The 72,089-nt window shown below is 36.1% G+C and overlaps 3 protein-coding genes and 1 pseudogene across 14 annotated transcripts; 3 read left to right on the top strand and 1 right to left on the bottom strand.

Annotated features, from left to right (window-relative positions):
- The first annotated feature begins 18,122 nt into the window (after nt 1–18,122).
- On the top strand, nt 18,123–27,755 carry LOC148849551 (uncharacterized). 7 transcript variants are annotated; one of them, XR_016100483.1, is made up of 8 exons: nt 18,523–18,714; nt 19,888–20,017; nt 21,083–21,182; nt 22,977–23,063; nt 25,980–26,142; nt 27,149–27,184; nt 27,282–27,334; nt 27,454–27,685. XR_016100483.1 is itself a non-coding variant. In XM_088948838.1 (6 exons), exons 1-5 carry the CDS (start codon nt 18,654–18,656, stop codon nt 26,118–26,120), a joined length of 519 nt encoding a protein of 172 aa, XP_088804964.1. In that variant the 5' UTR covers nt 18,523–18,653; the 3' UTR covers nt 26,121–26,142; nt 27,454–27,755. The 7 variants fall into 7 exon arrangements, 4 of the variants coding, with proteins under 4 accessions (XP_088804962.1, XP_088804964.1, XP_088804963.1 ...); XR_016100482.1 differs by lacking the exon at nt 27,149–27,184 and having other exon boundaries at nt 27,454–27,755; XR_016100481.1 differs by having other exon boundaries at nt 27,149–27,334; nt 27,454–27,755.
- A 7,373-nt stretch (nt 27,756–35,128) lies between these two features.
- LOC148849550 (protein FAR1-RELATED SEQUENCE 5-like) lies at nt 35,129–36,341 on the bottom strand (annotated as a pseudogene).
- An 11,082-nt stretch (nt 36,342–47,423) lies between these two features.
- On the top strand, nt 47,424–59,133 carry LOC148849549 (protein PIN-LIKES 7-like). Of its 4 annotated transcripts, none has more exons than XM_088951703.1 (11): nt 47,424–47,882; nt 51,399–51,629; nt 51,746–51,825; nt 51,916–52,040; nt 52,177–52,298; nt 52,643–52,840; nt 53,601–53,705; nt 54,003–54,103; nt 56,233–56,285; nt 56,363–56,548; nt 58,713–59,133. In XM_088951703.1, the coding sequence occupies exons 2-11, from the start codon at nt 51,492–51,494 to the stop codon at nt 58,835–58,837; spliced, it is 1,233 nt and encodes a 410-aa protein (XP_088807829.1). In that variant the 5' UTR covers nt 47,424–47,882; nt 51,399–51,491; the 3' UTR covers nt 58,838–59,133. The 4 variants fall into 4 exon arrangements, with proteins under 4 accessions (XP_088807829.1, XP_088807831.1, XP_088807830.1 ...); XM_088951705.1 differs by having other exon boundaries at nt 47,452–47,882; nt 58,727–59,133; XM_088951704.1 differs by having other exon boundaries at nt 47,504–47,882; nt 51,278–51,629.
- Nucleotides 59,134–64,141: 5,008 nt separating this feature from the next.
- Nucleotides 64,142–68,862, top strand: LOC148849548 (protein PIN-LIKES 7-like). 3 transcript variants are annotated; one of them, XM_088951823.1, is made up of 11 exons: nt 64,142–64,351; nt 66,036–66,272; nt 66,377–66,456; nt 66,560–66,684; nt 66,806–66,927; nt 67,183–67,407; nt 67,565–67,672; nt 67,797–67,897; nt 68,008–68,060; nt 68,154–68,339; nt 68,511–68,862. In XM_088951823.1, exons 2-11 carry the CDS (start codon nt 66,138–66,140, stop codon nt 68,633–68,635), a joined length of 1,260 nt encoding a protein of 419 aa, XP_088807949.1. In that variant the 5' UTR covers nt 64,142–64,351; nt 66,036–66,137; the 3' UTR covers nt 68,636–68,862. The 3 variants fall into 3 exon arrangements, with proteins under 3 accessions (XP_088807949.1, XP_088807950.1, XP_088807951.1); XM_088951824.1 differs by having other exon boundaries at nt 64,160–64,351; nt 66,049–66,272; XM_088951825.1 differs by having other exon boundaries at nt 64,246–65,455.
- The last annotated feature ends 3,227 nt before the right edge of the window (nt 68,863–72,089 follow it).

The following is a 72,089-nucleotide window of genomic DNA, read 5'->3' as shown; positions in this document are numbered from 1 at the left end:
TAATCTACTTTCAAATTTTATGTCCCAAAGAGAGTAATATTATGTTTATAAAATAATTTTATATTAGAGATGTTCTAAATGTTTTCTACAAGTATTATGTACTTTTTGTATATTTTGCGTTTTTGTCTTTCTTTGATTTTTATAATTTAATTATGATATAATGGCTTAACCCATTTGACCCAGATGGTTGAATTGCTTACCTATTACCTAGCTAGATAGAAGGATAATTTCATTTTTCGGTTCAATGTTGAAAGAAAAAAGAATGAGATTTAGGGTCTGTTTGATTTGCAGACAGGACTGAAAGTTATTTTATTAGTCTATTTATTATTTTCTTATTACTTTACTAATATTTTATGAATATATAAGTGTTATTTTATTAGTACTTTATCATTAATATTTTATTAGTATTTAATAATTAGTACCTTAGTATTTATTATTAGTTTATACGTTTTATTAGTACTTTATTAGTTTATTAATTATCATTTTGATTATTGTTTTAGAATTAATTATTATTATTGAATAATTAATATGTTAGTATTTTATTATTTGTACTTAATTATTCTTATTATTTAATAAACAATATTTTAGCTTTTTATTGTTACTTTGTTTTTATTATTTTATTAGCACTTATCATTAATTTATGAATATTTTATTAAAATATAATTATATTATTATTACTTGAATAATATATTATTATTATATTTTATTAATAATTTATTATATTATTATATTTTATTCTTATTTTTTATTGGTTTATTAATATTTTATTATAGTATGATTATTTTATAAATATTTTATTATTATTATTACTTTCACATTATTTTATTTTTTAATTATGTATTTATTTTTATTATTATTACTTTAATTATATTATATTAATATTTTATTATTTTATTATTAATATATTATTACTATTAACTTATTATTAATTTATTATTCTATTAACATTAGGGTTTGGGGGGCCTTTTGTCATGAATTCTTTATTTCTTGATAGACTCTCATATGGGAATCCCGTTCCCGGGGGGAAGCCTAAAATGGTTATTCCCCCAAGAATGGGAATCAGCATCCCATTCCACCATATGGGCATTAGCACCTTAAATATATGACTTAATGAGAGGGATTTGAATGAGCTGAAAAATAATAGTTAAAATTACATGTTTTTGCCTTACAATTAAAAAGGGACTAAGTTCGAATTACTTTTTTTTTTTATATTTTCATGTGTATAAAAGTAATTTTTATTTATCGAACTTGTTTTTATTTTATAAGATGAGTATATAATTATTAGAAATGCGCTCAAATGTTTTTTTTTCTTTTGCAAAATTTATATATTTTTCATTTTTTATTATTTAATTATGACATCAAATATTGACACATTTGACCTAAGAGTTGAATTGTTGACCCAAACCAAATAGGAAATCAATTTCATTTTTTTGGTTGGTTTTGAACTTGTGTTTCATTTCCATTATCAATAAAAACAAGTTTTGTTTATGACACTTATTTTTCTTTAATATGATTAATAAATATCAAAGAAATGGCCCATTTTTATACATTTTTTTTTTGTGAATTTGTTACTATTTTAAATATTTTATTATTAATTATGATATCATGGATTCAACCAATTAACCGGGATGATTGAATTGGCTTACCCACTTGCATGGAAGGATAATTTTGTTTTTGTTTTTTTTTTTGTTAATTTTATAAAAGGATAAATTGTTGAAGCCTCTCCTAAAGTTTATGACCATTATAGAAGTCTCCCTGAAGTTTGGTAATTGCAATCGCCTCCCTTGAACTTTCTAATATAGTTGCAAGTAGACCCCCTCTGTTATAATCCTCTAGAAAAAAGCACACAAATGTCCAAAATACCCATGCAATTACTATTGAGGCTGACTTTTGCATAACAAACAATACAAACTTTATGAACAACACCAAAAAAAAGTTTAAATTGCAACTTTAGGGATTCAAATGAAAGAAAAATTTATAAAATAAATCAATTTCAGATTAGAGATTGGAAGGGTTTGGAAAGGATAGATTGTTGAAGCCTCCCCTAAAGTTTATGACCATTATTGAAGTCTCCCTGAAGTTTGGTAATTGCAATCGCCTCCCTTGAACTTTCTAATATAGTTGCAAGTAGACCCCCTCTGTTATAATCCTCTAGCAAAAAGCACACAAATGTCCAAAATACCCATGCAATTACTATTGAGGCTGACTTTTGCATAACAAACAATACAAACTTTATGAACAACACTAAAAAAAAATTTAAATTGCAACTTTAGGGATTCAAATGAAAGAAAAATTTATAAAATAAATCAATTTCAGATTAGAGATTGGAAGGGTTTGGGGTAGTGATTGATATGAAGGGAAAATTTGGAAAATAAACATTTTAGTCAAATTAACTACATGGTTATTTTGGACATTTTCATGCCTCTTGTTTGTGGATTATAAGAGAAGGGGTCTACTTGCAATTGTGTTACAATGTTCAGAGGAGGTCATTGCAATTACCTAATTTTAGGGGAGGTTTTCAGCAATGGTCAAAAATTTCAAGGGAGGTTTTAGAATTTTACCCCTTAAAAACATAGGTTTCGTATTATTAAAAAGTAATTGATAAAAATGGGTTTCAAATTACATTTCAAAATATTTATTTTTATACTATTAAAATTAATGTCGTGTCTTTAATCCGTAGAGTTTAATGATGAAAAAAAAATATATCTTAAATATAGGGTTTAATGAGAGAATATATCCAATTAGTTTTAAGTTTTCCATTCAATTTCCATCATTAATAAAAACAATCATTACTTATCATACTTATTATTGTTTAATATGTCAAATATATGATGCTAAAATGTTTCCAATTATTTTTTATTCTTACAATTTTGCATTTCATCTATTTTTGAATTTTATTATTTAATTGTGACAACATTGATTAACCCATTTGATTCAAAATGGTTTAATTTCTTACCACTACCTAGATGAAAACACTATTTTTTTCCTAGGTAGGTTTTAAAAGTATAAGTGTTTATGTTATTGGAATTTTTAATTTATTATGTATGGATTTGATTAATATAAATTTAAATATGGAGGAGTAACTTTTGTCCTTAAAAAATTTTAGAAATATTCTTGAGGTTATTTGTGCTTTTTAAAGTAGTATAGATTTGTCTATCTAGACCTGTCAACCTGTATTCTGGGCCCTACGTAGTGGCCCAGGATCTACATCTAATTTTTTATTATTTTTCGTTATATATAAATAATAAATAAGTAAAATAACAAAAATAAACATAAAAATATTCATTTGATTAAAACATGCAAAAACATATAAATAATCAATTATCTTTCACATGAAATTCAAAAAATTATTAAATTCAATACCTAATACAAACATTCATATTTCTTCTAATAATATGTGGATTTGTATGGTATATCCATACTCGTACGGACTGTAAAATCCCAAAGCTTGTCCCCACCCTAAAATCTGTTTTTCAAGCAAAAGAAGCCTGCCTCATTGGACCGAGGTGGGTATCTACCAAGGAAGAAATTACTATCTTGTTTAAAAAATAATAATATTTAGCAAATACAAATAATTTATATATGGGTAGGGCTGTCAACACGGAGCCGAATTATAATAAATAAATATGTTTAACATATATTAAATACTATACATTATATATTTATATGTATTATATTATTATATGAATACAACTCAAGTCGGGTTTGAATCGGTTTGAGACTCGGTGCAACTGGTTCCAAACTAATAATAAGCAGGACATTATATCAGGACACAGAACTGATCCATCAATTCTAGTTCCTGGAACTAGATCCGCCCAATCAATTTAGTTCCATCGAGTCTATTGGGTCCGACCCGATTCATCGACAGTCCTATATATGGATAAATACCGTCACTCCCTTCAAAAGAGTGGTGACAAAGGGGGTTATTTGTCAATGATATAAAAAAGTATAGGGGACCATACATAAACATTGAATGATAGTTAGGATTGCATTATATACATTTTTTATAGAAAATCAATAGGAATCTCTTAGGCTCAGTTTGGGAAAAGTACATATGCGGTGCAAAACCTTGTAATCAGAATTTCTAAACCTTGCATTTGCATTTGCATTCTTTCCAAACCGAGCCTTTGAGCGTCTATGAATATGCATGAATTTGTCTCTTACGGCAAAAACTTTGCAAAAACTATGAAAGCACGGGCGGGCATTCAACCATACATTGAGAATAAGAAATCTTAGGCCCAGTTTGAGCATTTAGGAAGAATTTCGATCCCTACCCAAAAATTCAAACATACGTAGGACGAAAGTCCCTTGGCAAATCGGTTTCTTCTGATTTCTCATCACTAACTGTACCCTCTTTCGTGCTTTCTCATGAAGAAATCTAATAAAAATAAATTGCATTGTCATCTATATAGCGAAAGGTGAATCTTCTTGGTCCAATTCCTACAATTAATTCTCAGTTTGAGCTGTTCTTACTATACATAATAATAATACAGTTACGTACAAAACTTTGTATCATCATAATGACAAGACCCACAAGAAACCAGGCAGCCCCATCTCCTTTTCAAGGCTTCCTAAAAGGAAAACTCGTCACTATGAACATCAATCACTATCCCTATTTGAAGGGTTATTTACTGCTGACTTATAGGAATTTGGAAGAGCGATATCTGAGAGACTGGAACTGACTGGCAAGACTTGGGAGAATTAACAGCACTTCATATATATATATATATAGAGAGAGAGAGAGAGCGCTTTTGATGCTTTTTTCAAAGATTGAAAAACATTCTTCATATATATATATATATGAGGTATCATCTGCAATTAATGTATGCCAAGGAAGATTTTGATTGTTTATAGACCAACCGTGCCTGAACAAGAATTCTACATTTCTACACAATATCTCAAGGACCATCCCCAGAAAACCCTCCTGAAAATAACCAGCAAGCTTAGGTGAAAGCATGATTTCAGCCCAAACTCATACTTCATTAAAATATCATTTTGTTGGCTTCACGCATTAATTCAAATTAAATATTGTTTCAACTAAGAATATGATCCATAAATATGCCACTGAGCTGATATCACCAACAATTATTATTTTAATCTTTGATTACAGGTCTAATGGAAGATGAGATGGTGGCAGTTGGGAGACCGGATTCAGTCCTCACAAAATTTGTTTTCACATCTTTACAGCACTTATGTGGTTATGCATTTAGAACATCTCCCTACTTGTATATATATTTTTTTCATTTACGGAAAGATGTTGCAAATGCACGGCTGTAAGTATTGTGAGGACGGTGTGAAGACAGATTTTTTGAGGACTGAATCCGGATCGGGCAATTGGGTCAATACCCACCAACCATTCATATAAATTGGGTAGTTTCCCTCAGAGGTTTTCAAATGATGTTACTGGCAGCATTGTCATAGCTAGGAAAACTTTCATACAAAAGTTGGGGATATGGACAACTTAATTAAGGGTATAATTTGAATGGACTAGGTTGGGATTAAGGCCAATTAATCCAAGCTCAACCCTATAACCTTGACCTCTGACCTGGGCTATTCTAACCAGGGCCCAAAGCGTGAGCTGGTTAACCCAAGCCCAGCCCAAACAAAATCTTCCTCCTACGACTCAGACCTGGATTGGGCCTCGATGATTTGGTTGGGTTGGTCGGGCATGAAGGTATTATTGCTCATTTTGCATTTTTATCTTGCGTTTGAGCTTTATGATCCAATTTAGAAATAGAATCAAAGAAAAATACATACAATCATTATTGGTTAACACAGACACAGATACTTTCATGAGAGTGGATATTCACTGATTGAATACTCAAACTCGATTCAACTCAATTCAGCCTTAATCCTAATTATTTGGAATCAGTTACATGAATCCTATCCTATCATTGTGCTCTATCAAGAATATACAATCTACACCTAAGACCGGATTCAGTTGTTGTAAAATTTGTCCCTGCACCATCCTCAAAACACTTACAGCCTTGCATTTGGAACATCTCTATACTTATATATTTTTATTCATGAGGAGATATTCCCAATACAAGATTGCAACTGTTGTGAGAAAGGTGTGAGGGCTGGATCCGGTTTCATGCATTATATTGTATATATAACACAAATATAAGATTTACATATATGTATAGGTTTATATGTTGGAGGTCAATCAGTCTCCAGTTGGGTTGCGTTGAGCTAGGCTCTGAGTGCTTGGACTAAGGATGCCCCAGCCCAAGCCCAACATGAGCTAATGAAGTTAAGCCTGAGCTCTGTGTATGCTAAATGAATGCCAAATTAGCAACTAACCACGCTAATATGAATTCAAGGGTCTATAATGGACATAGCAATTAAAATTGGTACAAAGAGGTTAAACTAAACAATCAGAAAATACTTAAAAAGAATCTAAACGGAATTCGATGAAGGGTCGATAATAAATTATATTAACATGAAAATTCACAATATTAGTGAGTATCAAAAGAAGAAAATGAACGATTTCAACTGCACTGCATGCAAGATTTTAAGATATCAGAAAAACTTTGTCCAATCAGAAGCTCCCATGAATTTTGATGAATACCAGCTGATTGGTGAAGGTGCCAACCGGCTGACTATAGTGAAGACTTAGAACTGAATCCTGCCTTCACCTAAGGTTGGGGGGTAGGCATGGCATTTCTATCCTACATGGCAGGTACCGTTCTAGCAGTGCAGGTGTTTTTGCTTGAAAAACAGATTTTTGAGAGGGGACAAGTTTTGGGGCTTTTTAATCCATACCGGTACAGATAGGGTATGGTATTAGGCTAAACCTGACCCTTCCCTATCCACATATTGGTGGAAGGCATATGAACTTTATGTATTAGGTGTTGAATTTAATTATATTTTGAATTTTATGTGAATCACAATTGATAGGTCATATGGGTCCATTTGGTTTGTGGTTGGAACCGGAATTGGAATGGTCCATTCCCATAGTCTGTTTGGATCAGACAAGAATGGGAATGGGAATTAAAATCAGTAGGAATGTGATTTCATTCTCAAGGAAGGGGCAAGGAATGACCATTCCCTCACATGGGGGAATGCCATCCCAGTAGGAATGGGAATGGCATTCCAATTCCGCCCAACCAAACAGTTGGAATTGGAATAACCCATCCCGATTCTGATTCTGAACCCCTATTCCCATGAACCAAACGGGGCCTATGTTCATGTACATGTTTTAATCAAATAATTGAAAATTTTGATGTTCATGTTATTGTATTTGTTTATTGCTTATATAACATGAAATAATAGGAAATTAGATGGAGGATATGGTTGGGGAGGGCTTTGCTTTTTCATGTGCGAAAAGGGTTTGGATTATGAAAATTCAACCCATTACAGGTTTTGGGGAAGTTGCACATTAGAAAGTCTAAGGAGATGGGTAGAGTCTAAAATTTACAAAACACTTCCCAAACCTGCTCTGTCCGAGAGATTAGACATGGGTAGGGGTGGCCACGAGTCGAGCTTCTCATGAGCTATTTGAGTTTGGCTCAGCTCGGTTTAAGTTGAGCCCGAGCCTGATATATAGGCTCGTTTGCAAATCGAGTCGAGCTTAAGCCCAGTGAAGCTCGACTCGTGAGGCTTATGAGACTAGTATAATAAATAAATATTTTTTTATTATATACATACATACATACATATACATATAAATATATATAATAAATAATTTTTATTTTATATAATAATATTTTTATTTTTATGTATAATAGTAAATAATTTTTATAATTATTATTTTTTGTATGTAAAATAAAAATATTTTTATATGCATATTTTTTATTTTTTTTTTAAATTGGCTTGTAGTCGAGATCAAGCTGAGCCAAGCTTGAGCTCAAGTTTCTAGCTCGAATCAAGCTTGAGCCTAATACAGTTTCAGCGAGCCAAGCTCAAATAGTTAAGTATTCGGCTTGGCTCAGCTCAAATCCACCCTTACACATGGGCACCAAGTGCACTGTAGTTTACTCGTCACTTGCACAAATTCCTTGGGGTAGGGCTACCCCATTTTGTATGCCCAAGGAACCACACAAAGTAAAAAAAAAAAATAAATAAATAAATAAATAAATAAAAAGAGCTGATTGGTTAACACTTTTATGATACCTTTCAATTTTCACTTGGTATCAGTTCTTTTTCCATCTTATTCTTAAATATTGCTTTCATGGGTCATGGTTCTTCCCCTTTCTTTCTTGTATTTCTGTTGGCATGGGAATGGGCCTGGGCCTAAGCCTTTGAGTATTTGAGGTAGGTAGTTTTGCCCTTCATTTACTATTTAAGGGCTCAAACCGGGTTTAGACTACCTAAGGGCTAAGCTCGAGCCTGGCCCGAAAAATAAAAAAGCCTGACTTCTTAGAAGCAAGCCCAGCCCAAGGACCGAAAATCCAAACTCAGCTCGTGTAAAATTTCAGGTTAAGCTGGTTCAGGCTCGGGCTGGACCCGCCCAAGTTGCACCCCTACTAATAAATCTTCTGAATAGGTTGTGACTGAAATAACAAATGGATCATATATTCATATTCAGAACCCAATCCACCATTCATATTGTGAACCAAATTTTTAATTTTCTTTTGAAATGTGCAAATTATATTAAGGAAAACAAACATAAACATAGCCTTCTACCCTTGGTATCCCGTCTTGATAGTGATTACAAGCAAAAGAGGATAAACAATCAGTTTTAGTTAGCTGGGATACCATATGGGAAGGTCTATTAAAGTTTCGATATACAAAAAAGAAATTCACATTTCTAAGTTTTATAGATAAATCCCTAATCCTAGACAAAAGCCAAAGGCAAGACCAGGGAAGCTCTGCTTTCTGATGAAGTGCTTGCACAACCTGTTTAGCATCAGTATATATATATATATATATTCTACAAACTTTTTGGCAAGTCCAACTCGACATTTCTAATAGCACCTGCATGATAGCATAAAGTTCAGCTTGCACAACAGAAGATACTTGGTCAATTCTACCACCCATAATTTTTAAACAAGATGGATTTCTAGATAAAGTAATGAAACCATAACTATATAAGTTATTAGAGATTTTCCATGCATCAGAGAAAATAATAACGTCCATTGCAAAGCTGATGGTGATAGGATATTTGTCCATAAGATTCCTTATTGTTAAGAGTAGAGTTGTTTAGAAGAGAATTAGAGGTTATGATTGAGTGATTAATTTGATGAAGGAGATTTATAGGTTGAATCACTATATTCCTAAAGCATTTTCATTCCTAGCATACCAAACATAATAAAATGCAGTAGCAAGCCAGTTTAGTATATTCATAAACAATGAGTTATCTGCCACCTGAGCATAGAAGTTTTGAATACTAGAAGCCCATGAATCTTGAAATATATTTTGAAAGTTTATATTCCAAGGATTGCCAAAAAATATAGCTTGGGTATAAGGGCGGTTTAAAAATAAATGGGCTATAGTTTCTACCCCCATCTCGCAAAGACCACAATTTTTTTTATTATTTTCTAAACAGAATTCTCATTTACAGGGACAATCATTTAGAATTCTCCATAAGAAAAGTTTAAATCATAGGAAAATATTTAACTTCCAAGATTTTTGACACAAAAACTAATTTGCGAGTATCGGGTATTCGATTTGATCACGTGTTCTCTTTTTGCGGTAAATTTACCAGAGATATGAGGAATAGAATTGGAATTCAAAAAATTAGGGGTCTCCAAATTTGATTAGCCTCAATCGGGGAAAATAAAGTATTTATGACTTCAACATTCCAATGACCATTTTGGATTAATTGGGAAATAGATGCCTATATAAGATGAGGGGCTAAGGGAAACGATACCCACGACAAATTATTATTCTTTTGAATCCAAGGTCTTTGTTCTATTGGAAATGAGGAATTTTCATTTACTAGAGCTCCATATTCATAAGCTAGATCAGTAAGCACATGTCCTATGTCTTTCCAAAAGATAGAACCTATAGAGATAACAGAATAAGGAAAGGGTCAGATTCTTGAATTTCAAGCCTCCTAATGATTTAGGAAGGATTAACTTATTCTAAGCACACCACCGGTAGGGATGGGTTCTTTCTTTAAAAACTCCCCACCAGAATTTTTTAATTAAGTTCTCCATTTGGTCAATAGTTATTTGGGGAAACTTGATTTGGGACATAGCATGTATAGGAATTTCTTGGAGAACAAATTGTAATAACAATTGTTTCCCTGCTTGACTATAGTTGTAGCTCTCCAATTATTAATTTTTTTTTAAATTATCTAGAATAAAACTTAGTTGAGCATGTTTATTCCTAGACCAAAAAAGGGGCAAACCAAGGTGTTTAGAATTCTTTGGCATGGCGCCCATTTTTAATTGTCTTCTTATTAACCTTTGGAATTTTGGGTGGATACTTTTACTACAAAGAACCCCTGATTTATCCAGGTTAATCACTTGTCCAGAAACATTCTGAAAGGAATTTAGAATTTGGAGGAAGTTATTAATCTCTTCCCTATGCGCTCTTATAAAAATCATTATATCATCAACAAAGAACAGGTGGGAGATTTTAGGGGAAGATGAGGAGATAGGAATGCCTTGAATCTTTCTCTTAGATTTAGCCTGATAGAGAAGTCTAGAAAGGCCCTCCATGGCTAAGATGAAAAGGTAGGGGTGATGTGACCGCTTTCGGCCACGTACCAATGTTTTGTGATGTAAATTTTTTTGGCTAACTACCACGTTATTTGACCCGGTGGTGGCGTGCCTTAGTGATGAGCTACTTGGTGGTGAACTGCCTACTAGCAAACTGCTCGGTGGAGAACTGCCTGGGGGCGAACTGCCTGGTGGCGAACTGCCCGGTGGTGAACTGTCTGGTGGCGAACTACCTGGTGGCGAGCTCCCTGGTGGCGAACTGCCTGGTGGTGAACTGCCCGGTGGCAAGCTGCTCGGTGGTGAACTGCCTGGTGGCGAATTGCCTAGTGGCGAACTACCTGGTGGCAAACTACTTGGTGGCGAACCGCCTGGTGGCAAATTGCTTGGTGGCGAACTGCCTGGTGACGAACTGCCTGGTGGCGAACTGCTTGGTGGCGAACTGCTTGGTGGCGAACCGCCTGATGGCGAACTGCTTGGTGGCGAACTGCCTGGTGGCGAACTGCTTGGTGGTGAACTGCCCGGTGGTGAGCTGCCCGGTGGCGAACTGCCTGGTGGCGAATTGCCTAGTGGTGAACTGCTTGGTGGCGAACTGCCTGGTGGCGAACTGCTTGGTGGCGAACTGCCTAGTGGCGAACTGCCTGGTGGCGAACTGCCCGGTGGTGAGCTGCTCGGTGGTGAACTGCCCGGTGGCGAATTGCCTAGTGACGAACTGCCTGGTAGCGAACTGCCTACTAGGCGGTCGGTGACTTAGAGAATGCTGGAGCTCCTTGATGCGGCGCAATCCGGCTGCCCTCAGCATGAGGTGGCCTTCTTTCCTTTGTAGGCTGCGGGAGCTGAGGGACTTGCGAGAACTTCATCTTTTCCTCCTCTTTGTAGGTAGCGAGAGCTGAGAGACCTGCAAGAACTCCATCTTTTCCTCCTCTTTGTAGGCGGCGGGAGTTGAGGGACCTACGAGAACTGAATCAGAGGTCTCGGGGGTATTTTCCCGGTGGGGGCTCTCCGACGCTTAAGTTATCACTCTTATTGTAGAGAGCTTTGAAGATAATATGAGAGAGCTAGAGAGCAGGGGTTACTTCCCTTTTTTCCTCACCCTCCCCTTTGGGGGGTGAGGTCTTTATATACCGGAGTCCTCACGGATTAGGTGGGTGAAAAGCCTCCAAACGGTAAGACTCATTGCATCCTGTCAGAACTGGGGTACGGTGGTGAACTCCTCGAGGTCGTCAGGCTGGCGCTTGTGTCAGGCGGCCAGGTCGGCGCCTGGGCCGGGTTGTCAGAGAGGCGCCTGAGTCAGTCGACGGGTCAGTGTCTAGGCCAAGTCGTCAGGTCGGCGCCTGTGTCAGTCGGCGGGTTAGTGTCTAGACCAGGTCGTCAAGTTGGCGCCTGTGTCAGTCGGCAGGTCAGTGTCTAGCTAGGTTTGTCGGTAGGCGCCTTATGGGTGGCTTAGCCGGATCATGCGGGCTGGTCCAGGTCGGCCAGGTCGCGCAGGCCGCACGTCGCACGCAGTTCGCGCAAGCTATGTGCAGTTCATGCAGGCCGCGTGTGCCGCACGTAGGTTGCGCAGGCGCACGTCAGGCCGTGCGCAAGTCGCGCCAAGCCGGCCAGACTGGTGCCCGGGTGGGTCACCAACTTCGTAAGTTTGTTGGCTGGGTGTTTTCCTAGTTGTCACGAGGTGCCACGTGTCACAATTTCACTAGAGGGCCAAATCAGCCCTCATCAATAGCCCCCCACTCCCGAGCTGATAGTAACTCAGCGAAGGGAGTAGATTTCTTTTGGCCCATAAGTCGATGAGCTAGTAAGTGCTAATCCAATTACTAGTGTGGTCTGTAGGCTTTGGGAACGACTCGTAGTCTACTCTTCTTTGACTTTTGCCCGTGCTAGAGAGGCGACCGGGTCTTTAGTAGTAATGTGGCCCGTAGGCTTTGGGAGTGACCAGTGGTCTACTCTTTTCTAACTTTGCCCATGCCGGAGAGGCGACCGGGTCTTAAGTAGTAATGTGGCCCGTAGGCTTGGCCTGCATCAGCTTCGTAATGCTGGTCACCTACTCCTACAAGAAGCTACTAGGGGCTCGACCTTCGGGGGTAACACTACTAACTTTAGGTTGCCAGCTCACATGGGAGCCTTGGAAGGCTCGACTAGTAAGGGCGCCTATGTAGTCAGTTGGCCATCAACTCCCGCGAAAGCCACGAAGAGCTCATCTTTGTAGGGGGGACCTTGCGGAGAGGACTGATGTGGCATTATCTGAATTGAAAGTAAGGCTGGTAGAGCTACTTAGTTCGTTAGCTCCCTGCATATTCTCTGAGTTCATAAAAAATGTAAACTATAAAGCGATAGCTTCAATTTCTAAAAAGTGAGGACTTAGTTTTGGCAAGATGAGAACTTAGCTTTCGTAGGATGAGAACTTAGCTTTTTGTAGCGTGTTCCCACAGACGACGCCAATTGATATGACCGCTTTCGGCCACGTACCAATGTTTTGTTATGGTGGCGAACTGTCTGGTGGCAAACTGCCTGGTGGCGAGCTCCCTGGTGGCGAACTGCTTGGTGGCAAACTGCTTGCTGGCGAACTGCTTGGTGGCGAACTGCCTGGTGGCGAACTGCCCGGTGGTGAGCTGCTCGGTGGCGAACTGCCTGGTGGCGAATTGCTTGGTGGCGAACGGCCTAGTGGCGAACTGCTTGGTGGCAAACTGCCTGGTGGCGAACTGCTTGGTGGCGAACTGCCTGGTGGCAAACTGCCCGGTGGTGAGCTGCTCGGTGGCGAACTGCCTGGTGGCAAATTGCTCGGTGGTGAATTGCCTAGTGGCGAATTGCTTGGTGGCGAACTGCCTGGTGGTGAACTACTTGGTGGCGAACTGCCCGGTGGCGAGCTACTCGGTGGCGAGCTGCCTGGTGGCGAATTGCCCGGTGGCGAATTGCCTAGTGGGGAACTGCCTGGTAGCGAACTGCCTACTAGGCGGTCGGTGACTTAGAGAATGCTGGAGCTCCCTGATGCGGCGCAATCCGACTGCCCTTAGCATGCGGAGGTCTTCTTTCCTTTGTAGGCTGCGGGAGCTGAGGGACCTACGAGAACTTCATCTTTTCCTCCTCTTTGTAGGTGGCGGGAGCCGAGAGACCTGCGAGAACTCCATCTTTTCCTCCTCTTTGTAGGCGGCAGGAGTTGAAGGACCTGTGAGAACTGAATCAGAGGTCCCAGGGGTATTTTCCCGGTGGGGGCTCTCCGGCGCTTAAGTTAGCACTCTTATTGTAGAGAGTTTTGAAGATAATATGAGAGAGCTAGAGAGCAGGGGTTACTTCCCTTTTTTCCTCCCCCTCACCTTTGGGGGGTGAGGTCTTTATATACTGGAGTCCTCGCGGATTAGGTGGGTGAAAAGCCTCCAAACGGTAAGACTCGTCGCATCCTGTCAGAACCGGGGTACGGTGGTGAACTCCTCGAGGTCGTCAGGCTGGCGCTTGTGCCAGGCGGCCAGGTCGGCGCCTGGGCCGGGTTGTCAGAGGGGCGCCTGCGTCAATCGACGAGTCAGTGTTTAGGCCAGGTCGTCAGGTCGGCACCTGTGTCAGTCAGCGGGTCAGTGTCTAGACCAGGTCGTCAAGCTGGCGCCTGTGTCAGTCGACAGGTTAGTGTCTAGCCAGGTTTGTTGGTGGGTGCCTTATGGGAGGCTTAGCTAGATCATGCGCTAGGCTGGTCCAGGTCGGCTAGGTCGCGCAGGCCACACGCCGCACACAGTTCGTGCAGGCCGTGTGCAGTTCGCACAGGCCGCGTGTGCCGCACGCAGTTTGCGTGTGCCACGCGCAGGTTACGCCGAGCCGGCCAAACTGGTGCCCTGGTGGGTCACCAACTTTGTAAGTTTGTTGGCTGGGTGTTTTCCTAGTTGTCACGAGGCGCCACGTGTCACAATTTCACTGGAGGGCCAAATCTACCCTCATCAAGGGGGATAGAGGATTTCCTTATCTCAAACCCCTAGAAGGGTAGAAATGTCCTTTAGAAGTGCCATTAATAAGGAGAGAGAAGGAAATAATGGAAATTCATTCCTTTATTAGATGACAAAAATCCTTAGAGAATCCAAGAAGCGAAAGGATTTGATGAAAATTTTCCATTCTAATCTATCATAAGCTTTAGACATGTCAAGTTTTAGCCCAATGTATCATTTACCTCTCTTTTTGTGTTTCAAGAAATGAAATATTGTTGAATTCTCAGACATTTGTCTTCCCAGGACAAAAGCCATCTAGTTGGGTGAAACACATTTATCTAAAATAGTATTAAGGCGATTCACCATCACTTTTGCTATAATTTTATAAGTGACATTACAAAGGCTGATTGGGCGGTAGTGTTGAACCTTTATACAAACAACTTTTTTAGGTATTAGACAAATAAAAGTGTGGTTCACCCATTTAAGGAGTTTTTTGTTTTGAAAGAACTCCTGGACCATTAGAACTAAATCTGGCCCAATCAGATCCCAAAAGTCCTTATAAACTAATGTTGGCATGCCATCTGGTCCTGGGGACTTTAGACTTCCAATACTGAATAAGGTTGATTTGACTTCACCACTTGTGGGGATAGACATAAGCATGGAGTTTTCATCATCTGTTATGATTGGACTGATTACATTAGATAAATTTTCTAATTCTAGAGGATCTTGACTTGAATACAAATTCGAGAAATAGTCTAAGAAGATCTGGGAAATTTCTTCATGCTCAGTCTTCTAGTTATTTTGGTTATCCTTAACTCCTTTAATAAAGTTTTTTTTTTTCCTTCTAAATAAGGTACTTTTATGAAAGAAGTTTGTATTTCTATCTCCTAGATGCAACCAAGTCTAGCGTAAGGTTTGTCTCCAAAAACTTTCTAATTGCATGTTTGTTTGTTCATATTCTTTGTACAGGCTATTGAGATCAATAGAAACTTCTTGTTGTTCAGCTTGTAAGATCTGAACCTCCAATTCCTTAAGTTTAACTTTGGGCTTTGTAAAGGATGATTTCCTCTAACTAATAAGATTATGCTTCAAAGAGTCTAATTTTTTTTTTTTGTTACTCTATAAGCTGCATAGCCTGTGACAGAAAGATTCCACCCATCTTCTATTATTTGCTTATAGGTACTATCAGCTAACCACATCTCAAAGAATCAAAAAGGTTTTGTGAGGTTAATTAAGGAAGGGGATAAATTGAGAATTAGGGGATGATGATCCGACCCCCATTTGGCTCCCAAAGAAAGGGTTGCATTAGGAAAAACAACCAACCAAGTGGGAGAGATTACTACCCTATCAAGAGTTCTTTGAATTTGACTGGTCATTCTTTTATTGGTCCAAGTAACCCCACCTCCCTGAATGTTCATTTTTATCAAGTTCTGATCTAGAATAAATTTTCTATATTGTCTAGAAGATTATCTAGAGACACTAGAAGAGGTTGAAGGCTCAAGAGAGTCCACTGATGTTGCTTCATTAAAGTTACCAATTAATAAAAATGGCAGAGAAACTTCCTGAAAATATGAGTTAAGGTCTAGCCAAAATTTGTTTCTTTGATGCTTTATTGATGGACCATAAATGAAACCTAAGATCCAAGTGCAAGTAGAATCTCGAATATTAACAAACACATACTTTGCAGAAGACGACAAAACAATAACTTGAAAACCCTTTTTCCAAAGGACAACTAAGCCGCCTACTTTTGCTTCAGGATTGATAGTAACACAGTTAGGATATCGCAGAGTATTGGTTAAAGAATTAATTTTGTCTTCTGGGATCTTTGTCTTGCATAGGAATATAAAATCAGGGTTGATGCATTGGACAAAATCCCTGAGTCCCTGAACTGCATTGGGGCGCTCAGCCCCACGATAGTTCCAGTTGAAGATAATCATTGATGGGGGTGGGGCTGATTAGGGCCAGCCTTCTCTCCCCACATATTGGTACAATAAAAGAAGCAAAGGTAGTAAAAACTGATCCTCTGAATCCTAATTGGGATCACTGCTTTCCCCCAGATCAATAGTGAGAATACACTCAGTGTTACTAATATTAGGGGGAGAGTCATGCCTATCATACGTAGGAAGATCTTGGGATGTCTGGTCGATTTGCAGATTTGACATTAAATCCAAACAAGGTCTTTTACCTAAAAATTGGGAGGATGGACTTGGAGTGTCTTCGAAGAGGCGATTCACCAACTATTGAGTAGTAGCCACCAGCTGGAAAGTTTCTGCAGAAACTTGAATAGTAGGAGGGGCCGAAGTTGAAGGTGCCAGCAGATTTGATGAAAACAGTGGGAGAGAGGAAGTGGAGGGTTTTTAGGAGACAGGGGGCTGGGTGGGGGGGTGTTGGGAGGAAGATCAACAAAGTTCACAAATTTTGGACGTTTCCATGTCCACCTCAAAGTTAGTTCTGCCCTCAGCTAAGGGCCTAGAAGGTTCATGGTTTGGTGGCTAAAATACTAATCAAAAGAATGACCTTCAGTATCTGGGAGTGACTGGGAGCAACGATGAAACCAATGATCAATTTTACCACAAATATAGCAACTCCAGGGTAAATCTTCATACCGATAAGTAATCCAATTATTAATAGTAACAAAACAACCCGTTTTTAAAGGACAATCCACAGAGAGTAAATTTTGCTCTAATGTAATTTTGAACAACTGAAATGGATTGAGTAGGACCTAGACGTTCAAATAAAGGATGGCCTACATCAATTGATAGTGTCTCAAAAGTTATTGCTGACGAATCATCAATACCTTTGATTTTCTGGTTATATTTAGATATTAAGCTACCCCTTATATTTAATCCCTTTGAACATTTTTTTTTTGCAATAAAGACCATCTTTTTTTCGATTAGGGCCAGCCTTTTTTTCGATGAAAAATAAAGACCACCTTGCATTTCTAGATTTTTAACATTTTACACCTTAACATTTTTTTTTTATCCCACTCCATGTTATGTTTTTTTTTTTTTTTTTGGTGAGAAAATGACTTCTTTTTCTTTCTCTTTTTATATTGTGGGATTAAGGGGGAAGGGGGGTGTAAGTGAGGTTTACAAACCTTACCAGCTACCACTGACTGCCCATAGCCCCTAGGAGATAGTCTGTTGAATCTTTAATGGATAATTTGGTAATTTTATTTTCACTACTAACGGTAGTCTTAACTGTGCCAACCAATGAAGGTGCAAAGTGATGGAGTCCAAAAATTACAAAAAAAAAAGGCTAAATGATAAAAGCCCTCATATATTATCGGGTGAGTTACGAAAATCTCTTGTATTTTGATTTATGATAAAGGCCCCTTGAACTTTAGCTATTAGATAAAGATCCCTTCTGTTATCGTTCCATCAATTAACTTTAAAAAAATATCATTTAACTGTTTACATTTTTTTAAATCCTTAAATTATTCTTTCTATTTATTTGAATGGTGAAAGACAATCATGAATTCTAGTAACCACAACCATGATTGATTTATTCAATCCTTTTTATACGGTGGTTTCTACCATGAAAGTCCGCATGATTGATAGCCCTATTCTTCTATTGGTGTGGGTAATCAATGATGAATGTTTAGGATAAGTGGTGATCGACACCCACAGATATAGATGTGGAAACAAGGGGAGAGGAAAAAATGGTAATTGGTGAGTAAAGTGAATACGAAGATTAGATTAAGGTTTAAGAGAAAATGACAATCAAAAGAAAATAAAAAAAAAAGTTAATATAATATGAAAAGAATTTTGATAAATAACACCTTATTTACTATCACGCTTATGATTTCAGTTTATTGGTCAGTTATTTTTCAAATATCATATCTTTTTCATAACCTTTGATATTTAATGCATTCCAATTTCATCATCCGACTAACGGGCAGGAGGTATTTGTTGGAGGGTGTTTGTCGCAAAGACCCCATAATATAAGGGCTCTTGAGAGAATTAAATATTAGTTTTTATATTAGAGAATTAAATATTTCAGGCTACACGGCCTCAGCCCACAAACCTCGATATTATCGAACACAAAAAGAACAGCAGAAAATAGAAAAACTTTCTAACTCAAATCTCCGCATATCACCGTTTCTCTCTCGCTGTCTCTGCTCTCCGAGAGTTCGTAAACGATGACCGCTCTTGCAAATGCATTTCTTCCTACAAAGAATCCTCTAATCCAGCTATCATCAGGTAATTGCTCTCTTAACAAGTTTATAATTCTTTTCATCTCATAAATTTTTTTTCCTCTTTGTGATCTTCTTTGATAATCTATTATAATTTACTTTGATCTTGTAATTCTGTAATCTCTTCATATTTGGTTCTTTTTTGGTTTGTTGCTTGGTTTTACCTATTTTCTGCATTCTGCAATTTATGGTGCTCTGGCTGACTTGGCCTTTTCTTTTTCCCTTTACATAGTCCAAATTTAATTTCTGGAATATAATAGAAAAATTAGGAGATGGCTCTGGTAATCTCTACGGACTACGATTAAATCCAGAAACGCACGCAGTTAATTAGTTCGTGTCCAGCAAGTAACTTTTGAATGTTAACTGGGTTTGTATTATCTTTCATAAGAACAGGACTCGGAATTAGTCAAAGGGATCCTTAAATAGTGCAATTCTGTAGTGCCCTGTGATAAGCGGGTGTATTCTGCTTACCTAGATTGTATATCCCAGGTGTCTCTAATCTCCAACTGTTCTTTTGTCATTAAATTTGGTAATTATTTAGGCAGCACTGAATTTGTTTTCTATGCCCATACTGAAACAATTATTGTTGATCCTCGAAGCTGGTGTAGTAGATCAGTTTAGAGTTCTATTAGATGGTTGAAGTACTGAGGATGATGCTTGGAGATTAATCTGATACGAAAGGGCTAATGATGACTGGTGCACATCCTAAGTACCAAAAAGAATCTTGAAACGGGCTATATCTACTTCAGTTCTGCCTCCATTTACCTCAACGAGATCACTGTAAATACAAAGTAAAACGAATAACACCTACGCTTATTATATGCTTAACTTGAGAGGTGTACTGGACTTTGATGTCATTCTCATTTCTCTCCTATTTTTTTCTTTTTTAATATTGTTAATTGTTATTATCTCTAGTTCTGTGGTCTAATGTGATTAGTGATCTTTTTACAATAAATTCCTAACACTACTTAGAATGCACCAATTCTGAAATTTTGAGTGGGGAAATTTGTGAGTAGAAACACATATGTTGGAGCATTTGACCATTCATATGCTTCCACTTAATCTTTTAACTGCATGGAATATTGTTTCATGTGATTATGAATGCCCCATATTGATTGCCATGGTTCTTGTTTGTTATAGGTTAACTTAGACTGTCTGAACTTTTCATATCCTCTGTTAGGTTCTTCCTTGAAGCCGGTGGACATGTCTCTTGTGAACGTTGGCCCCAGCAATTTGTCTTTCAGTTTGATTCACCAGAGGAAAGCAAAACTTTCCACTAATAGGTCACTTTCAGTTCAAGCAGGGTACAGGTAATACTTATTTATCAAGTGGAGTCACAACCTTACTAATTAGATGTTTGAATTTTTTGGTTTTATCAAAGATCTCACTCTTAGATTGTGTGCATTAATCTGAGAATTGCACTGGTGGTTCATCCCTTCTACATGTACCTTTTTCAAGTCATTTAATCTCTTCCGCCTTATTTGATAATGAAATGATCACCTCTTATATAACCATTTATCCATACAAAGTATATGTTGGTCTTATTGATTGAATATGAGTTATACATTATTCTTTTGGATTTTGGATGTGACAGTGTCATTTAATATCCCAAAGTAAATGGAAAGTTGGAGAGTTGAGAAAACATGAAATTTGTCATCTTTAAGTTTAGCATTCCAAATTTGTATATCGTGTGGTGGGTATGTGGTACTAATCTATGCATGTAATCAATTCTTTAGAGATATTATTCACATTACTTTGTAAGCTTGGAGATGAAGTAGTCCTTTTTCTTAGAATGAATCATAATTGTTTTGGTTGAATTGTGCTTAATTTATTCTTTCGTGGTTCAAGCTGTCACTGCCTTTTTTTCTTTCTTTTTAAAGTTAGGCTGAGTATATTAATATTCAAGAAGATTTAGTACTGACTAATTGGCAAAAAATTGAAAATTGTCTCATGTTCATAGAAAAGAGATGCCTGTATATGGCTGATGAAAAACAATTCTTGTAAGTATTACTTTTTCAGTTAAGTTTGACATTTGTATTTCTTTCATGAGCATTATATGTTAACTTGGAAGGTTCTAAAATCTATTTAACATTCCCTGTAATTCCTCCTTTCTCACACATTACCCGTTGCGTTTATGAAACCATGCTGCATGTTTTATTGGTTTTATTATTGTTGAGTTTTTGCTTTAACAATACAGTGTCTAAATAGTGTTATTTCAATCTTCTCCGTGAAAGTCTTCAATATCCCCACCCATCACAAAAATGAGCAAAACACAGAGGCACAAACTGCTATCACCCATATTTGTTTCTTACTTCACAAGCATAGTAAACTACAACATTTTTAATTATGGTTTGTTGTCCTTTTGTCAACTGCAGTGGGGATGCTGGAAAACAAAGCAGTTCAAGTATCTTTATTGGTGGCTTTATATTTGGAGGGATAGTGGTTGGAGCACTAGGTTGTGTATTTGCACCTCAGGTATTAATTTGGGCTATAAGTTCATATAATTCATCTGAATTTATTGCTGTGTTGCCATTAATTTAGATTTTCTAGTACATTGATCACATACTGGGTGGACCTCATGCCAATATTCTATAATTTGGCAGCTTGACAGGGGTAGTATGTACTTGCAAACTTAGTGCTAAAGTGGCCCTTTTTGTTCTGTATGATCAGATAGTCCTGATCAGTAAAGGCTTGTGATATGTCCCGGAAATCTCACACACAATTCACAGGCACTCAGTGAAAATACACAGCTCAAATGAAAAGAAACTTGTATTCATTCGATGGAGAGTAATAACAGTGGTCGGTTCTTCGAGAGACCCCCGGCTCTCCCAAAACACTCAAAATGTTTCTCACCGCACACACCCCCTCCCCCTATCCAGAAATTCCCATATATTATTCTCTCCTGACATCCTAACTAACTCCCTCCAGAAATATTCCCTCCTGACATCCTAACTAATTCCCTCCAGAAATATTCCCTCCTGATATCATAACTAACTCCCTTTAGAATATTCCCTCCTGATATCATAACTAACTCCCTCTAGCAATGCCCAGCTGGCATATCTAAACATTTCCCTCAACCGACTGCTGACCTGGCTTGCTCTGCCCTTTCCCTCTCCTAGCATATGTGAGGATAATTGGGGGCCTATCATTACCCGCCGCCCAAAGTATAACCTTGTCCTCAAGGTTAAAATGAGTGAATTGGCCTCTAAGCAAGTCAAAGGGTTCCCAAGAGTCTTCAAAATCAGCAGGTCCTGCCAATGAATAAGTACTTCCAAACCAGTAACTCCAGGCATAGTGGATGGACGCACACCGTGCACGGCAGCTGGTTCCACAAGCATCTCCATATCAGCAGACAGAGTGGCAGGAATCACAGGAGAGGAGATATGGTTTCCAATCGCCTTTTTGAGTTGAGAGACATGAAAACCTGGGTGAATCCGTGCATCTGGAGGAAGGTGAAGTTTATAAGCGACAGCACTGATTCTTTCCACAATAGCAAATGGTCCATAAAAACGAGGGGCAAGCTTTTCATTGGCTCGGTGAGCTAAAGACTGCTGACGATAAGGTCGCACGCTCACATACACCAAATCCCCAACATCAAAATTCACATCACGCCGGCTCTCCCAAAACACTCAAAATGTTTCTCACCGCACACACCCCCTCCCCCTATCCAGAAATTCCCATATATTATTCTTACCTGACATCCTAACTAACTCCATCCAGAAATATTCCTTCCTGACATCCTAACTAATTCCCTCCAGAAATATTCCCTCCTGATATCATTACTAACTCTCGTTAGAATATTCCCTCCTGATATCATAACTAACTCCCTTTAGCAATGCCCAGCTGGCATATCTAAACATTTCCCTCAACCGACTGCTGACCTGGCTTGCGCTGCCCTTTCCTTCTCCTGGCATATGTGAGGATAATTGGGGGCCTATCAGCTTGTTTGATGTGATGCTTTTGACTTTTTGAGTGATCATTAATATTGCAGGCAACAGCCTGCTTAAAAAGTTCATTTATTAAACATGCTGTCCTTTTAGTTGGATTGACAGTTGAACATTTTTTTAAGGATTAATATTGTAGGCAACAGCCTGCTTAAAAGTTCATTTATTAAACATGCTGTCCTTTTAGTTGGATTGACAGTTGAACATTTTTTAAGGATTAATATTGTAGGCAACAGCCTGCTTAAAAGTTCATTTATTAAACATGTTGTCCTTTTAGTTGGATTGACAGTCAAACATTTTTATAAGGAATTGCACTATGTTACAGATCAGCAAGGCACTAGCTGGTGCTGACAAAAAAGATTTGATGAAAAAGCTTCCAAAATTTATCTATGACGAAGAAAAAGCCTTGGAGGTGAGCAAATGCTGTTGAGTTCATTATACATTTTGGATATTTAACAGGAATAGCCATTTTTATGCTTAACTAGTTTTATTTACACTCAATTTTAACTTCAATATATGCTATGCCAATCCAATTGCTGGTAAAATATTTGGAAAAACAATTGAAAAATTTGCAGTTGTTATGGTAGTTAATACATGTTTTTTAGTTCTCTGTTGTTTATTGATATGCACACAATTTCAAATGGTTTGCTTACTTACTCAATTTCAACTCTATCATTAGTATTTTAATTGAATAAATTTCAGCTCATACTACAGAGTGCATGTTGCAAAGATTAACTGCAAAATATTCGATATGGCCCATGAGCATGAGATTACCCATGGACACTTTATTCTAGAGACCGCTGGGGATTGTTCTCAAATTTTCCTTGATCATTCTTTTCTTTTATTTTAGGCAAGGGGTTTGTTGGGGATTCTACCTAGAGGCGTGAGGCGTAAGCCTCCCGAACACAAGGAAGCATAAGCCTCCTTAAGAGGAGGGGGTTAGGAGGAAGGAGGAAGGGGGGATATCATTTTTTCTTTATTTTTAATAAAAATGTTTTTATATTAAGAAGAATAAAGATGAATAACATTAGTTGAAAGGGGAGGTCTTGTTGAAGGGGAGGTGAGCGAGCGAAGCGAGCCTCTGGCATATGCCTCATGAAAAAAGCGCATGAGGCGTACGCCTCAGAGGCGTGGTTCCAGGCGTATGCCTCCCACGCCTTTTAAAACAGTGGTTCCTACACCCTAATTAGGTTATGATATGAAGGTATACAGGTCTTTTCTTTTCAGTATTGTTTTTTTATCAACAGTCCAAAGTTTTGCTCTGTGATCTACCTATTGGCAAAGTTGTATTGCCAAGTTTCCATTGGCTGAATTCTATTGCTGAGTAAAACAGTTCTCTCATGGAGGGATTCTTATTCATACTGGTACATTTGTTCCTCTTCATGATTGCCCATTTTTGAAAAGTAGGGGAGAGATATATTCCAAGTTATGAATATTAATTTGCAAGCAGAAAATCCTGTTTTGGAAAAGCCGAACTGGAAAAAATTTATGGGAGGGACTTAAAAGGATATTCTGTATTATCTCAAACTCATAATTTAGCAGGGAATAAGGCCCTAGATATGGTGAATGTTGAAACAGGATTCATAGCAGTCAATGCCAAATAGTTTAGATAAGGCTTTATTGCATTGAGTTCAGTGGAACTCTTCTGTTTATTATGTTAAGTAACCATTCTGGTTAATGAAGGGAAAAATAAGCCTAGGGTATGCTGGTATGGGAGGGAATAATAGTGCCACCTGATCATGTTTATTATTCTTGAACATAGTTGTCAAGGCGATGCCTAGGCGACAAGGCGCCTTTGGAGGCTTGCCTCGCCCAGTTGCCAAGTAGTTTTGTGCACTATGTTATAAAATACTTTTATATTTTTATTTTTTTGACATTATAATTATAAAATAGGCATTATTAAACTAGAGTACCCATTTTTATGTGTTTATGTACTACTTACTTTTTATTATTTTCTTATTTGTTAGGGTTTAATCAACACAAACATTGCTAACTGCTGTATTGAACCCATGGTTCAAAGTATCGATACACCTCTGTGTATCGGCAGAGGTGTATCAGTACTTATAATGATACTCCCCCTATTTTTATATTTCTTTGGTTTTCAACTTCATTTATATATATATATATATATAATTTTAAAAAATGGGTTCCCGAAAACACCTGTAAACATGTGTATTGGGGCACCAAAGATACAACAATACACCCGATACGCGGTGTATCGTATCGAAGTTTTGATCCTTGATTGAATCCTCAAAGATTTCAGAACCTGAACCAAGAAGCAAGAGAAGAACTTAAAATTTTGTCTAATCAACACATTTTCTTCTTATAAATCTTCTTCTTCTTCCACCTTTTCTTTTCTTCTTTTCCTATAACAAAAGTAGGGGTTCAGCCCCTATATATATATTTTTAATTTTCTTTCCTTTGTTCCTTTTCTTCTCATAAAATGTTGATTTTCTAAACTTAAAACATGAAATTTATACTTCTCTTACGAAAATTATGGATAATTATTAAGGAAAGATGGTTATGGAACCTAGGGAACTACCCTAGGATATATGGTTTTACTTAAAAAAAATCCATCGCCTAGGCGACTAGGCAACAAGGCGCCCCATCACCTAGCCTCGCCTTGGTGCCTTAAAAACTATGTTCTTGAATATAAATGTTTAATATGCTCTTCAGAGTTACCTTTGGTAATCCAGACCCTGTTTTGTGGCTTGTGCACTTATATTCACGATATCCACATGATTGTAGCCAAATTCAATGTCCTAAATTACCCAATCCAATGGCTCCTGTAGAAGTAGTTTTGCTTTCTTTCTCAACACTCCCACCCTCTAAAGTTTTTTTTTTTTAATCAATAACAGTTATTTTATTAAAAATATATGGAAATTACAACCAGATTGGAGGGGTAAGACATCTTAACCCTCACTTACAGAACTGAAAACACCTATTACAATATAGCCCAAAAGAAATTAGGTCCTCCCACCCCCTGTTTAGCCAAGGTGTCAGCCATGGAATTAGTGCTCCTCTTGGCCCATTAAACCCTTACAATCATATTCTGAGTTAGCTGATTGATCAAAAAAAAAAAAATTCTGAGTTAGCTGCTTGATTCTCTTTCTTTCATTTGAGAACTTCCACAGGCTAGACTCTTCCCACCCTCTAAAGTTGAGGAAGAATCTTTTATATGCTATTCACATTATCCACATGAAACTGATCGCAACCAAATTCCTGGACTCTTTTCTTTGTTTCTTTGTTTGTTTCTTTTTTTTTTTTTTGTTTTGCTGTGTGCATACTCTCATAGTGCTAACCATGTTTCTATTTATTCTAACCACAGAAAACAAGGAAGATATTGACAGAGAAGATAGAACAGTTGAACTCTGCCATTGATAATGTATCTGCTCAGCTACGTGTAGAAGATGCTGCAAATGGGGCAGCTGCAGCTGTACCTTCAGGTGAAATTGAAGCTACAAAATGAGAATGGTTCCTTTTGCTATATGGTATGTTTTTCCTTGAACCACATGTTCTCCCTGGTCAGAGAATACTGTTAAGTACTGTTATCTTAAGCCATTTTGTTGATAGATTGTCTTAAATATTGTAGGTTGTAGCTTTTATATTGGTAAATATGCTTTTGTCTAAATATTGAGAGCAAATAATTTACCTGGACTGGGATATGTGGCCATGCTTCTGCTTATAATGTAAGTATGCAGTTATGGAGATTGGACCCGACTTCCAAGCTTCAGGGTTCAAACCATAGGAGCTTGCTGTAAAAAATTTCATGTGTTTGTGGTATTTGTAATCATCATAGAAGGGTTTAATTTCTTGATTCCATGGTATGGTCACTGCAGCATGCTGGGGCTATTCTGCTTATGAATCTGGCACTAGGTAATGCAACTAGGAATACAACTTGGGCCAAGTTGGGTAGGGTCTAAGGCCATTTTATAGAGTAGAGCATTACTAAACGTCCCTGCTCAGAATGAAACTAGAGGTACAACTTGGCCAAGTTGGATAGGTTCTTTTAGAGAGTAGAGAGCATTGCTATACTTCCTGCTCGGAATGAAACTTAAGAGGTACAACTTGGCCAAGTTGGATAGGGCCTAAGGCCATTTTAGAGAGTAGAATACTACCAAATTTCCCTGCTTGTAAAAACTAGCTGATTGACCTGAATGGTTTAGGTCTGGCCTGGTTTAAGCCAAGTTAACAAGAAAGGCTGGTAATGTGGGAAACTTAAAGCCTAGCCTTGACAAATGTTGGTTTGGTTCCATGTTTTCCAATCATGGCAAACTCAGTCAACCTAAATTTTCAGTCAGGGTGGCAGTTCCCTTAGGCTCTGTTTGTTTACAGTGAAAATCTGAACTGGGTAAAAATTTTCTACCCAGTTCGGTTTACCACCCTCTCTCCCTCTCTCTCTGGAACCAACCAGTCTGCATCCTGATTTTCTTCTATGCGACTGTGGCTGTACTTGAATTGTGAATTTGTGATTGCTCCTCTACCATGTTCTTGCAGTCCTTGAAAAGATTATCAATCCATGGTACCAAGCAGGTTCCTCTTGGTCCCTCAGTGCTTATCTTGGAATCACTTTCAATCCAAACTTGTAGCTCCTACCTCTTTTCCCAACACGTGCTCCTCTTTGGTGCAGTTGCTACTGCAGTTGTGATTGAAGAAAATCCTGTTTGCCTCGCCTTTACTCCTGTATGTTTCCATGCATTTCCATTATTGTAACCAATGTCTGTGAAGCCATTATGGATTCTAGATGTGTTGAAGTTAATTTTAGTCTAACCTCCATTTGATCCACACTCTTTCTTTCCCAGGCCTGATGCTGTGATGATCAATAGAATTTTTGGTCGCTTTTCCAATGATCTGGGGAGGATTCAGGTCCGAATTATTAAAAATCTTCATCAACTTCATTTCTGGGCAAACAGAATAAAGGCAACTTTCTCCCAATATAATTCTCATCGTTCATGCCTTAGGTTAATTATCATATTGACCCATTAATCCACAATGGACGTATCTGAATTAAAGAGCCAACGCTATGATCCCTAATCGTGATCCAGATTTGCTTGGCTAGGTCACAATTTTTAAATTAGTGCTCTTGAATCCTGATCTTCTTCCACATCCTGGCAAATGGGGCACACAGCAGTAGGTATATTCATTCTTTTATGGGAAAATTTATGATACGGGAAAGACATGGTATCGGAAGAGTTATGACCAATCAAAACCCACCCATGAATTTTGATAAATAACACCTCATTGGTTACCATGTTTATGATTCCAGTTGATTGGTCAGACATTTTTCTGATATCATATCTTTCCGATATCATAGTCGAACCTTCTTTTATTTATCACTCTGGTCGATGGTTTATCTCTTTCCTAGTAAAAGCCAAAGAAAAAAGTGAATTTTGGGTAGCAGTTAATAAACTGTATTAACTGCTATCAGAAGTTAATAGAAAAATTACTCTCGATTATCGGTTTTTAAGCCGATTTCACCTGAAGGCTATGTTTTGGTTCATAGAAAATAAAAGAAAAATAGAAAGCTGAGGGAAAATCTTAACAAATTATTGTGAAATTCCTTAGAAACTATCTCACTGCTTTCTGCGTGTGTGTGTGTTTTTTCTCTTCTCATTTTCTCAAACTAAACATAGTTTCACAGTACTAAATGGTTAAAGTGTATGACTTGACACGTTCCTTCAGTCTAAGGCTTCTGGCGTATTGGTAATGCACATAACACAGCCAAAAACTCTCTTCATGTTCATGGTCCACACTCCAGAAGCGTGAATCATCAATATTAGATATAGGGATCAGGATACCTTTGATCTCATGTTGAATGCTTCTAGTATGATATTCGCTTCTACCTAATGCAAAATTTGGGGTCTCATTCATTAGCAGTGCAAATTTTAATATAAGGGCTTAGTTTGGGAAGAGTATAAATACAAATATGTACAGTGCAAAACCTTGTATATAATCTTTTAAAACTTGTATTTGCATTGTACATATGTGTATTTACACTTTCCCAAACTGTGCCTAAAAATCTGATGCAAAATTTGCACCGCCATGCTTTAATTATCTCTTATGTAAAGTTGGGGCTATATCATTTTGCCTCCTACCTTACTCCCTAATTAATAACTCTTCCCCTTCCATTCTCTTTCATATAAAACTAGTGGGGATTACAACATCAATTTACTTACTATTTTACTTCTCACAAGCAAGCAAGACGGTCAAGTCTGAAACAAAAATTGATTCACGGTTACCCTAGTGGACAGCCGACGGCCCAGAAGCTGAGATGGTCATTCAGCATCCCTCCCAATATATATTGGCTGTGCAATAGGGCTGCCAACGAATTGGATATAGGCGTGTCTAAATTTGATTTATATATATTTGAATTCTAGCTATCATTGAATGTTATTATATGTTATGAACATAATTAATTAAAATTTATTTATATAAAACTTAAACATATGAAAAATTTAGTAAAAACCACTACATCCGAATCAACTTCATTAATAGATACAATATAAATTTTAACGGATCAAATTGGGATCACTCTTAACGAGGTTGAATTCGAATTCCAACAATTGCCTCCCATTTACAGCCCTACCTGCAGGCTATCGGTGGTGAGGTCAGTGGGCCCCCTGTTTCCACCCCTTGATTCCCCCTGTAAATGCAATGCAAATGCAAACAAACAGAGACTTAGGGTGAAAGCTTGGTCTAGGATGGAAGCTCATATTATCATACACAGCAGACTGGGGCTTAATTTGCCATTTGTCTTTTATTCAGAGGATTGGGGCCTACCAAGTACCAATAATTGGGTTCCATCATGGATATTAGTTGTGACAAGTTTAACTGTAATGGGGTAAGTCTGGTATCTCATTGTACAGTCTCGCATGGAAGTGCTGGCACGTTTTAGTCTGTAAAGCTAGAGGTGAAAGAGATCTTCATGGCTAAGAGCCATCCCTATGAGAATGCTCAGCCGGAAGGTCGAGTTGATCTAGATTAGAATGTAGGGCCGTGTACTTGAAACACATAATGGATAGAGCTGTCAATGGACCGGATATTGGTCCAATCTGATCCGATCTAGAATGAATCCATTTACAGATGGATGAGGTCCAATCCAATCCGATAAATACTTTGGACCATTCTGGACTGGTCCAATTCAATGCCTGGACTGTCTCTAAACGGTTCAATTTGGTTTTAATTTGGATTAGGTCCAATGTGAGCCTGGTCCATTGACATCCATACTTGTGTTAATGGATCAGATATTGGTTCAATCAAACCCAGTCCAATATAAATCCATTAAAAATGGATGTAATAAATGCTTTGGACCATTAAGTCTGGATTGATCCAATTCAATACATCCTATTGGTTTATTCAGTCCGTTAAAATTGATCTTGATTTGGACTGGGTCCAACCCGAACCTGATCCATTGATACCCCTAATCATGGGAGATGACCCCTAGACAAACATGAAGAGCCAAACAAAATGAAACACTTTTAAACCCCAAGATAAACCTGCAAATGACAAAGAGAAACGGTCCAACACCCCGGTCCACCAATGTAGAAGTTTTGATGATAAGATTTCATCCAACCTCTCTTTCCCTCTTATTAGAGATGTCAGATGAGATTAACAGAAGGTAACGTTGAAGAGGCCCACGCCCTACTGGAATGGTCCTGCCTCTTCTGAAATATTTTCACGTGATCATCCATCTTGTTATCAGGCCAAACAATCCTCTTCCTTGGCTTGGCAAGAATCCATTATGAAGTCTGAAGCTGAGAAAGCAACTCAAGTGAAACTATGAATACAACCAGTAGCAGTATGTATTATAACGGTGAATGGTGTGAAGGTAAAATGGTAGTGCTATGCAGACTATGCAGTACGAGATTATTTCCTGGGAAATGTCGGTTGCTACTTATTTGCGTACACTTTCGATTTTTTTGTTTGCCTGAGGTCAATTTTAGGGGTGTTTATTTGAAAAATAAGTGCTTATTCTAATAAGCATTTGGTGAAAAGCTCTTATTTCAAATAGGGGTAATATAGGTATTTTGAAAATGATGTGACGGACCAAGACAGGCCAGAAAGGAAATAACCACTTAAAATAAGGCCGAATTTTGGGCTCCCTGAATAAGTGGAATAATCACTTATTTCGAGTTTATTTCTCAAATGCCAATATATTTATTGGTGTGATCCCAGTCTGAAATAAGTGCTTATTTGAATAAGTACTTCCTTTTAAGCACTCTCACACTTGACCTCAATGGGCTACCAGATTGGCTATATGATATTTTCTTTTTTTCTTATTTTTTACTCGGGTTGTTTGAGTTCAACAAGGGCTTTGATGAGGCTTTGTTGCTCTCCGCAAAGCTTCAAGTCAATTATCGAAATCATTCTTTCTTGTTTTTGTTATTGGAATGAGACGGTATCTCGCACGCACTCAAGCATGGGCGTTGTAGGGATGTTCATGGTCCAGTCCAATATGGTTTGGAGAAAATCTCAGACAAAACCAGGAAATTATGATCTGAATCAGACCAAACCATTTTAATATAGAAATCAACCAGGCTAGGCCTTTTTGTTTTCAGTTTCTAATACAGTTTGGATCATTTTATTGAGCTTAATCCAAATAGAAAACCCAAATAACAAACATGATTTAAAAATCAAACAGAAATGTTAATAAGTATCATCTAAATTTGATTGATCAGGTGTTTAATGGTTAAACACCATATCAAACCACCAATTTCAGTTTGATTTAATTTGATTTGGCTGTCTGAACCATATAATGAACGGAGAAGTACAAAAACACTCGATGAAGAATTCTGAATTCCAGCCCCCCTACTACTAGCCCTCTGCCCTCCTATAAACCACATCCTGCCCGTGAATTTGACATCAATTCACGGTCAGAATGCATTCCCCACGGGCTAGAGAATTCTGATATGGGCTGATTGGTACTTCTCCCTATAATGAATATAGTGTACATGTAAGAGAGATATTTCTGAGGTGGGGCTGGATGAATGCCCTATATGCAACGCTTGTTGCATTTGGTTTCAGAACATCCGGGCTCAATTGGGTGCATATGCAATTCCCATCGATTAACGAGATCATCTAAGCACAACTTTTGTTATCACTGAAACACCATTGGCAGGCGGCCAGGCATTATGGAATCTGAATCTGAAAAGCAGAGTTGACAAGGAAGGATGTAGAAGTCTATAGCAGAGGATATCCTCCCACCGAGGGATCACAAATAAGTAGTTAACGTCGGGGCCCCACTGTCTTACTTGGCCTCAACCTCACATTCAGTCACGTCGTAATCAAAGGAATCCTGGTTTCCCACCCAGGAATGGATAACATCTCATTCTCTCTTACATATTATTATGTAGGTGGAGATATTTCCAATGCTAGGAAGTAGTGTTTTGTGGATAGGCATGGGTAGAGTTCTTGACTTCTTGTGAGTAGGAGATTCGGAGTATAATCAAACGTAGTTCAACTCAGCTTGGATCATGTAGGTATAACGTTGTAAATACGAGCACTTGAATAACTTTTGACACCTGTCCCTTAAAATACAGGAAAACTTTGGCCACATGGCACATAACCCCACACTTCTTACAGACTAACGGGTTAATAGTCATGGCAACAGGTTATTATATTTTTATTATATGACAAAAAATAAGAGTTTCTATTCCTGCTAACCCAACCCACGTTCTTCTCCCTCCTCTCTCTCTCTCACCTCCTCTTCACCGCACCCTACAAACCTCTGCAATTGGATCATTTTTATTTTCTTAATTCAATAAATTGTTCAACGGTGTGGAATGCCATTAATAAGTTTTTCGGGAGATAAATCATCCATTGCTATCTTCACAGGAAAGATACAAACTTATTACAAGTTACTTTAATACCACTCTAAGCCTTACTTTTTTGTCTTCTCAAATAGCCATCGATATTTAAAAAAAAAAAAGGTTCATAATAATTTTTATGGGTTCAGATTGATATTTTGGTTTGTTCAATCTCCAAAAATTTATAGTTTACTCGAATTCTTGTGAGACAGACCTGATACACCTGTTGATCTCCCAATGCATTTGGTGTTTTAATTGGGGTCTATAGATTGTGGGTCACCCTAATATCAATTTTATTTTAGATTAGGCCTTGAAACTTTGAATGATTGTTTTGTTTCTTTGAACTATTTTCGTTTTGGGCTAAAGACTAATATTTTTATTCCTTTTGGATCGATCATCTATTGTTTTTGCTTCTAGGTTTTAATTCATTATTTCATTTGTGACTTTTTTTGAGTTCGTTTCAAATGTTAATGGCCGATGTTCAAGACTTTGCTGATAATTGGGTTGCTTTATTGTTTGCCATCATGGGATTTTTCTTATAAATAGGTTCTAACCCTCTTTATACCATTTGGTTTGATGTGATCAAGGAATTGTTTTGATGTATAGTTTAAGGCAGTTAATTGTTGTTTTGGTGTTGAAGGCTTGAAGAATTCTCTCAACCGAGATTATTTTGTTCTTGACACTGCATAAGTTCTATGTCACTCAAGCTTATAGAATGCTCAAGTTCAAACATAGATAGTTTCTAACTCTACCAAGCCTTAAACAACACATGCATGGTCTGTCAAAAGCATTAGCCATACACATTGATCAAATTTAGGGTCCATTTAATTCAGTCAGAATTGGAATCAAAATCAAATTTTGTTGGAACTATAATAGTCTATTCCCATAGTCTATTTGGTTCATACAGGAGTTGGAATGGGAATTGACATCAGTTTGAAATGGGATTTCGTTCCTAAGGGAGGGGGAGGGAAGGAATATTCATTTATAGATTGTTATTTGTATCATAATTAAGCATTGATGAGAAGGAATATCCATCTATAGATTGTTATTTGTATGATTGCATCTATTGATGTTTGTATAGATGAGAAGGAATATTTATTTTCGAATTAAGTTGTGTCAAGCTACAGAGAGAGAGAGGGATCCAAGTCATAGATAACCATGTAAATCCAATTATGATGCTATTTCATACTAAGTTCAATTTTTGGACATTAAAAGGAACAAACTACCTATTAGCTTTTGCATATCGGTATCTTTAATTTACATAACAACTGTAAAGTTTAAGATATGATGTAAACTTTTCTAACTCCAAAGGCTCTAAAATAATCCATTATCCCTCTCCCCCGACAAAGAGAGAGAGAGAGAGAGAGAGAGAGATAAAACAATAATCAAAAGAAACTCCAAGTACACAATTGAATCATGGATTTTTTTTGTTTAGCTCTTTGGAAAAGAGATGATGGAAGTTCAAATACATCTCCTACAACTTGCTCATATTTTTTTAATTTTTCTTCTTCCTCTTGGCACAATTCTCCTTTTAGGCTTGGCTAGCACCAAAACATAACATATAAGCCCCATGGTTGCTCTTGCAGTGGTGAAATCCTGAAAAGCAAAATAGAAAACATATTAATAATCTATAGCAGTCTTGGGGATTTTGAAAATTTGACATTTCTTCAATACTCTTGACAAATTCTTTCTACATCAACTTGAAAATGCAATAAGGTTTGGGCATCAAATTTATTAGTAATTGGCATTCACATAAAAAATAATAAATTTATTAATTTGTTTCATGAATTTTGCGAGGAAGGTGGTTTCTCATGTTGGTCAATATTAGTTGTAGTTAAATTCTTTGTGTAGATGTTAGCATTTGAGGATTCCTGTACAACCAACAAATTTAAAATATATTTGTTAGTGCTAGTTTCAAGTGCACATGCACTATGAATTTTAATATACTAACCTAACCCAATTATGTATTTGCATTTACAAACTCTCTTTGTATAACTCATGGAGCTAATGAAGCCTAAAAGAATGTAAGTGATATAGAAATAAATATTCAAAACAAGAGACAAATAATAAATCAATTAATTAATTATCTATAACCAATTTGTATGCAAATTCATTTGGTGAAAATTGGCATTCAGTGGTTGGTACATATAAGCCAAGTGATTCAAATTGAGCATGTGTAGTACATTAGAATTAATAGCCACACTAGTAGTAGCATCATATGGACCCTATTTAGTAACATTACAAAAATACAAAGAAGTTATTATCAAATTACTTAAAACTAAGAAAGATTATCCTTAAAGATGCTCTATTGATTATTTTATCTTTTCTAACAACCTCTTTTTCCTTGGCACCTACAAGTGATTCCTAAGAAGCAATAAAATAAACCAAGTACATAATATGTATGAGCTTAAAATTCAGTTAAAAGTATCAAAATAACAAAAGAAGTATCATACAATATCAAGTTAAGGCTTTTTGCTTCTCTTATCCTTTCCAACAATTTTTTTTTATCCTTGGCACTTTGACGTGATTCCTAAAAAGTAATAAAACAAACAAAGTAAATAATATGAATTAGCTTAAGATTCAAAAAAGCATATATAAAAAAGAAATACCATACATCATGTTGAGATTTTCATTTTCTTTTCTTTCGTTTTTCCAAACAACTTTTTTTTTTCTAGACATTATCACTATTTGTCCCAAGAACACTTGATGCTTTATTTGCTAATCCTTTCGCTTTGATGTTACCATACTTTAATGGCTCCCCATCCACTTCCTTCATAGTCTCCCTATTTATTTCCATTTCATTCACATTAGAAGATTCAAAATCCAAGACCCTTTTCTTCAATATATGTTCTACTCCTATGCGTGCATTATTAAATGCATCTAATAAATACGAAAAATTCCATTCTATCTTCTACAATACGTGTTGATATTTCTCTAGATACTCTTATTAGCTCTGTATGCATTATAGAAAATCCAGCATTATGATCAATTTTAATTAGATACCCACGATAATCAAAAGTAGCTCCATCATTTGCATCTCGTATCCATCTTTTCAAAATATATTGTGGTGGAACTTATTTTAACAATCTTTCCACAAAAACACAAAGTGCATGCATACAAAAAAATCCCACAAACTCAAACTTCTTGCAACCGCATACAACCACTATGTTTGATGGGCCAAATGTAACAATATGCTCATAAATTTTATTACAATACTATACTTTGTATATAGTTGTTGTTCCAACCTCGACTTTACTTACAATATCACAATTAAGGGCCATTGAATATTCCTTTTCAAGTTCTTTGAATATTGTGGGAGTGTATATAGATGAAGCCCACTTCAATATCTTTATTGGAAAAGACAAATGATGTGTACTTTGGCTCATCTTTACCTCCATTTTTATTTCTTTTAGACATTGATCTGTTATAGCTCTCTCAAAATGCTTCAACTAAATCAATAGATGATTTCAAATACCCTCTCAACATACTATTCACGCTTTCACTCTTTTGTGTGCTTTTCATATTTGCACAGAATTCATTTCATCCATATACTAAAGTCAATTTCTCCTTTATTTGAAATAATCCTTGATTCCAAGTGTTCTTTTTCGATTTGTGTTTTTCCAACATCTTATGCCATGCAATAAAAAACTTGTCCTCATCTTCATGGTCATATATGCAATTATCAAAGTCTTTATCAAAGGATGAGGAAGCAACAAATACATTACTGAAATTTTGGTTGCATTTTGATATATATGCCACATACATAAACAATGACATGTTTATGGAAAGACTTGCTTTATTGCATTTGCCATTATTGGATCTTGGTCTGTAAGAATTTTTTTTAGTTTCTTCCCGAACATTGCCCTTAGAAAAGATTGGAACATGATGTGGAGAGGCTTGCAAATAAATACATAGAGCAATGGATATGAAGAAATTGCCCAAAAATGAATGAAATGATAAAAATGCACAGTCCTATAGAAACACTCAATTTTCTTATTTGTTTCTTTTTTTTTTTTAAGTTTCATAGTCTTAGTAGAGTTCTTATTTGTTTGTTTTCTTTTAGATTAATTAGAAAAGGTGTAGGAGTTGTCTCTTTTCCTAGTTGTTTCCTTAAGAATTGGTTTCTAGTTTGAGTAAGTTTGTAATTCAAGGCCTATAAAAGGGACCCTAAGCCATTGTTTACATGTAGTGAATTTCAAATACAATTTCTTCAAAGAGTTTCTCTTATTTTTTGGTGCATTACAAAAGTTTCAACCTAATGGATTCTAGGTCTTTTCTTTATCAACGTGTAACTTGCACGATATCAAGCCCAACCACAATTTCCGTCCTATGTCAGTTGGTATCAGAGTAGGTTATCCCACTTGTTTCATTAGAGCTCTTCAATATCCTAATGGCTGGTCGCAGAGAAGATGTTTACTCTAACAATGAATGTGGAGTAAAACCTCTATGGGATGTGCTAGAGGCTCAAGAACGTTGAGCTAACAAAAGGTTGGATCGCACAATTGAATTGCTAGAGGAGATATGTACTATGCTTATAGGTCTTGACCTTGGCAACAAAGGACACAGAGACATAGGTAATGCTCATGAGATAAATCAACCTGCAAAAAGATGTGCTCCTATTCGTAGGCAACAACAAGTCCAGGAGGATGATTCTGACGATCAACCTGCAAAAAGATGTGCTCTTGTTCGTAGGCAATAACGAGTCCAGGAGGATGATTCTGATGATGAAGGAGAGTTTGAGGATCCCGATGAAGTGGTTAGGCCATGAAAAATTAAGAAATCCAAGATCAAAGCCGAGATTCCTACTTTCAATTAGAGTCTAAACATTGAAGGTTTCCTTGATTGGTTGTACGAGTTAGAGAAATTCTTCAACGGCATGGCCATAACAGATGATCGGAAAGTTCCTCTTATTGTTTACATGTTAAGAAGCAGGGTAGGAGCGTCGTGGCAATGCCATCAAGAGAACATGGCGTTACAAGGGAAGCGTCTCATACGAGAGTGGCACGTAATGAAGCAACTGTTGAGAGGAAGATTTCTGCCTGCAGATCATGAACAAATTTTGTTCTAACAATTTCAGAACTGTGTACAAGGCAAGCGAATAGTGGCAGAATACATAGAGGAGTTTCTTAGGATCCAGACCTGCTGCAATCTCAGAGAGACATAAGATCAATAGATTAACAGATACATCAATGACTTGGGGTATGCCATACAAGATAAATTGGGGATGCAGACTATATGGTCTGTTGATGAAGTCTTCTACTCCTAAGGATAAGCATCCCTAGGTTGCTAATCAGACCTGACCATCTAGAGCAGAATCTAGAAAGACTCAAGTAGGGGATGGCTCGAAACCCCTGGATGGAGCTTTTACTAACAAGACCGACAATAACCCTTATGCCAAGACAGTGCCTAATGGTCCTTGCTACAAGTGCGGTGAGTACTATCGTAGATTCAGTGATTGCCCCCTATGGAAGGGTGTGCTACTCACATGGTAAATGAACAAGATCAGGAGGAAGACAACCATGATCATGACATAGACCCGAATGAAGATGAATTCGATGATATGGTTGATGTTGAAGATGGTGAACTAGTTACTTGTGTGGTGCAGCAAATCCTCTACACACCAAAGAAGGAGGAGATCTCATAGTGGCAGAAGATCTTCCAATCCAAGTGCTTTGTCAACCAAAAGGTCTGTAACCTGAAATTTGAAACTAGAAACTAGTAAAACATACGACAAAACTAAACATATTAAAGAAACCTGAAAGAAGTTTAATTACTTTTAGAATTTCCTTCACACTAAGGAGTTGTAGAGAATTGTGTAACAAATTATCTAAATAGAGATCAATTGATCAGTCTATTAGAACAATACCATGGACGCTGTATCGTTGCAAATTTTAAAATTTCCTTACATGGCACATCTTAATGTAACATATAGATAACAAAATATTAAGTAGTGCTATGGTCTTGCCTAAAATAAAATTGATATCAAGATTTTCCTACTTACGAAGTTTGGGTGACCCAAAATTGCCCTTGAAGAACTTCAATAAACTATAAATTTTTTGAAACTAATTGAACAACTAAAAAAGTAATCTGAATTCATAAAAATTATTATGAACTTTTAAACATTGTTGGATATTTTAAAAGACAAAAGTAAGAGCTAGAGTTTTATTATCTCACCTGTGAAATAGCAATGGATGATTTATCTCCCAAAAAGCTTATTGGCCTTCCACACCATTGAAGGTTGAATAATTTATTGAGTTAAAAAAAGCTCCATTTGCAAAGGTTTGCAAGGTGCGGTGGAGAGGAAGGGATTAAAGAGAGAGAGGGGAGGGGAAAAATAGTAGATTGGGTTAGCAGGAAGAGTTTTCGGGATTAAAACTCTTATTTTTTGCCATATCATAAAAATATTATAACATGTTGTGATTGTTAATCCCATTAGTCTATTAAAAGCATGGGGTTACATGTCATATGGAGAGCATTCTTCAATAGCCTAGGCTGTTTGCCCCCAACAGCCAAAGTTTTCCCTTAAAATACCCTCAACCCACCCTAAAAAAAAGATTAGAAACCCACTTTTGACAGTTGTCAAAATATTTATCAAGTGCTCATTTAGTGTGCTTACTTATGTTATGCCTATTAGATCCAGTCCTAGTTCAAATGTCATTGTTCATATTATGTCTTAATGATGTGTTGTGTACATTTATGTAGGTGGTGTTTGGCATAGAAGATCACATTAGCGCCATGTCAGAAAAAGTGGTGTTTTAGAAAACAACCTCTTAGTTGGCATCGTTTCTCTAAAAAAATGTTATTCTAGACCACGCCTTGGAAATCAAGAAAATGTGGAATGAAGAAACAACGGTGCAAGGACATGGCATCAATGTGGCATCATGTTGGGTGCTGGCTAATGTAGATCAATGCTGAAAATGGTTATACAACACTAGTATCAAACAAAATCAATGTTGTTTTCCTAGTAAACAGCCTATGTGGTAGCATCGGTGCCAAACAAATAAAGGAGTCATTTTCTAAGAAAAAACAGTGCAACAGACCCTCATGCAGCACCGTTTTCCAAGTATTGAGGTCACATTGGTAGAGATGAGAAGATACTGATCAATTATTACTGGTGTTCTGTAGTGAATTAAGGAGTCCCCTATAAATCTATGATGTTGGAAAGACATGAAATGGGAAAGGTTTTAATCATACAAAAGTCCCCCTGAATTTTGATGACAACCCAATTCATTACCACTTTTATGATGTCGGTTGATTGATTATAATTTTTTCTTGTACCCATCATCAAATTGATCACTATTTAGAAGAACAAACGGCCTAAATGTTACATTTCTCTTTTATATTGCTAGTTTTGGGTTGGGAAATTTTTTTTTCACTCATTCAAAAGAAGATTTAGGAAAGGAAAGAGGCTAGCAAAATTACTAACCACTTTTTGCCATGAGGCCATTTTACCACAAAAATCAAAGCCTTTAATGTATTGGGGCTTGCTCTCATCTTGAATTAGGGACCAAGGGCCACAACAGTTAATCATGAAATATGGCTATGTAAAAGTAGGGGTGGCAATTTTGAACCCTACCCACCCATTTATTTTATTTTATTTTATTTTTTTGTTGAAGAAAATATTTCATTAGAAGCAGAAATGAACCATGATTACAAGCTAATTGAACAGTTTTTGACGATAGCACTAGATAAGCATAAAGGAACAAAAAGACACGATTTAAAACCATGATTACAAGTTGCAACATGTGCAGCTTCATTCACTATCCTCGAACACCATTGGAAAGTGAAGTTTCTTCTCAAGGCAAACTCCTTGATGTCATGGCATTAGAACCAAACATCTGGGGAGATTTCAGCATTAGGATCACAAAAAAAATCACCAAATTTGAACAATCAGATTCAAAAATAATCTTAGGTAGGCTCATCCAGTAAAAAAAAGTGACCGTTTCCCAATGAGCTTTAGTTTCTGATGTTAAAGGTATGGATGCTTTCACAGGTCCAAAAGCAACACCCCAACACACTCCTCTATGATCCCGCGAAATGAAACTTAAGGAAGTTTTATTTGCAGATATGAAACCAGCATCATAATTCACTTTCAAAAAACCAAGCTTTGGAGGCTTCCATAGGACTGTTTCAGCAGCTCTTTTAAGATTGGAAGAGCCTTCCAGTTTTTGCTGCTAGAGATGAAATCTCTCTACTATTGACCTGCGAATTTTAGATATCACGACAAATGGACTTAAATCTTAATTTTCAAAATAGAATAAGTATCTACCTTTCCAAATTTCTCAAAGAGATAGGGATATGCTTGCTAGGGTTGTCAGCTTTTCATCCTTTAGAGTAGTCACAAAACTTTTGAACCAGTGCCCAAAAGAAGAAAATGATCTTACGAATTCTGGGTTAATGCCCAAACCTGATCCAAGACAGATACATCTAGCTTTATCACAAAGAAACAATGCATGCAAAGTCGTTTCAGCCTCTTTCCCGAGTCATTAGTAGGTGGATTGACCCATTAAGATTTCATTACATGGATTGAGTGGATTGGATCTTGGTTATCCAACAGGTGATCAATTATCCATCAATTATATAATGTTTTCAAATTAGACAGACACAACATAACTTCTTTCATTTTTTACAATTTTACCTCTGTCTCTACTAGATACAAAACCTTAATTAGATATCAACAGATATCCAAAGTTATTAAACTGCCCAATCTTGTTGTGCCTTCGCAGTTTCTCTTATCATGCTCTGTCTACGAAGTTTCTCTTATCTTTCTTCTTTCTCCTGCCTTCTTTTTTCCTTTCTCTCCCTCCATCTTTAGTTTTTCTGTTATTAAAAATACATGAATGGTTGAGTTATAAAATCACGATTCCTGACTTTTTGGATGATTTATGAATACCAACTCATAACTATTACCCGATACTAGCTGAGTTGGCCGCTGGTGCGTCATGATCATGGTTATAACTTCAGGAATTCCTTTTCAGATCATTTATTCTTCATGATATTTGATTTTGAAAATTTGGACAAATTTTAGCTATATATTAACAATTTTATTTTTATAATATTTTGTTTTTAAAATATAAGTTTATTGTTCTAACTTTTTAAATAAAACAAATAATTTGATCACAATCAATGGAGTTTCCTAGTTTCTACTGCTATTTGCTTCATAACTTGGGAGATTTGAAGGAGAGAAATCGTCAGAAAATGGAAAATAAGTATTGCTGTTCTTCTCTTATTATTGGAAAAATTATTCATTGGCTTCAGGAGATGGAGATGGACACTTCTCCTTAAAAAAGTTATCTTTGGAGATTTTGGGGTTTCAGGAACTTGGCGCCAAAACTCAGGAAGTTCGGCTGATTTCTCGTGTGCCTCTGCAGATGGGTTACTATAACCTTCATACAGATGGGGCGTCTAAAGGAAACGCAAGGCGAAGTGGAGGGGCTGGTGTGTAATTAGATATGGGAGAAATAGGACGCTCGCAGCCTTTTTCTTCTGTTTTTGCAGTTGAAACTAATTTAATGGCTGAAGCTAAGGCTCTTCTGGAGGGCGTTCAGTTAGCTTTTTCTTTGGGCTCAGTTTGGAAAGAGTATAAATACAGATTTGTAGAGTGCAAAACCTTGTATTTTATATTATTTTGTATGTCACATTTATATTTATACTCTTTCCAAACTGAGCCTTAGGGATTCGAAAATTTGATGGGATTTTGGACTCTCAGGTTCTTTATGATATTATGCTTGATCGGGTTGAGAAAAACTTTAGCTGTTGAGGGCCAACAACTTATGTTGATGAAAGAATTTCTGGGAATGCCACTTTACCACGAGAATGGGTAAATTAGTAATTATATATTAATTTATTTTTACCAAAAACTAAAGTATGGGTGTGAACAGGTGAACTGCCCAAAATCTGTCTCAACAGCCTATGCTGTCGGATCCCTACAGACAAAGTTAACACGCCAGGTTGGGCTTTCCTGGAGTCTTCGGTACAGGTGGCAAAAGATGAACACATTTTTGAACCGGATGGATTTAAATTCCAAACACTCTCTTAGAGATGGTAATAAGGTGGCTGATAATTTGGCAAATCTGGCGTGTACAGCCCAGATGGATGAGATTTTTGACAATGTGGGTCAGTTACATCAGGATACTCAACTTTGTCTTCGTTCTGATGGGATGGGTTTACCTAATATTCGGGTGGGATAAGTTTTCTTTTGGGGTTTTTAGAGATCTGACCTTTATCCTTTTCTCAATTGTTTAGAGTATAGATGGGTTGGATCTCTTTGTATTTAGCTTTTCTATAGGAGTTAGGTATTTTGAGATCTATTAACAGAATTTTGGTAGCCACCCTTCCATTAGGAGTAAATTTAGGGTTCATAAAAAATCACAATCCAAAATATTTTGGCCAAAATAAATCAAGTTGCAAACGGATGGGATTCAAATGAGATATATCTACAATTTAATTTCTGTTAATTTTCTTCAATTTTTGTGTCTTGTGTATTATTTCTGTTTATTTTATTTTTTGTTTTTTTGTGTACGTTTGTTTCTTATGTAATTTATGTGTACTTTCATCGTTTTCTGTACTTTTTTGGTTTACTCTCTGTTATCTTTCCTATAATTTCTGCCATTTCTAACTTTTTTATGTAAATTCTGTTATATTTTTATGTTTCTATATAATTCCTTTTATATTTTTCTCAACTTCTCTTAACTTTTCCTGTAATTCTATTATTTTCTATATTTACTGTGTTTTTCTACTTTTTTCTTTTGTAATTTATGTTTTTGGTTCTGTACAATTTCGGTTATTTTTCTTCATTTTCTGTGGTTTTTTTGTATAATTATTGTTATGTTTTTCTGCAATATATGTTTGTCTCATTTAATTAATTAAATAGGTTGGATTGGGTCGAGTTGGTTTAAGGCAAGTTTTGGTTGAATCTAACCCATTTAATTTTATCTAAATTGATCATTAATGGGTTACTGGTTTAGATGGATTGGATTGAAGCTCCACCCAAACCCTTCCAATTGCCACCCCTACTAAAAATTCAGATTCTCTTAAACATGGACAATGTGATTTTGTTGTATATTCATTCATGTTCCTCTTTAGTCTTTCTATGGTTAATACTTACTTGTACATATGTATAGGTTATTACACTAAGGGCTCATTCATCTTTTGGATTTTGACTGGGAGAAATTTATTTTCCTTGGGTATCACTTACTCGCTTATTCGGGTAAGTAATACCCATATTCCAAGTGGGTAACTAACTTTTTCATGTAAAAAAAGTTTTCAACATTGATGAAGCAAAATTGTCTCTTTTATTAATGGGTTTTTAATGGTTAAAACGATTATTATCCTATTTACCTAAGAAATAAAAAAAAAAAAGAAAAAGAAAAATAAAAAACATGAATAAAGAGAAAAAACTGGAATGCTATTGTTGGCAATTTACAATAAACTTTTGAGTAGACCCATGCATCTTGTATCGAATCTTGGGTTTCTGCTTTCAAATTCGCAGGGCTTTCCACAGAGTGGGGCCGAATACACGGTTGGATGTGCATGTGGAATGCACTGATGCATTCTGTGAGGAGCCAATCCCAACTCTGCTTTCTGCACCCAATCCCCCACTCAGTCACGCTGATAGATAAGGCGGCAAATTTGGGTTCCATGCAACAAAGTTTTTTCAAGTAGTAATTATTATGCTTCAGTTTGGAATGAGTACAAATATAAATATGTTCGGTGTTGGGTTATTTATCTTGAAAAGAGAGAAACATATACAGTATAGATATATACAAAATATACTTCTTCCAAACGGAGCCTAGTAACAATTAAAAAGTATGCATATAAATAAGAAAGGGGATAGATCGAGGAGGAATCGGTCATCATTCACCATATATCGTTATCAGAAGTTGATGATAGGCATTTATCAGTCTAATTCATGAATCATGTTCCTTTAATATAATAATGTTCAAGTCATACACGATTGTCCTTTTGCTAATATGACCCAAACACTGACCAACCACGAAGCATATTCATGTTACTGACATATATTGGATATACATCGAGGATATGTGGTGTCTTATGTTCTACATTAATTCAGTCTACATGAGATGCTGACTATGCATTAAATATCCATGTTACACGGTTTTAATAAAGATCATCCAAATCTCAATTCAAGTCTATGAAGCCATATTACATCAAACTTAAGGCTTTATATAGGATTGCAATCGGATTGATTACTGAAAATTTGTATCCAATTTGAAATTTGATTGGATTTGAAAATCAAGATTCAAATTCAAATGTTAATGGATTTGGATCGGATTTAGATTTAATTTGACTATTATTTAAGTTTTAAAATACAAAAGAAAATTTATTTTTCAATTTTTATATATTATAAATTAATATAAATATAACACATTGAATTTATTATGTACAAATCCATATATAAAATATATATTTTTTTATAATTTTAAATATAATTATATAAAATTTATATATTTAAATTAATAAATATCATAATATAATCAGATTTAGATTTTAATCAAATTAGAATGAGTCAATTCTGAATCCGATCTGATTACTAATCAAGTACAGATTGCAAAATCTGAATATGATTCGATTATATAATCATCCAAATCCAAAATAATCGAATTGGATTATTTGGGAAGAATGCAAACCCTTGCATACAATACTTCTAAATCTTTGTATTTGCATAAACATATTTATATTTTTGCTCTCTTCCAAACTGAACCTAATAACAAATTAAATTAAGGGTTAGGATGATAAATACAGAATGGAATACTTGATCTGTTGTTTCATATTGGACATTTTTCTCTGATTCAATTAAGGAGGGCATTGGGTTGGATGGGTTAGAATTTAGATATATTAATGGATCGGGTTTGATATGGGGTTAGGCACAACCCAAACCTGAGCCGACTCATTGGTATGAGATTATCAAAACCTGTGCTGTTCCAATCCTGAGCACAGTACCATTGTTCTTGTATTTGCTCGTTTTCAACGTTTCTATGTTAAGAGATCAAGTTTGACAGAAATCAGCCCCAACCTGAAACCCGATTAAGGCTGACGCAAATTAACCTTTAGCTAGTAGAATCGGGTCAAACCGTCAAAACATACCTACCACTTAACCCGACCCATTATTTTACATTTTGCGACGAAGACAGCAGCCGACATAGAGAGGCGTATGCTAACTGGTGGTGCATGGTCGGTCTTATTACCTAACGAAAGGCTTAACCATTAAGATTATCTATACCATATAAAGCTGATATTTTCCTTGCATCTCCTGTTGATTATAAAAATTAAATCCAAATATCATAAGGTTAACACTCAATGTAACTACTGGAATGAATTGTCGTTAGATTTGGATTTAAGAACCCTTTCTTTTTTTACGTCAAATGTTTTGGGTTGATCAATATAAATAAATAATTCAATCAATTCACCCGATATTAACATGTGGCACTGTGTAATTTCATCATTCCACACTAGTTTAGACTAATGGGGTAATTCCCACGAAACACTACTGTGGGAGCATTTATTGTGGGCATCACGTTTTTGGTGCATTTACTTCCAACATACTTATGCAGGAATAGTGATGGGCCCATATCTCTCTACCTGCCTTTTTTTCATAACAATTTATACGCAACATCCAAGGGCACCACAATTAAATTAATCAATATTTTTTTTTGTTGACTTTGACTTATTTGACCATCAGAATATTTGTCCTTATTCTCAAGGTCTCTTGACATCTTTTCACTCTTGGCAAGTAGGATCATCAGGCTTCAAAATTCAAAAATTATTAATCTGCCCTCAAGGTGGTTAATGATCCAAAGAAAAATGTGGTGGTTCAAAAGATGTCTTGTGGTTGTTGCAAAATTCACATCTGCCTCCCACAATATATCTTGATCGTGTATTTGGATCATTTTCCAATGACAATTTCAGATATATTTCCAATGCATGCTAAGATGTGTTTATGGAGTGAGTTCTGTGGGGCACAGATTCAAACTCGTTGTGAGTCTAGGTTTTTTACCTGGGGTTATTTCTTTAATGTTGTGCCTTCTAAAAGAGGTGTAGATGCAACGATGTCATAAAAAAGCAGGGTAAGACAGTAATATTAGCATTAAATAATATTGAACCGCAACTATAAAAAATACATGAGAGGTTTTAGCAATTTGTCCTAAAAATAAATAAATATTTTTAAACTGCATTCTATCTTAAAATTTTAATTTTAATTACAAATCTATAACAATTCAAATTATAAATACTTTCATCTATAACACCCATACCCAGTACCCACCCGTGAATCAGCGTAGGAATAGGTTGTGGGTGCCGGGTGCGCAACCGAACCTGAATCCGGTTTCCGCCATTAGTTATCGAGGTACATGGGAATACGGCTTCAGTCAGTGCAAGAACCATTCGAAGAACCTTTACAGCGTTGCGTTGAGAACATTACGGGAGATATTCCAAATGCAAAGCTATGACCTGACTGAATCCGGTTTCCGTACGTGGATGGTTTGGATGGATGGGATTATGGAAGATGGAACGTAATAATAATATCTAGATACAAAATTGCGTTGCAACTTGTGGGGTTGTAACTCCCGAAGATTACTAAATTACCCTTGTAAACTTGTATTATTTACATGAGATTTGCCCAGTCAGCTTGTTCGTTCATGGGTGATGGGGCGAATTGCATGTGATGTAACTAACAGGTGGCAGTGGACACATGCTATATCTTTTTTCTCGGTAAATAAGGACAATAATATCTAGATACAAAATTGCGTTGCATACTGTGGGGTTGTAACTCCCGAAGATTACTAAATTACCCTTGTAAACTTGTATTATTTACATGAGATTTGCCCAGTCAGCTTGTTCGTTTATGGGTGATGGGGCGAATTGCATGTGATGTAACTGACAGGTGGCAGTGGACACATGCTATATCTTTTTTCTTGGTAAATAAGGACACGTGCTATACGGGTAATATCCTATTCTTCCTCTCATCAATCAGTCACCAAGCATGCTTTTACATGTGTACATCCCAAAGAACAGACACAGATCCATCAATTGCAACCTACAAACTAATCCGGATTCTTTCTTACCTACATACGTGCAATGTGCGTCTCTGACGTCTCTCTCTCTCTCTGTCTTTCTGTGTCTGACTTTCTCCGGCTGGCAATCAAAACACGATTAGTACGAAGAAGACGATGACGACTGTGGAGTCTGTGGTATATCTATAACTCTCTATATATAGGACCCTGGGATGCCGGGCAACGAAACAAAAACTACACAAACACTCTATGCTCTATTAACTAAAAAAAGAAGCTGCAGGCGATTCCAATGGCTTCCTTCTTCCTTCTTCGCGCGATCGCTTCCGTCGTTTCTTCCTCCTCTTCTTTTCCCTTGGCTCACCTGATTTTCAGGTCACCTCGCCTCCGTTGCAGGTTCGTCATCGTTTCTCCTCTCTTTCTCTGGTTTTTAATGGTTTTTCGTTGTTGGATTATGTTAATTTGGATCTTCTTTTTTTTTTCTCTCTTTTTCGTTCTAGCTTGTTCTTGTTCTCTGATCCTGAGTAAAAATATTGGTAGTTATTTATGCTTTGTTTTGAGTTTATTTCAAACTCAAGAGGGACGGTAGTTAGAATTTTTCCGATAAAGATTGATAAGAAACAGGTGAAAATGCATCTGAAACCAACAGAGCCTCAACTCAAGATCCCACGTTTCGGAATCCATCATCGTTTTTTTCTTCTTCTCCTTTGCTTTTTGTCCTTTTCGATGGCCTATGTTTCAGACGACTCTGTTCTTATAATCAATGTTTGTTTCTTTTCATTTCATTTCATATATAACCGTATAGCTCGAAGAAACTTCTTTTTTCTGATCTTCAATTGAACAAGCAAATCCCTTCTGAATCCATCCTTTTAGCAAATAAACTAATAAAAGAAGGAAAAACTGAGATTGAATTATTTTTACTGCAATTCTTATTGTGATTATTTCTAGAGAGTTATGAGATATATACAGGTAGGTGGTGTTTGAATTGGAGAATGGAGATTTTTTTCGAATAGGGATTAATTGGGATGATGACTACGATAGATTTACCTTTTTTTTTTTCTTTTAATTAGTGGAAGAAGTACTCAGAGATGCTGAAAACCCATACCTCCTTCTTTAACTCCATTTCCTACTTCCTCATTAATGTTTACTGTCGTATCTTTTTCAATGACTTTTGGCCTTTTCCGGCTCCTCAAGTTTGACCCACAGGCTGTAGAGCATGCAGAGCCAAATTTTCTGGACAATCTTTTCTTTGCCCCATTTTAGGGCTGAAAACGGAAAGGTCCGATTCGAATCCGAATTTGATCCGATAATATCCGGATCCGGGTACCACCCTTTGATCTGTTTAGTTAGAGGATCGAATTTAAATATATCTTTATGCAATCCAATAGCTATCAAATTTTGTATATTATACATTCTATATTCTTATATTCTTATAATATAATATATTGTTTATATTATATCCAAGTTTTTTTCTATAATATATAAATCAATTCGATATTCGAATTCAAATTCAAATCATAATCTTGGAAATTTGACGATTTTTTATTGGATTTGGATCTGTTAGATTGCTTATTTAATCGGATATATTGGATATACCCTTCACTAAATCCGATCCGATTCATTAATTTGTAACTCTATTTTATCGATTTATATTTATTTTTTGGTTTTATTCTTCAAAACCCTAGGATACAATGTTCTTGTAATAGATTCTCCTTCTGCGATTATCCTTAATTGTACATATAAATAAAAGTTGGGTAAATTGTAGATTCATCTCAAATTCTCAATTAACTTTAAAATGTAACACATAATATTTAGGATCCGTTTGGCTTAGAATCGAAATCGGAATTAGAATTAAAATCCTCCGGAAGTCCATTCCCATACTCTGTTTGGTTTTCATAGAAATGGAAATAGGAATTGAAATCAGTAGAAATTTCATTATCAAAATTCCATCCAATCAAAAAAACAGTTGGAATTAGAATTGTCCATTTCGTTTCTGATCAGAGACCCTTATTTCCACGAACGAAACAGGGCCTTAACTTTCGAAAATTGCCACTTTAGTAATTATGATGGATAATAAAATTAATAATCTACCCTCATACTTGGTAGGTTGTCGATGACTTGTCCTCTTCCACATTCCACCAGTATCAAGAGAGGTCTCACTCACTCCGTTCGTTTAAGATTATTCGGTGTCGGGTCAAGGAATTTTTGACTGACTTCCAAGAGGAAGTGGATTATTCTGGGCTTTTAGAAGTTTCTAATCGCATATGACATCATATGCGCCAAATAATTAACAAAATGCCAACAATGACGTCTAAAGTGAGAGAGCCACGTTTTTAAGTTTAGGATCTAAAGTGAGATTACCTCAATATAAGGTATTAATATGCAATTTACCCGGGAGAATTTTAAAATTACACATTTCTCACGGACTCAAATGCTCGAAATCTACAGTCATAAAAAAGCTTGCAATCTTTTTAATGACTTATGGCTAGATTTGTTCATGGACTGGATATTCTGATGGTTCGGCCTGTACCTCGGTCGGGTTTGGTCATATAATTAGATCTGACTTTTGGTCATATAATTAGATCTGCGGTTCTGACTTTGGGTCTAACAGACTATGTTACGGATCGGGTTTGGAATTTGTCAAAACAGTTCGGTCTAAGCCTGGTTTGACTCGACTCAATATTATATATTTTATAAAATACATAATGTATTTTATATATTATATAAAATATATAAATAGTATAATATTTATTGAAATATATATATTTATAATTTAATATATATATATATATATATATATATATATTTTTTTTTCTTTTATAATTTCTCTCACTCTCATTCTCTCTTTCTATTCAGTCGCTTCAGCCATAATAACAATATAGGCTAAATTTGGGTCCAACTTGGAGGCTCGATTATCAGATGAGAGCTCGGGATTGAACCTTAAAAAAATTTATTAATATAGAATAAAAGCACGACCCGGCCATGAACAGATCTACTTACGGCTTTTTGTGGCCCCTCGGCTTTAAGTTGTCAAACATGGACAGCGAAGGTTTTTCTTCGCTCCTTGAACATCGGAGCATAGCCTTCCAGCTGTACATTAATCATTGAAGTCTTCAAGGATCGATAGACCCTATCTTATAAATTTCTCATTTTATTTTTAAAAATGTATTTTATGAGAGTTCCTCCATTACTTATAGAAACCTCAGATATAGGAACATCTCCATATAAAGTTATTATTCATTGAATGTCTCTCCTCTCTTTCTCTGATTTTATAGTCATTTTCAGATCCTACTTCCAGTTGTACAAACAGATGAAATTATTTTTTCTTGAGAAAAAAGAATGAGAAAATTCGTTTATTATTACAAAAGTGGAAAATGATCCATCATATAAAGTTAGCACGTAACATTGACCGTGTCCTCCAATTTGGTGACTGATGGAGATAAAGCCACGTTATCTGTATACTTAAAAAGAAGTGTTTTTTATTCGTGATTAGATGGATGCCACTTATGTATGGTGTGATGGTTGCAAATCGTGACTGCTGACCGCTGACTGCTGAGTGGTCACGTTTCTAATTTTCCTTTTTTTCACTCGTTACTTTGTTATCCAGATCTCAATCTAGGGGTTTGATTGATTGGTCAAAGTCTTTTCCAAAATTATAGATCTTTTCCTATTATGAAAACATTATATATCTGCAAAAAAGGTCTAAAAAGTTGTGTTGTGTTTATATTTTATAATACTTGATATGAAAAATGACAATTATCTTGTAATTTCACTTTTGTACATAATCTCAGGACTCTTTGGAGTGTCAATGTCAGACTCACGTCATCCATTGCAACACTGACTGCAATCTAAAATTTTAATGTCTGTGACTGCAATTTTAATTTGGTTCGCTGTGGCCATATATGGGTGCAGAATTTTCTAATAAGGTCCAACTGAGAAAAAGCCCAAAGCCAGGAAAGAGGCAAGCCCAAACCCACAAGATCAACAACCAATAAATTAGAAAAGATGGGTTTCTGGACACTTTTCCAAGTGGCTTCAATGCCAGTATTAGAGGTTCTCCTCATTGGTGTTCTGGGGGCTTTCATGGCAACCGACTACTGCAGTCTACTACTCAATGCAGATGCTCGCCGATACCTGAACAAGGTACCATCAAGACATACCCTATTATTAGCTATTACTGATGAGATGAGATGACAATATTGAAATTAATTTCTTCATATTCTCTAGCCTGCTGGTAACTTTTGCTCCAATTAATGCAGATTGTGTTCGTTGTGTTCGCTCCATCTCTCGTGTTTGCATCTCTAGCTAAGACTGTCACGCTTGAAGACATTATTTCATGGTAAGAAGTTACTTGTGCTTTATTTTGATATATATATTTACTTTTGTGTGTTGTGGGGGTGATTTGTTGATCTTCTATTTAATTAATTAGGTGGTTTATGCCGGTTAACATCGGCCTAATCTTCTTAATTGGAGGAATTCTTGGATGGATTGTTGTAAAAATACTGAAACCCGAGCCACATCTGGAAGGCCTTATCATTGCTGCATGTTCAGCAGGTATTATAGTTGTTCTAATTTGTTTCAGCATTCTGTTTTTATATGTGTACCCATCAGCAGAATTGTTTTGGGCTAGTTCTGATCTAGTATCTCACTCAGCAGCATTCTTCTTTTTCTCCATTAATAATTTAACCAGGAAACTTGGGAAACCTTATGTTGATAGTGGTCCCTGCAATATGTGACGAGGATGGCAGCCCATTTGCTGATAATAAGTTCTGCAGCTCCGCTGGGCTCTCCTATGCATCTTTCTCCATGGCGGTAAAGTAACCCACGTCTCATTATTTCTGCAATATTCTCTGTTCTATCTGTGATCATCTTCCATTTGTATATCTTTGCTGGTAGAGATACAACGGGATTTTGTAATTCAATCAACCTAGCTGGTTTCATCAAATGATTGCACGCCATGCATAGTTTAATATTCTCTGTTCTATCTGTGATCATCTTCCATTTGTATATCTTTGCTGGTAGAGATACAACGGGATTCTGTAATTCAATCAACCTAGCTGGTTTCATCACATGATTGCACGCCATGCATAGTTTAAAGTTGATTGAGTTTTTCTTTTAGACTAACACTCCATCCTTCTACTTTAAATGTCATACAGCTTGGAGGTTTCTTTATCTGGTCTTACACCTACCATCTTATAAAAACTTCGGGAATAAGGTACAGAGCACTTCAGGCAGCTGAATCAATTCTAAAGCTACCAAACACAGATCCAGATGCCACCGGCGAAGCTCACCTTCTCAAAACAGATGACCTAGAAAAAGCCAAGGTCGCTGATGAGTATACAGGAAATCAAGTTGTAAGTGATCCTTTTGTTTTCGAGTGCATAAATGAACAGATTATAAATTTTGCATTCATTTGATTGTTAACATGATTTGTATTCCTATTTGATGTAAAATTTGTACCTTTTTGTCTACACCGGGCTAGCCTACCTATCATGGTTGAACATGCCAGTATTCAGTACAGATGAGGCCCACAGTGGGCACCGGCATGCTCAACTGTGATAGGTAGTCCAGCCTGCCTGGTGTGTATAATCTTGTCTCCAGCAAATCCGCTCCCTGTTGTTGGTAGCGGAGATCTATTATCAAGTCCTGCTGCCACCGGTGGTTGGGACTTGGGGGATTATGGGTTAGCCTACCTCAATTCTCTATCATATAAAAAGGAGACGACATTGTCTCCTTTCCTACCTCACTCCAAAGAGTTCGGATCTCCTGCCCACATCAACTCACATAATATCTAGCCACACATTGTGCACGGGAGTGCATGGAGGTAGTGTGTTGTGAGTAGACGTGGGCAGAATTTTTGTGGACAGGAGATCCAGAATCCACTTCCAAAAATAACCCCCTCCTACCTCCATTTTTTTTTCATATAAGTCAGGAATTACATAATTTTATTTCCTATTTTACACCTTACAAACAAATTAGACAAAGTTAAATGTGAAACAAAAGTAAATCAGAATTTACAGTCAGCGGATTTGCACTCCCATGCATTTACATTTACAGGGGTGCGAATGGTTTGCTCTCAATTCTAAAATAATGACATTCTACATTGTACAACAGTTATCAAGTGAGAGAGCAGAAGAGAAGAGGACATTCTGGGAAAAACTAAAAGGAGTTATTCATCAGCTTCTAGAAGAGTTAATGGCACCTCCGACCATTGCCGCAGTAAGCAGTTTACTTTGAAATCGGTTTTAGTGCTCACAAGACCGTGCTCACAGATTTGCACAGTCCCTTGCATCCTAGGGAATATCTCTCCATAAAAAAACATACAATTACAGAGGTATTTCCAATGCATGGCTAATTGTAAAAGGCTATTCAAACAGTATGAACATGGTCTTGTGAGCACTCAAGCCGGTCTCGTTTCTTCTGAATTCTAATATATGTGTTTGAGCAGCTATTTAATTTTGTCATTATTTATTTAAGACAAAAGAAAAATCCTTGCACTTTTGCATTTCCTACCAGATCGTGGGATTTATCTTCGGAGCAACGCCTTGGTTGAAGAATCTTATCATCGGCGACGATGCTCCTCTGAGAGTAATCCAAGACTCTATCACTCTACTAGGGTATGCATTAATTATATTGTTATGCTTAAGACCCATCAATTAATAAATATATAAACAACCTCTTTATTCAAGCACTCAGATGTTCCAGTTCTACATTAGGAAGAATCACCACTTCACCAGTTGAGTTTAGGAATGGCAACGGGTAAGGTATCCGTGCAAGTTGCCTTATTCATTTTCGAATTCGTCTATCTATTCTTGACTCTAAATCCTCTCTAATTTTTCCTCTTAGTTATTCCAACCCACTCCGTCCCATGCCCGTTAAACCCATCTCAACCGATTTCAAAAGTAAATTAACGATTTCTACTAAAAAAAAAGCTTATTAACTCTAAAAGCATAATTTGAACCCGGATCAGTTAATGATAGGGACAAAACTTAACACTATTTTAAGTCTTTAAGCAATCTTACCTTTTGACTTTTGTGGTATTTAATGAAATAAAATAATTGGTATTAACATTTGTATTCATCCTAACAAACAATATATTTTTATATGATTAGCAATTCCAACTAAAAATTAAGAAAAAGAATATTTAAAATTATTATTTTATAAATAAATAGAATAAATAATCTATCAAATTCAAATTTACATCAATGATTTTAATCACAAGAATTTATTCAAATAAAATATTAATAATAGAATGATTATCTTAATTAATATTTTTAATTTATATTAAATAACATTATATTTATCATTTACAAAACAATAAAAAAATAAAAATTGTTTATAAAATATTCTAGAATATAGTATCAAATTGAATCTATCAAATCCACTAATTTATATTTATATGAAAAATGGTTTTTAGTAATTAAAAATTATGAATTTGCATATGATATATATCTTAGAAAATTTAATAGATTTGATTTTTTGAGTAAAAATTATATATTTTTATAAATTTTTTAGTGATAATTTAATTTATATTTGAGAATTCAATATTTGGTTAATCCTTTTTGTTAATGTTAAAAAGTAAAAATAATAAAATAAAAAATAACTGATATAATAATTAGGATAAACATAATAGGTTCATATATTTTGTGTCTTGGACTCTTAATTAATGTATTGTTTGATATTATCCAAGTTGTTTGATATGATATTGGGTATAGATATTTTAATCCTTGGTTCAATATTAAAGTATATAAAAGATGTTTTTCAAAGTTCATTATCAACCAACAACATTCAACAAAAACCAACATTACATAGAACTCTTCCATGTAAAAGAGCAAAACAAGATAGTATAAGTCAAAAAATAAATAAAACTAAGTGACATAAGAGAATGGGTAAACAAATGAGTTTTTTATTTCAAAGAACCAAAAATCCAAAAAAAAACCTAAAAACTACCCGCCAATAGGTCATGGGCTCTTGTTCTTAATTGTAAACCTTAAGGGTAAGTGGGTAAACAAATAAACATAAAGGTTGAAGGATTGAAGCTTGACTTAAAAAAATCTCTTAATATATTAAATATTATAAATCATTTTATACTATATATTATATCATACCACACACACAAAATCATATATATATTAGATGGGTTTATAATCCCAAACCCTATGGGGTTTTGATAAACGAGTCATATTAGGGTTGAGATGGGTTGGATACCCAAAAATTCTTGTGAAATTGCCATCTTGAGTTGTAGCAGAACTGAAGAGCTTATCTTCGTACCAGCGTTTTCAATTCACCATTAACCCAGCTGGTTGAACCATTCAAATTGTCATTGATTGTAATTTTGGATCCGATTCTATTAAAGCCTGGAAATTGGTTAAAAACTGTTGATCATGTCAAAAACCATATGACCTAGGTGTTTGGGTCATGGGTTGTACATTAAATATGCATGCACACCATAACTTTGTATTCATATGTCTAATTGGGTGATTTCTTTTTGGATAACTTTTTGAGATTTATATGTCCCAAAGGAATTTTATAATCATGAAAAAACCCTTTTCTAATTTTAAATTATAATTTTTATAAATAAAAAAATAATTTTAAAATATAAAATAACAAATATAATAATATATTATTTATTAATAAAATATATTTACAAAAATGATTCGGTCAGTTTCTAAAACATTTTTCCCTACTTGCCGAGCAATTATTTATCTTTCATTTTATTTTCTCACTAAAACTGGTCACTGTGTAGGGCGGGGACACTACCCTCCAGTATCCTTATCATCGGGGGTAACCTTACCAAAGGTAAAGAAATAAAGAAATCTGATGTTGAGTACTGAAATTTCAACATTTTTTTACTGAATAATCCAAACCCTAAGCAGGTTTGCGCTCGGCAAGATTAAAGCCCTTGGTGATCATTGCTGTCGTTTTTGTGCGGTATATGATTCTCCCTGCCATCGGGATCGGCGTAGTTATAGCAGCTGGCAAATTTGGGTTACTCCCGTCGGACCCATTATTCCGATACGCGCTAATGGTACAATTTACTCTGCCTCCTGCCATGAGTATCGGTATGTTGTCTTCTATCTCAAGAGTCAAGTCCAACTTTCTAAGTTTCTATTATTATTTTAGTTAGGAATGGATTGGTGCATATTAAAGGGTCATTAATCATTTACTAAAACACTCCTATCGATCTTTTACTAAGAAGTATTTGTTTTATCATTTGTAATGTTGATAAGAAATTGTAAATTAATCATATGGATCAAACTAGTAACCCGATATGGTTGGTTTTTAAAATGATTTGATCGTTCTTGGTTTGGAGGATGGCAAAAATTGATTATTCGATTTGGTTGCGGTTTTACTTTTTGTAACTGGTTCAAATGGTCTGATTGTCCGATTCAAACGGATGGCTCATTCTGATTTAAAAAATAAATAATTAAAACAAAAAATGATCAAAACCATTGTCTAGGTCGACAGTTTGACTGTCCAAGTCAGTTAGTTGTTGACCAAATCAATGGTTTTTGGCAAGGTTCAAAGTATTGACACGTATCGGCCAATATTGGCTTGTATCGGTCGATACATGTCGTGTCGCTGGCTTCCTGATACGCCCCTACAGGGGTTGTATCGAGTTAGACCATAGTTCAAAGGGTAGCCGGGACTTAAACCAACCCCTCTGAATCGATTTTGATAAAGAAAATAAATAAAACATAAAAAAAGCATTGATACGCTCTATCGGCGTATCAGTCTGTGTCGATACTTTGAATTTTGGTTTTTGTCTCATTAATAGTTTTTGGGTGAAACAAAACCAGTTGCCCGATTGGTTCCCAAGTCAACCTGTCTGACCATCTGATCTGGTCCAGTTTTCAAAACCATGGAGTAGATAGATAGATATGCCCTTTCATATATGTGTTTCGCTGCTGATTTGTGTTTTTTTATCTTTTTCTTTTCTTTCTTTCTTTTTTTTTTTTTTTGACACTTGGGCAAATGTTATTCTCCCTATTTGTCTTTTCAGCCATGTATCTTTCTATTCAATTTGATAAAAGAGAAAAATTCTTGAATAGTACCTTAACTTTTAAATTCTTAACTTTTAAATTGTGTCTAAGAAGTCCGTATCATTAGTTGATCGTTAGTCAATACCATCACGTGATATTTTTATTACCATTTTACCCATTTTGCCTGAGTGTTAGAAGAAGGAAAGGGGAAAAGGATTATCAAATCGGACACTGATCAACTATTGAAGCTACTGCTCCCATATTCAAGCTTCCCCGTTCAAGGATCAACTGTAATCAGATGATCACCTGCCTGATTTTATAACCCTTCTTCCTCTTTTTTTCTTTTAACATTCAGACAAAATAAGTAAAATGGTTAGAAAAATATCATAAAAGGTAATTTTATAATTTTTAAATTATTTAATGCATACCTAATATCATATAATAGTATTGACTAACAGTCAACTAACTAGAGACCTATTAAATAGAATTTGAAAGTTCAAGATAGTGCATAGATACGTTTTGAAATTTGGTGATCTATTTTGACACAACCCCCAAAGTTCAGGCTACTGTTAAAAAAATTTCCCTTGATAAAAAGTAAAAAATAAGTGACACTAAACGGTAACAATATGAGAATGAAGAGACAACATAATTAATGAAGACTAACACTACAAAGAGATTGACACTGCAACCGAGCATAAATAAATGTGCCCATTTATTTAAGATCGACATTTTTATGTGAAAAGCCTGGATTTTGGGTTCCTTTTAATTAAAACCAATGTGAAACAAAATGGATGTTTGTTGGTTGGTTTCGGTTGGCCTTAAAACTCAACCCGATTATTTTCGTTTGGTTGACAAAACTAAATCCAATTGAACCGTGTTGATCCTAGCACAGCCCTAATCATTCAAAAACGATAACATGATTACTTAAACTGAGTGGAAAAAATGTTTGAAGACTCCATAGTTGTTTTCAGAAGTATCCCTAATGCTTGTTTGTATAGAAAATAAAATTGATTAAATAAAATAAAAAACTAAATAGATTAAATTTATCCAAATGGGCATTGCCATTTTTCACTATCATTTAACATTATAATTACAGGGAGTATTTTAATAAAATACAAATTATAGGATAAGCTTTAATAAATCCATGAAATTTAGGGGATATTTAACTAAATAACCCAATATTAAATCCATTGTAAACTAAGCTCATATTTATAAATTAAGGGTAACGACTGTTAACATGTAGGTACCATGGCACAGCTGTTTGATGTGGGCCAAGAAGAATGTTCCATCATTTACCTGTGGACCTACTTGATTGCAGCACTCGCCCTTACAGTTTGGTCCACCATCTACATGTGGATCCTAAGTTGAAAAGCTTTGGCAAATGAAATCCATTATTTCTGGTAGGCCCCTAACCCGTACAATTATTGTCCATTTCAGTCAATTGTAACTTATAGCATCAGAAAGACTGTAGTGTTATATTCATTTTTTTTCAAATAAAGTATTCAATAGAAAGCTATTCTAGTCTCAAACAGCATTTGAACCTTGGTTGGAAACATTAAGGCTGTGTTTGGCTGCAATGCAAATAAATTTGTACTGATGTAAAGCCATGGCAGTGTAAATGATTTGACTGTAAATTTTGACATATTTTTGTTTCATATTTTAAATTATATTGTCTGATTAGAAAGCAGAATAAAGTAAAATCCAAAACAAAATTAAACAAGAATTTGCATTTTTTATATTTATACTAATGCAAATAAATTTGTACTGCAACCAAACACAGCTTAATTGATCTTGTGTCATTAAAAAACAAAGAAAATTATGATTGAACTTATTGATGTCTGGTGTGTGTGAAACACTCCATTTATAAAGCTGAGTTACCTCCCCAATGCAAGTTTTTGGGTGTGATGTGGGCCGTGCCGGGCTGGCACGACCCACTTTTGTCATGCCGCGTGAATGGTTCGTGCTGTGTTGGTATGACACGCTAGAGCTGGGAGGACGCCAAGCATGGGCCCGGACCCGCAGCCCATGGGGGCCAGCACGATTTTTTTTATGAAGGAAAATTTAAAGGAAAAAGAATGTAAATTTGAAATAAAAAATAATAAAGATAGGCAATAAATTGAAAAAAAAAAGAATCTTAAAGTTTTACTCCTCCTCAATTTTAATGTATACAATTGTTCATATAGAAAATAATAAAATTAAATTAAAAAAAAAACAATGAAATTGAAAAGAAATAATATAAATAGAATTGAAAATAAAAATAAATTTAAAAATCCCCATTCCTTGCAGACGGGCAGGGTACATGTGTTTGGTCAGGGACAGGATGTACAAAAAATGGCCCCACCTCGTTCGTTTCCATGTAGAAAAAGGCTGCACCTAATGAACCAAAAGATGTGTCGCCACGTTTGCCATTCTACATACTGTTAGAAATCAGAACTCTAGCACTTAGAAAGGCGTTAGAAATCTGAATAATATCTTCAATCAAAAGGAAAAGGAGGGGTGAAGATATATAACTGATTTGGATATTATGGATTTGAGCCACGTCACATCCGAATTTGATTAGATTAGGTTGAATTTCAAATTTTGGGAATCCACACACCCCTAAATGAAATCCGCAATCAAGTTAGTGGGTTATCCTTGTAGTCCAAAGGGCCATCTTTGCGCTGAATGGACTCACTCAATATATTGCGTCTCTTCAAATAGATAATTCTAAGGGCTTGTTGGGCGTGTTTTTCTGCATGTCTTTATAAGTCGAAAGATTGATTTTCGGTCTATTTCTGTTTGGTGCTTAGAAGATTTAATTGTTAAAAGACGGAATATTGAAAATATGAAAAAAAAATCTATTTTGGGTTGATTTTGGAAAGTTTTAAATGAAGTTTTTCGTGTTTTAATTTCACACGAAAAGATGCACATCTGCTAAATGTGCTTCGGGCTATTCAGATCTTCATGCAAAAGACGGATGAAGATTTTCCCAAAAAGGTGCATCAAACGGGCCCTAAGGCTTCTCATGGATAGAAGTGTCAATGAACCAGTTTTGGGTTGATCTTTATCCAAATCAAAATCAATTTGGACAGATTGGACGGACCAATAAGACATTGAATTGGCATGGATCAGTCTAGATTTCTTAGGCCAAAGTATTTATTGGATTGGATTGGACGTGGTCCATCTGTAATAGATTTTATATAGGATTGGGTCGGATTGAACTAATATCCCACCCATTGATATAAGATAAGAATACAGGTGTCAATGGATCAAGTTTGGGTTGAAGTCAATTTGAACAGATTGGATGATCTGGATATTGAATTGGGCTGATCCAAAATGGTCTAGAATATTCAACCGTTTGAATTAGACCTGATTCGTCTGTAATGAATTCATATTAGACCAGATCGGATTGGAGCAAATCCAGTTCAATTGACACATCTACTTGTGGATTTTTTTTACATCATCAAAATGGATGAACCCTTCATAGCAGGGAGGCATGCAGGTTATGGCGTAAGCTTAATAAACTAGGGGGATTGCAATTTGCAAGTTGAGTATGAAGTTACAGAGCATTGGATGCGCGGGGCCATTGAAATTTTGACAAATTCTCAACCTGGCCCGCCCAGGTTGGTCATGTTTGCAGAATTGTATGCAGTGTGTATATATATATCAAATTGGTTCAAAGGCACAAAGGGTGTTTCACAACATGAATGATTTTATTTTCACTTGTTTTTGAAATTGGCATAGCAGCAGAAAAAACAAAATAATGATCTTGATCACTGTTTTCGTTTTCACATGTGATTTTGTTTTAAAAAACAATATATGTTTTTGAAATCATTAAAATGATAGTTTTTAAAACCAAAAACAAATTTTATAGTTTAGAAGGACAATATATGTTTTTGAAATCACCAGATTTGTATTTATTATACTCTTTCCAAACTGGTTCGATCTATAAAATTGTTCACACTTCACAAAATTATTGGCATTATGTTAGATTAGGTTTGACACGGAGTAGAATAAATCCAATTAAGGTTGATCCAAACCCGATCTCCCCATCCATGTTTATTAACTTTTGTCTCCCTCCAATTCGTGTTTATTCCTTTTGCCCCCTTAATAAAAAAAAATCATGGCTTGGCCCCTAGACTGTAGAGCCCACAAACCAAATGGTTTCAGCTCAAAATTCTTGTTCACAAGGTGGAGATATGAGAATCAACCCTCTTCCGAAGAAAATTATTATGAAATACTAAAAACTTAATTTAATGATCAATATTACCTATAAAAATACAATATTAAAATAATAATGAATCAACTGAGGGTAATCCAATTGGTGTGCTGGATGAATCATGTTATCATCATTTCTGGAACAAAAGAGTTGTGGATGTGATGTTGTACTGTTCACTTAGAAGAGTAAGGATCCTATGGGAATGTTAGGCTGTGATTAATACCAAAAAAATAATAATAATGGAGTACACTAATATGAACAAGTACTAGATGTGGAAACTGGTTATTCAAAAAAAACTGAGAAGTATGAATTTGTTCAATGCAAATTTCTGATTTATGATGCAGAGCTATAAACATTCAAAATGACCACAATCCACACTCTATGCATCAACGCCCACCCATGAATTAGCATCAATTCTAAGCTGGCACCTATCCCGACAGAACTTTGAGCCTACAAATTCTGACCTTGGGCTGATCAGTCATTCTCCCAAAAAACTAAAGATGAGAAAACAAGAAAAACGAAGTTTTCCTTATTAGCAAAATAATAAGGTTGCGTTTGGAAACGACGTAAATGGAATGTATATCCCAGTTCTTCGAAAATCCAATTGGGGTATATTTGAATCTGATTTGATAATATAAATCTTATATTTGATCTTCGAAGATCCAATGGATCTTACAAAGATTAATCCAGATTTGAATTTGTAAAGGATGTTGGATATCCGAATTTGATCTTATCCAATTTAATTACCCATAAGTCTGTACAATTTAACAAATTATTAATAGAAAAAAAAGCCCATACAAAGAAAAAAATAGAAGCATTTTTTAACCATTTTCTTCGTTTATATTTGAAAAAAATAGGGGTATACATGTCTTTTTACAAATCAACAAAAATATAATATAAGTATATTTATAAATAATATATAAATGTATGTGTATGTATGTTATATGTTGTTTTTTTTTATCTGATCTGATCCCAATATTAGAATCTAACAAAATAGGATCAAATTTGAATTTGAATTTGATCATGATCTAGTTCATTTGCACACCAATTAAAAATCCCTACAATCTTATTGATATGTTTTTTATATTTTGGTTTCCCATCCATATTTATTAACTTTTTAGCCTTCCTAATCCATGTTCATTAGTTTTTCCCGTGAGTATGCCATGTACATTGTACAAGTAAAGAGTAAAGAAATAAGGTCCGTTTAATTTGCAGTCAGAATCGAAATCCTCCAGAATCAGAATTGAAATAGTCCATTCCCATAACCTGTTTGGTTCAAACAGGAATAGGAATAGGAATTGAAATTTCCAGGAATGGGATTTCATTCTCAAGGGAGGGACAGGGAATGTCATTCCAGGAAATGGGACTCCGGTTCCATCCAACCAAACAGTTGGAATCAGAATAGCCTATTCCGATTCTGTTTCTGATTTCAGACCCCTATTCCCGCAAACCAAACGGGGCCTAAATTGACATTATAAAACTCAAATTTAGCTTTTATGATTATATGAACCAAAACCAAGACGAGTATCACATATCTTTTATTTTCCTTTCTTTATCGTGAAAATTTTCCTTATAATCTAATGTTATTCCTTCACAGCGCAGCTTCGAATTCATTCTACCGATGTACCTTGCTAACGTTATTCCTTGACAACCCAGCTTCGAATTCATTCCTTGCTGATTTTTTAACCCAAAAAAAGAAAGAAAAAGAAGATTTTATAAATTAATTATATAGTCGGTTTAAAACAATAAGAATCGGTTCAAACCCAATTAATAATCAGGAAAAAACGCAAATCCGTAACTGACATAATCGGTTCAGTCGGTTTGATTACATTGGTTAGACCAACCAATTGACAGCAATAGCAAATCACCTACCAATTACCAATTAGCGATATTAATCGAATCCGGATTAATTTAAAACAGCTGTGAGAAAGTGATGAATAGCTGTGGGCCCCATGCATACCGACTAGGGGCGTTATCGTTAGTTACGTGTAAGAAGATAAAAGAAAGAAAGGAAGCAGTTATATAGTGATTGGTGATTGGGTGAGAGCGGATCCAATCTCATACAAATCACACAGTCACATGCTTAATATCACAACATCTCTGCAAGTTGACCTGTCTCGTCTGCAGGTTAATACCGTCATTTTACATCCTCAATTATTCTCAATCATTTCCAGTTTCATGATGCTCGATTATCGTTGGAAAGAAACACGCCGATGGGTTGTTCTGCGTGGATACTATACTGGTTAGTGATCTGCTACCAAGGAACGGTCCCAACAATGTCTCAACCGCCCAATGCAGCCGCACATTCGGAGATGTTCTCGATGTGCGGCTGATAGGGACGTTGTTGGTAGCTTATCGGAACTCTTATAACATTAGATGCTACTTTCTCTCTCATCAAATTAAAGGCTGATTCCCGATTCTAGCCCTACGTACGCATCGTTTTTTATAAAAAAAATTAATATTAAAACACGACCGAAACGGTGATGACTGATGAGATGACGACTATCGCCTCTATGACTCTTACGATATATATATACCTGAAACCTGATACCTGACTGAAATGCCGAGGAATGAAACAAGTTGCATTTCTCTGGGTTCTACGCGCGATCGCTTCCGCCATTATTTGTCCTCGTTTTCCGTTTTTCGGGCCTGATTTTGAGGTCCTCTCGGACTCGCCGTTGCAGGTTTGTCACCCGTCTCACTGGTTTATAGATTTGACGTTGTTGACCATATACATATATAGATATTGTTTATATTTGGATTTCTGCCGAGGGAAATTAAAATTTCGGTATCTACATCTCATTTCTTATCACCATCATCATGAAAAACTTCGTTCGATCACTGGTTTTTATTTCAGTTGCTGATCAACGTTTCCTTCAGTTGTCTTCTGTGAGATGTTTCTCATTTCAATGGTGTTTCCATGAGAAGTCCTTTTCATTCCGATACCATAACTAGCAAGGAAAAAAAAGGAAGTAAAATAAAACAAAAAATTTATAACACAATAAAAAATCGTTCAGAAACACCAAAATCAATTAACCTCAAATCTCCACATTTGCAGAGCTTTATAATACTTCAAACATATATGATATACACAGAAAACAGAAATAATCTAATAGAAAGCTATTATCAACATTTGTGAGCTATTTTTGGTAGAACCTCGCTCTTCAATTACCAAAAAAGTAGAAACAAAGATCAGAAATCGGCAGTCCAACAATCAAGATTTACAAAACAATGAAGAAAACTGTAAAAGTTGAGGATTTCGCAGCAGTAGGGATTGGCGGGTTTGGATTTTGGCTCATTAATAATAATTGTGTCGCATTAATGGCTTTTTAACTTTAGTTTATCAATTCGCGTCAGAGGCCGATGAGATGAGTCACATCTCACATGCTTTACCGGCTTAGCTAACAAGTTTGATTTTTCTCATCAATAATAGAGTAATTAATTAGAAAAATGTGGAATTTTCAAATTTTTAAATTTTTAAACAAAATGGTCCAACAATAATAGAGTAATGCCAACAAGGCAATTAGAAATTCATGAGGTGGGCCCTGGCTGGGTCCTAATGTACATCCCCTACCTTATATGTATACTTCAACTACAAGACAAGTGCCTCTCTCTCTCTCTCTTTTTTTAATATTTGGTGGGAAATGAACCAGATTGAATGCTTTTTTCTCTATTATAAAACTAGGGCTTCACCCTAGTTCATGGGTGCCTCGCCTTGAACCTACAGCGACGTGTGTGTGCTTGAGCTTGCAGGAGAGTGGAGACCAGGCTAGACTCCCAACCCAAAAGTATGCTACTTTGACCTATGTTCCTTTTACAGAGGCGGATTCATCCTTTCTTGGGTGTATTACAGTTTAATCCGATCTTGTTAGATCCTTACCCCAGGCCATGAAGGGATCCTTTTCTTGATATCAATAAATTAAAAATTTCCTTTATTAACCGTCCACCAAAGGAATTCTGGCCGCGTTGGGACATTTGTTGATGGGTCCAAACATGGTTTTTAAAATTGGATCGGACCGGATGGTCAGATCAGAAAAATCAGGAACCGGTCAGGTGACTGGTTTTTCCCCAAAAATTGGATTTTCCCCCAAAATTATTGATTTTGATCAGCAAACCGTTTAATCGGGCAATTAACCGTTCAAATTATTCAAACGGTTTCGGCCGTTTGAATACTATCTTTACCTTGTCAGAATGGTCCGAGTCCGGTTTTAAAAACCATGGATCCAAACGTCCATGAGTCCAGCCCATCTACTCGGTTTTCAAAAGTAATACTATCTTTACCTTGCTTATAATATAGTCTGTTAGCTCTCCTTGAATCTAGATTATACATGATCAATGACTACAACTTAATTAATTTGGTTGTGCCAGAATTTTCTAACAGGGTACTTGCAACACAATGCATAGCAAAGAAGCCAAAACCATCTAAACAGAGCCAACAAAGATAAGTTTATAAGAAGACAGAAAAGAAAGATGGGTTTCTGGACACTTTTCCAAGTGGCTTCCATGCCAGTATTGCAGGTTCTCCTCATTAGTATTCTGGGGGCTTTCATGGCAACCAACTACTGTAATCTACTCAATGCAGATGCTCGGCGATACATGAACAAGGTACCAAGACATACCCATTAGCTATTACTGATGAGATGAGTAGATGACAATGGAATTTCATCATATTCTCCAATCTGATGATAACTTTCCTCCAATTAATGCAGATAGTGTTCATCACCTTCACTCCATCTCTCATGTTTGCATGTCTAGCTAAGACTGTCACATTCCAAGACATTATTTCATGGTAAGCTATGCGTATAACATTACAGATGTATACGTAATATACCTTTACAAAATGTCTAGTTGTACTTATCTTTTTCTTCCCACTTTCTTGATCTTCTGGTTAGGTGGTTTATGCCGGTTAACATTGGGCTAACCTTCTTAATTGGAGGAATTCTTGGATGGATTCTTGTAAAAATACTGAGACCTGAGCCATATCTAGAAGGCTTGGTCATTGCTACATGTTCAGCAGGTAATTGTAGTTTTGAGCGTCACTAGCACCTACGCATATGTACGTACCCAGCAAATTAAATGTGTTTTGAGCTGTATATAGTTTGCACTCAACATTTTCTTTTTCTATATTCATTCACTAGGAAACTTGGGAAACCTTCTGTTGATAGTCGTCCCTGCAATATGCAACGAAGATGGTAGCCCATTTGGTGATCATAATGTGTGCGGCTCTGTTGGGCTGTCCTATGCATCTATGTCTATGGCGGTAAAGTAACCCATGTCCCTTTTTCTGCAATATTCCCTGTTCTATCTACGTTCGACTTCTATTTTGGACATCTTTTACACTTGCTGGTAGTGGTAGGGAATCAACTGGATTCTGTAACTCAAATACTCAATCAACCTAGCTTGTTTCATGACTGATGAGCTTTCAAAATCATAGTACGCCATGCAGAATTTTGAAATCCAGTTTCAGTTTTTTTCAGTCTAACACTCTCATCGTTCTACTTTAAATGTCAAACAGCTTGGAGGTTTCTTCATCTGGTCATACACTTACCATCTTATACGAACTTCGGGAATAAAGTACAGAGCACTTCAAGCAGCTCAGTCAATTCCGAAGGTACCAAACACAGATCCAGATGCCACTGGTGAAACCCACCTTCTCAAAACAGATGATCAAGAAAAAGCTGTAGTAGTACTAGTCCCACCAGCGAAGCCCGTTGATGAGGATACGGAGAATCAAGTTGTTGTAAGTGATCCACATCCACAGTTTCACATTTCCTTTAGTAGGGTACAAAGCGAATAGTTTGATCTCAGTAGAAAGATGCTTGGGTTTGATCATGAAGGTCAGCATTGGTGATTTCATACCAGAATTTAGAATAATCACACTCTACACTGTATAACAGATAGCAATTGAGAGAGCAGGAGAAGGAAAGATGGCACTCTGGGGAAAAGTAGAAGAGACTCTTCACCAGATCCTGGAAGAGTTAATGACGCCTCCCACCATTGCCGCAGTAAGTTCATTTCTAGATTATATTATTATTACGTGTTTCTGCAGTTTATTAATGCTGACCCCCATTTCTTGAAGAATAAATACTAAAGAAAGAAACATCCTTGCGCTGTTGCATTTCCTACCAGATCTTGGGATTCATCTTCGGAGCAACGCCTTGGTTGAAGAATCTTCTTATCGGCGAAAGTGCTCCTCTGAGAGTAATCCAGGACTCGATCAAACTACTAGGGTATGCAACCTGAAGAACTTATATGTCCTCCTACTTGCCGATTAGCACTGGTTTTCCTTTTCATTTAACAATCAAATTGAGTCTCACCAAAAACTGGTCACTTTGTGTAGGGATGGCACAATACCATGCATTACCCTGATACTCGGGGGCAATCTCACCCAAGGTAAAGAAATAAAGAAATCTGTAGCTCTCCTCATGTTGAGTACTGAAATTTCAACCTTTTTTGTTCTTACTGAATGATCCAAACCCTAAACAGGTTTGCGCTCGGCAAGGCTAAAGCCGCTGGTCATCCTTGGTGTCATTTTTGTGCGGTATGTGATTCTCCCAACCATCGGGATCGGAGTAGTTATAGCAGCTGGTAAACTTGGCTTGCTCCCCTCAGACCCACTGTTCGGATACGTGCTAATGGTTCAATTTACTCTGCCACCAGCCATGAATATCGGTACGTTTCTCTTTTCCTTGAACATGGTGGTGATATTGTGCAGTTGAAATTTTCATCAACAGAAAGAATGATACCCACGGTTCATCAATTCAGATTTCAGTCCATTCCATCGTAAAGCTCATGCATATTTATTATTAATCAAGGGTGATGATCATGTTTACTACCATGTAGGTACAATGACACAGCTGTTTGATGTCGGTCAAGAAGAATGCTCAGTCCTTTACCTGTGGACCTACTTGGTTGCAGCACTCGCCCTTACAGTTTGGTCCACCGTCTACATGTGGATCCTGACTTGAAAAGCCGTCTAGGGTTCTTCTCTTCCATCAATTAAATATATCCATATAATATTTTTCTATATTTATACTTCTTTTTTTTTCTTGTTGCACTTTCTTTATTTTTATTTTTTATTATTGTGTCCATTCCAGTCATTGGAAAGTTGGCTAAGAGTTTTGTATGCATACTATAGTAGTGTTACCTTCAATATTTTTTTTATTACAAGCATCTGAAATTCGGTTTGAAACAATTAAGTTGGCTCTCTTTTTCTTCCAAACTAATGTGTGATTGTTAATTATGTGACTTAATTTCGATTAAACGCAAACGGTCACTTTTGGGAAAAACTTATAATTAGAATTTTGTTGGCATGTGACAACAAAGAAAGCCCATGAATTATTGATGCCAAAACCATCCATAATGTTGCCAGACAGTGAAGTAAAATATTTCAACCATCCAGTTGAAACATGGAAGCAAGTAGCAACCACAAACTGAACAATCAATTCATTCTTAAGGTTACAACTTACAACTATTATCATTGGATATTTGGACAATGGGTGCAATTCGGGTTGGCCTGAATTAGCATTTTGCACTGTTTTGGGCTTGGGCCTTCGGTTTAATCCATTCAAATTTTGACAAATGTCCAACCCAAGCCCGCCCAAATTACAACCCTGATGGGGTAAGGAATAATACAGTCAAAATGGTCCTTATAAATTCTATATATCATCATCTCCAGCTATTTTGTTTTAATTGCCATTATTCCTAGATTCCCAACGTGATCGTGTTATTCCAAACAAGTAACTAACTCTACATTCTTGTATTTCGAGTTAAACCATGCCCACGGACATGGGCGACGGTCGACGGACCACAGAAAGGGACTAGGGAGTAAGGTGTGGCACCCAATTCCGGACTGGACTTGCTGGCATTTAATTATCAAGCACTCAATAACCCTGCTTTTCGATATCACAATTGACAACTTGAAAGCAACCTGAGCCTGGTAGAGAGCCACTGATGAACCTGCCAAGCCCCCAACCCCATCAATCGTTTACTTCTTTACTCTACTTGTCCACATAATTAGACTGGACCACCTAGACTAGCCAAGTGTTTTTGGCTTCACAAACCTCAGAAGATAAGAGGGAGCAAATGCAAGTAGGGGTGTAAATGGACCGGATCATGATTCAAATATCTCCTATTGGATTTCAAATTGGATAAGATTCGAATTATTTCGTATATATATGATTGAAAAATGCTTGTTTTTTCTGTTTTTCTTTGTATAGATTGTTTTATTTCTTTTTTCTTATTAATAATTTATCAAATTGAATCTGATCAAAGTCGGATATTTGACATCCTTAATGGATTTGAATTCTGATTGATCTTTGTAAAACCATCAGATTAGATCTAATATAAGATTTACATTATTGATTTATCACTAAGTACAAGAGCTTGGCTGTTTCAGACATCAGTATCCAACAGAAGGAAACACTTACCAAGAACCAAGTTTTAAATGCCAGCACAATATGTCCGACATGAGGCATATCATATTCATATGATACTAGTGGAATATATTCGTGCCCATCCGTTCCCTACATGCTGGTTGGTATCATCTATATATCCATTTCCAAAATTAACTTGCTTTGTTTTTAACAATTTTTAAGAATTTGTATAGCGATTAGTTATCATGTTAAGAATTTAAGATTAAATTGACTTTTTTATTTTGATTTTTGTTAGTATATAGAATAAAATATAAATTAATTGATTTAATATGTACAATATAGTGGTTGCATGCATTTGTGGATCATTTACATTTTCATGGATATAGTTTATTTTCAGGTAAATAACATATTTTTATAATTATTAATTTAATCACTTGTAAAAAAAACTCAAGTACATATCCTAGACTCTTGGTTGAATCATTATAGGCTGCAACTTAGACGGGTCTCACTTAAGCCTGACCCAGATCCCACCCATCCCGAGCTTTTTGTAGGAATTGATCTCTAAGCTGGGCCTAGGCAAGAAAAGTCAGGCCTAAGCTAAATTTGGGTTGGTTTTGGGTTGAGGCATTAGGTAGCCACAGCCTGACCCAAGCCCACTCACTCAACATTGCGTCGACATTGTTGCATCTACATAGAACCAACTAAGGGTATATCTATATATATATATATATATATATATATATATATATATGAGAGAGAGAGAGAGATCTGCACATTATGCATTTATAACACGTTTATATATATTACATATTTATTTCATAATATAGACCCTAAACTATATTTAGTTATCAAAAGCACGTACATTATTATTTTAAGCTCAGATCAATCCAATTGAACACACACACAAGTGCCATGCATTTTATTTATATAAAAAAATTTATAATTATATATGTAGAAAATATGTATATAAGCATTTATTTATGACATTTGTGCATATTTTCATTCCATTTTACTCCTAAATTAGACTAAAAGGCCCAATAAAAGATTATTTTTATGCCAAAAGTAGTGAAAGGTAAATGTATAAAACATATTCAAGAAGTATCTTAAGGCCCAACCAACCTGATCAAGCCTGGCCTCAGCCCGAATCCAACCCTAGTTGTATTGGATATAGAGGTGTCAATTGGACTGGATTTGGTCCAATCCAGTCCAGTCTAATGTGAGTCCATTACAAATGGACCTGGTCCAAGCCAGTCCAGTGAATATTTTGGACCATTTTGGACCCGTCCAGAGACTGCCCATTCTTGTTCAAATTCATGTTAATTTAGATTGGTTTCAACTCAAACCTGGTCCATTGACACCTATGTTCTTATCTTCTATCAATGGACCAGATATTGGCTCAATCCAATATAAATTCATCATGGACGGACCAGGTCCAATCCAATATTTTATATTGGTCCGTCCAGTCCATCCAAATTCAATACGTCTTATTGGTCCATCCAATCTGTCCAAGTGAATTTTGATTTGAACGGAGTCCAATCCAAAACCAATCCGTTGACACCCCTAATTGGATATGCTTGAGCTGAAACTGAATCATTAAACTTGGACTTGACCTGAAGTTGAACCATGACTGAGATTAAGGTTTTGTCTTAGAACTGTGCCTGAATTGACCCGTCCCAACCAGCCCATGTTGCACCTTCTAATTCCAATATTTTTATTGTAATATGTTTCATTGCATACATAGTAAATGCATAGTATGGCGTATTATGCATTTATAACTTGTACATTGAGTTATTGACTTATTTCAATCCTATTAATTTATTCATAGGATTTATTAGTTTTCTTGATGTTCCAATACATATCCAAATCTTTCCACCATGTCCAAAGCGTATAGCAATGTATCCATTTTCAACTTTATCGATTTTGCAATGCCGTTGTTTTGAACCTTGTTAAGAACTTCATGGTCCCTATCAAGGTGGTGACATTTTGCAGCAACAAGACAACGGCCCATCCCAAGCATATAGGACAAGCATTCCACAACTCAGAAACT

The sequence above is a fragment of the Nelumbo lutea genome, chromosome 6 (assembly GCF_056320005.1).
Source record: "Nelumbo lutea isolate HS-2025 chromosome 6, American lotus-T2T, whole genome shotgun sequence".
Taxonomy (NCBI): Eukaryota; Viridiplantae; Streptophyta; class Magnoliopsida; order Proteales; family Nelumbonaceae; genus Nelumbo; species Nelumbo lutea.
The sequence above is the reverse complement of the archived record's forward strand: the minus strand, read 5'-3'. Positions and strand labels throughout refer to the sequence as shown.

Bases quoted from the DNA above. Each gene is read 5' to 3' on its own strand.
- LOC148849548 (XM_088951823.1), top strand. From the start codon at position 66,138: ATGGGTTTCTGGACACTTTTCCAAGTGGCTTCCATGCCAGTATTGCAG. The intron at 66,457-66,559 runs GTAAGCTATGCG...TCTTCTGGTTAG, and splicing joins TTCCAAGACATTATTTCATG to GTGGTTTATGCCGGTTAACA. The intron at 67,898-68,007 runs GTATGCAACCTG...CACTTTGTGTAG, and splicing joins GACTCGATCAAACTACTAGG to GGATGGCACAATACCATGCA.
- LOC148849549 (XM_088951703.1), top strand. From the start codon at position 51,492: ATGGGTTTCTGGACACTTTTCCAAGTGGCTTCAATGCCAGTATTAGAG. The intron at 51,630-51,745 runs GTACCATCAAGA...CAATTAATGCAG, and splicing joins CTCGCCGATACCTGAACAAG to ATTGTGTTCGTTGTGTTCGC. The intron at 51,826-51,915 runs GTAAGAAGTTAC...TTAATTAATTAG, and splicing joins CTTGAAGACATTATTTCATG to GTGGTTTATGCCGGTTAACA.
- LOC148849551 (XM_088948838.1), top strand. From the start codon at position 18,654: ATGACCGCTCTTGCAAATGCATTTCTTCCTACAAAGAATCCTCTAATC. The intron at 18,715-19,887 runs GTAATTGCTCTC...ATCCTCTGTTAG, and splicing joins TCTAATCCAGCTATCATCAG to GTTCTTCCTTGAAGCCGGTG. The intron at 23,064-25,979 runs GTGAGCAAATGC...TTCTAACCACAG, and splicing joins ACGAAGAAAAAGCCTTGGAG to AAAACAAGGAAGATATTGAC.